Source organism: Bufo gargarizans, chromosome 2 (assembly GCF_014858855.1).
Source record: "Bufo gargarizans isolate SCDJY-AF-19 chromosome 2, ASM1485885v1, whole genome shotgun sequence".
NCBI lineage: Eukaryota > Metazoa > Chordata > Amphibia > Anura > Bufonidae > Bufo > Bufo gargarizans.
Window position 1 is genome coordinate 233,037,260 of NC_058081.1, and position 72,089 is coordinate 233,109,348.

Consider the following 72,089-nt stretch of genomic DNA (forward strand, 5'->3'; position numbering starts at 1 on the left):
GCTGGGCCTAAATTTATGAAAATGGACTCTTACAGTGGTGGGTGACGTGAAGCCTGATTCTCTGCTATGACATGAAGACAGATTCTCTGCTGACATGAAGCCAGATTGTCTGTTACGGGACCTCTCTCCTCTGCCTGGGTGCTTGGCCTAAATTTATGACAATGGACTGTTGCAGTGGTGGCTGACGTGAAGCCTGATTCTCTGCTATGACATGCAGACTGATTCTCTGCTGACATGAAGCCAGATTGTCTGTTACGGGACCTCTCTCCTCTGCCTGGGTGCCGGGGCCTAAATATCTGAGAATGGACTGTTCCAGTGGTGGGTGACGTGAAGCCAGATTCTCTGCTGAGGGGACCTCTCTCCAATTGATTTTGGTTAATTTTTATTTATTTAATTTTTATTTTAATTCATTTCCCTATCCACATTTGTTTGCAGGGGATTTACCTACATGTTGCTGCCTTTTTCAGCCCTCTAGCCCTTTCCTGGGCTGTTTTACAGCCTTTTTAGTACCGAAAAGTTCGGGTCCCCATTGACTTCAATGGGGTTCGGGTTCGGGACGAAGTTCGGATCGGGTTCGGATCCCGAACCCGAACATTTCCGGGAAGTTCGGCCGAACTTCTCGAACCCGAACATCCAGGTGTTCGCTCAACTCTACTCGGCAGTTAATGTACAAGGTTACAGTCTGTTTAGAAAGGATCATCAAAACTGGAGAGGGGGAGGGTTCTCCCTTTATGTAAAGTCCTGTCTAAAGCCCACAGTCCGAGAAAATATAAGTGAGGGACATGAACATGTGGAGTCACTGTGGGTAGAAATACATGGAGGCAAAAATAATAATGAATTACTAATAGGAGTTGATTATAAACCACCTAATATACCAGAGTCCACAGAAAATCTACTACTAAATGAGATAGACAAGGCGGCAAATCATAATGAGGTGGGTATTATGGGGGACTTCAACTACCCAGATATAGACTAGGAAACTGAAAGCTGTACATCTCATAAAGGAAACAGGTTCTTGGCAATAACCAAAGACAATTATATTTCCCAACTGGTTCAGGACCTGACTAGAGGGACTGCCATACTGGACTTAGTATTAAACAATAGACCTGACTGAACAACAGATGTGCAGGTCGGGGGACACCTGGGAAATAGTGACCATAAAGTAATAACCTTCCAATTATCCTTCAAACAAGCGTTTCTACAGGGAGGAACAAAAATGCAAAACTTCAAAAAAGCTAACTTTAGCCAACTAAGAGAGGCCGTAGGCCTAAATAACTGGGACAAAGTCCTCAAAAATAAAAATCCAGCCACAAAATGTGATATCTTTAAAGGCATCCTAAAATCTAATTGTAAGAGGTACATACCTTATGGGAATAAAAGGTTAAGAAACAAGAAGAAACCAATGTGGATAAATAGAACTGTAAAGAAGCCAATAAATGACAAAAAGAAAGCATTTAAATCACTAAAACAGGAGGGTAGCGAGGAAGCACTGAAAAAACATAGAATATGTAAAAAAAACTAATAAAAGCTGCCAAACTAGAGACCGAGAGATTAATTGCCAAAGAGAGAAAAACTAACCCTAAAATATTCTTCAATTATATAAATGGCAAAAAGTATAAATCTGAAGGTGTCGGCCTCTACAGAGCAATGAGGGGGGAGTTGCAGAGACCGACGAGGAGAAAGCAAAGCTATTAAATATTTTTTTTCTCCACTGTATTCAGAGGAAAATAAACTATCAGATGAAATGCAGAATGTAAAAGTAAATTCCCCATTAAGCGTGTCCTGTCTGACCCAGGAAGAAGTACAACAGCGACTAAAAAAGATTAAAATAGACAAATAGTCAGGACCAGGTGGCATACACCCCCATACAGTGGCATACATACAGGAGTCGGAGTGGTCGCTGTTTGGAATGATGGGGTCACCCCTGGAGTGCCTGCCTGTGGACTTCTGCCCCTACCCTGCTGTAGTGCTGTGTGTACCCGGCGGTCGGGCCTGTTGCCCAGTGCTCCTCGTGCCCACCCTCCAGTGCTCCTTGTGCCCACCCATTTAATATACTTACCCTCCCCGGCCGCCGCTTCACTGTCCTGATCTCGTACAGCGTCAGGACGTAGTGCGCACACTATGACCTGACGCTGCACGCTGTCAGGTGACAGTGCAGCGCCGGCTGGGAAGACAGACAGAGATGCGGAGCGTGACAGAGATGCGGCTCGAAGAGGAAGAGTACCCCCGCGGCACAGAATAGGTAAGTATTGGGGCGTGAGGGAATAGGGATCACTCTGGGCTGCAGCCTCTGATTGATGTGAGCCGATGGGGGCTAATTGGGGGTCTTTGGGCTGATCTGTGCTGTACACGCTCAGGACAGTGAAGTGGCAGCCAGGGAGGGTAAGTGTATTAAAGGGGCTTAGTGGGGGTCTCATGGGGGTCTTTGGGCTGATTTGAGGTCTGATGGGGGCTGAGTGGGGGTCTTTGGGCTGATCTGAGGTCTGATGGGGGCTGACTGGGAGTCTTTGGGCTGGTCTGATGGGGCTGACTGGGGGTCTCATGGGGGTCTTTGGGCTGATCTGAGGTCTAATGGGGGCTGACTGGGGGACCTGGGGGTCTTTGGGCTAATCTGAGTTCTGATGGGAGCTGAGTGGGGGTCTTTGGGCTGATCTGAGATCTGATTGGGGCTGATTGGAGGTCTCATGGGGGTCTTTGGGCTGATCTGAGGTCTGATGGGGGCTGAGTTGGGGGTCTTTGGGCTGATCTGAGGTCTGATGGTGGCTGAGTGGGGGTCTGATAATGATGGGGGGGCTTTGGGCTGATCTGAGGTCTGATGGGGGCTGAGTGGGAGTCTTTGGGCTGATCTGAGGTCTGATGGGGGCTGAGTTGGCTGATATGAGGTCTCTCTGCAGTGACAGAGAGACTCACTGAGGCCAGCAGCAGCCATTTTAGTCAGATTACAGCCACTCTGCAGCTTTGGCTCTAATCTCACTGAAATGGCTGCTAATGGCCCACTGCCACTGCTGCTCTTAGGGTGACCAGACGTCCGGTTATTAGACTTCTGGTCCGATGCAAGACCAGTACGGACAGCCAGAAGTCCCCCTTTTTTGTTTTTATGGATGATGGGACGGCGGGTCCGGCTCAGGCATGGTCACTTAAAGTACCAATGACAGGGGGCAGGGCCTGGCAGCATGTCCGGATCACACTGCACGCTTACGTGATGTTAAAAAGTTATCAGCGCTGCAGGTCTGGCAGGAAGTTGGGAACAGAGGAGCACGGGAGCCACTGCTAGTCTGCCACTGCCCACTTGCCCAGTATTATGACTCTATACTACAGTCACTCACCCCACCTCGCCTCATTCTCTCTCTCTCTGCCAGACATTTCTCCCAGCCTGAGCCAGGCTCAGGAGCCAGCAAGAGCCCACACTGAGCCCAACCATCCTCCAGCATTCAGCCTTGCCAGACTTTCAGCAGGTCGATTCAGCAGCTTTCAGTCAGAGACAGCTCAGGTAGGAGTTACTATCTGGCCTTAGTATGTTCTGTGTATAATTATATGTGAGCTGTCCTGGTATAAGCTATACATCTTCTGGTATATTAAGATGTATAACTTATACCAGCTATACATATAATAATATACCAGAGATACTTAGGTTATATCATCAGCGTGGTCCACTATATCACTATATATATATATATGAGAAGATGTTATACCGTATATCATCCTCTTGTATATACTGATAGACAGTATATATATATATATATATATATATACACACACACATTCATACACGCGGCGGGGGGTGAAGGCAGGTTGGGCAGGGGTGCGTCGACGGGGAGGGGGCCCCATGGATCATTTTCGCACCGGCGCCCCATTGATTGTGTGTACGCCACTGCCCCCATAACCTAAGAGAATAAAGTAATGTAATCGCCAGACCCTTATTTCTGATATTTAAGGACTCTATACTGACACGGAGTGTTCCACAGGATTGGCGCATAACAAATGCGGTGCCAATATTCAAAAAGGGTGCAAAAACAGACCCCGGAAACTATAGGCCAGTAAGTTTAACATCTGTTGTGGGTAAACTGTTTGAAGGTTTTTTAAGAGATGCTATCTTGGAGGATCTCAATGAAAACAAGCAAATAACATCATATTAGCATGGCTTCATGAGGGATCGGTCATGTCAAACCAATTTAATCAGTTTCTATGACGAGGTAAGTTCCAGACTTGACAGCGGCGAATCAATGGATGTCGTGTATCTGGACTTCTCCAAAGCATTTGACACTGTACCACATAAAAGGTTAGTATATAAAATGAGGATGCTCAGACTGGGAGAAAACGTCTGTATGTGGGAAAGTAACTGGCTCAATGATAGAAAACAGAGGGTGGTTATTAACGGTACACACTCAGATTGGGTCACTGTCACTAGTGGGGTACCTCAGGGGTAAGTATTGGGCCCTATTCTCTTCAATATATTTATTAATGATCTTGTAGAAGGCTTGCACAGTAAAATATCCATTTTTGCAGATGACACTAAACTGTGTAAAGTAATTAGCACTGAAGAGGACACTATACAGCTACAGATGGATCTGGATAGATTAGAGGCTCGGGCAGATAAGTGGCAAATGAGGTTTAACACTGACAAATGTAAGGTTGTGCACATGGGAAGGAATAATGCAAATCACCCGTACATACTAAATGGTAAAACACTGGGTAACACTGACATGAAAAAGGACTTAGGAATTGTAATAAACAGCAAACTAAGCAGTAAAAAACTGTGTTAGGCAACGGCTGCCAAGGCCAATTAGATAATGGGTTGCATCAAAAAGGGGCATAGATGCCCGTGATAAGAACATAGTCCTACCACTTTACAAACCACTAGTCAGACCACACATGGAGTACTGTGTACAGTTCTGGGCTCCTGTGATTAAGGCAGACAGAGCAGAGCTCGAGAGGGTACAGAGGAGAGCAACTAAAGTAATTACGGGAATGAGGGAACTACAGTGCCCTGAAAGATTATCAACATTAGGGTTATTCACTTTAAAAAATATGACGACTGAGGGGAGATCTAATTGCTATGTATAAATATATCAGGGGTCAGTACGGAGATCTCTCCCATCATCTATTTATCCCCAGGACGGTGACTGTGACGAGGGGACATCCTCTGCGTCTGGAGGAAAGAAGGTTTGTACACAAACATAGAAGAGGATTCTTTACGGTAAGAGCAGTGAGACTTTGTAACTCTTTGCCTGAGGAGGTGGTGATGGTGAATACAATAAAATAATTCAAGAGGGGCCTGGATGTATTTCTGGAGTGTAATAATATTACAGGCTATAGCTACTAGAGAGGGGTGGTTGATCCAGGGAGTTATTCTGGTTGCCTTATTGGAGTCGGGAAGGAATTTTTCCCCCCTTAAGTGAGGAAAATTGGCTTCTACTTCAAAGTTGTTTTTTTTGCCTTCCTCTGGATCAACTTGCATAATAACAGGCCGAACTGGATGGATAAATCTTTTTTCGGCCTTATATACTATGTTACTATGTAACTAAACAAAAAATATGCTTGGCTTTAAACACCCATTATGCCTGTTTGTGAAAGGATTAAAGATGGTCGAAAGGGTCATTGTGGTAAATAACATAGTATTTTTCCATATGAATAATATATTCTGTTCTGTAACCTCTGAAGTATCTACTCAGAACTAAATACAGCTTTCATAAACGGATGCTCAGAATAAAGGTATACAGAAGCCACCCACATAAAATCATCTTATGAATAATCATTTCCATACAGAATTTTTTTTTTCATTCTGTGGTTCAGACAAGAAAATACATGTTTTCTGCTTATTTTCCAGTGATCAGTCTGTCTGTGTGCTCTGACCACTCCACCTACCATCTTCCAAATATAACTAGTCTTGACAACACTAAGAATACAGAGTTCCAAACAATATAAAGTTACATGTAAAGAACATAATAATACTGATGGTAATGGTACAGCTATACTAATAACATGTTATTTTTTATAATTGTCCTAATTCTTAAAGTCACCAGTGTATTATCTGGATTTTGTAAAGTAATATAGATAAAGAACATACAGATGTCTCATTTTAACACACATACGATGGAACAGGGTTAGCACTCCAGCTTTTAACTCCAATTTTTTAACTCATCGTGTTATCTTGAGACAAAAGCTATTGAAAAGCAAATTAAGGTGTTTGCTTAGATTAGATAACACAACTCAGAAATCTCAGAAAAAAGGAGTGTTAACTCTGCTCCATCCGTACAATCATAAAATCTGTTTTCTTCCACAATGCCATAGCAATAAGCACTAAAAAGGGTATGCATAAGCTTCAAATCAGAAAAAAATTGCAAAACATACAATCAAATAAAAAAGCTCAAATAAAAAAAGTGGAATTATCTTACATAACTCAAAGTCCTTAAATCTAAATAGAGATCCTCCAGTGAATTACACAGCAAAAAAAGACAAATCCAAAAAGTGCTACGTAAAATGTGTGTCACGCTTCGGTGTGGGAGGGAAACACCACACCGAGCATAAGAAGGAAGGGGGGGAGACAGGCCTAAGAACTAGGGGAGGAAGATGGACACCTCCTAGTAAACCCCTAACCAAAATCCTGACTGCCTACCAGTATGAACAGACCCCAGAGGTAGGTGTGTTCATACAAAGGAATACCGAGAGTCCTATCTAGCTCTATAGCACCCTGGTACTAATGCCAGAGACGAGACTACCTGTTCCTCCAAAAGGAAGGATGAACAGGAGTCTCCCCTCACCCCTATGTACCTTTCGGCCAGCTTTATTAGGGTCTATTCTATCTCCTCTATAGAAAAAAAAATTATAATCAGCTGAAAAAACACCAGCCACATATTTATCTTGAAAACAAAAATGCCACTAAAAAGCCATAATAAATACATTTGATATGTGAAAAAACAAGACATTTTTAGCCCTAAAGACACACCAGAAAAATGTGTTTCTGAAGGCCCTAACACTGCTTAAACATTATTTTTTTATGATTGTGTCATAGACAGGCTTCCTTCACACATTTCCTAGTGACATCTTTCTTTTTAGTGACTATTTTGCACTGTTGCTAGTAGAGATGGCCTTGCGGTTCGGCCAGCGGTCTTTTCGCAGAGTTCGCGGTTCGCCAAAAATGCAAACATACGCCGGCGCCATATTCTTTTGCATTGTGCTGAATTTGACTCATGACACATCCATCAGGTGGGACAGGACAGCCAATTGAGACGTTTCATCACATGGACACACCCCCTACCTGATAAATAAACCTGATCTGGCCATTTTACATTCAGTCTTTTGCCACTGTAGGGAGAGGTTGGTGTGTGGAGCAGGAACAGACTGCTAGAGACGCCAAACGCTAGCTAATAGGGCCGCAAAAGTCCTTTTAAGGACTGGAATAGGTGTGCTATCGATAGGTGTGAAATACTGAGAAAGTATATTATAGTGCATTTGTATTGGGCAGCATTTGTGTGCAGTTCTGCTGAGATACCGCAGCTATACAGAGGGAAAAACGCTATTTGAACAACTTATTGCAATTGGTGTGATATGCCAGTTTCCCACCAAAAAAACAGATTTAGGCAGGGCGTGTGATATACCTATAATATACTTTATATATAGTGCATTTGTATTGTGCAGCATTTGTGCGCGGTTCTGCTTTTTCTCGAGCTGCACCTACTCTCTGGAATTCTCTGCCCCGGAATCCTTTGTCAATTCACAACTTCTCCACCTTCAAGCGTGCATTAAAAACACATCTTTTCAGGCAGGCTTATCAAGCTAACTAAAATTACTTTTTCCAGACTAAACCTTTCCCCCACCACCTCCTCTGGCCTAAACTCGATCATCTAGTAGTCCCAAATAGAGATGGCCTTGCGGTTCGCCCGGCAGTCGTTTTGCGGCAAACTTTGCTCGTTCGCGGTTCGACGAACATATGGCGTTGTCCGCCGGCACCATATTCTTTTACATTATGAAGAACTTTGACCCATGACACATCCATCAGGTGGTCAGGACAGCCAATTGAGATGTTTCAGGACTTGGACATACCAGCTACCTTATAAATAAACCTGATCTGGCCGCCATTTTACATTCAGTATTTTGCCAGTGTAGGGAGAGGTTTCTGTGTGGAGCAGGGACAGACTGTTAGGGACACCAAACACTAGCTAATATGGGCACAAAAGTCCTTTTAAGGACTGGTATAGGTGTGCTATCGATAGGTGTGACTTACTGAGGGGTGTAATATACTTATAATATACTTTCTATCATAGAAAGTATATTATAGTGCATTTGTATTGTGCAGCAGTTGTGTGTGGTTCTGCAGCTACATAGATTGCCAAACGCTATTGGAACAAATAATTTCTGCTGGTGTGATATACCAGTTGCCCCCCAAAAAAACTGATTGAAGCAGGGGTGTTATATACCAATTGTATACTTTTTAGATACTGCATTTGGGTAGTGCAGCATTTGTTTGCGGTTTAGCTGCATTACCTCAGCTACAGATAGTGACAAATGCCATTGGAACAAATAATTTCTACTGGTGTGTTATACCAGTTGCTCCCCCAAAAAAGTGATTGAGGCAGGGGTGTGATATAACTTCTTTCACAAATACTGCTCTTCTATAGAGACTTTTGTCACAGGGCAATTATGTCAAAGGACGCAACAGACTTTTCTTGAGTGGCTCACTCAGCCTTCCGCTTCTGCACCCTCCTCATCCTCTCTATCTGCACCATCTTCACTCTCTGCTGTGTGCACCTCCAAAGACACCACCACCACCATATCTCCTCCACTCGAGTCTGAGGAATTATTTTCCCATCCATTCCCAGACCTTACTGCTGTGCAGCCATTATTGGAATCGGATCAGGAAGAGTAGGTATCAACGGTCGCCACCCAGCAGTCTGACAGTACCCAGATCAGCCCAAGGAGATCTCTAATGGCAGTGGTGGTGAAGTGGGCGATAATGATGTGTCTAATTATTCTCAGTATCAGCAGATTCTGGAGACCAATGTCCAGGAATCAGTGACAAAGCTGAAGCTGCGCCGGGGATTGATCTTTCAACAAGACAACGACCCTAAACACTGCTCAAAATCCACTAAGGCATTTATGCAGAGGAACAAGTACAACGTTCTGGAATGGCCCCCAGACCTGAATATAATAAAAAATCTGTGGTGTGACTTAAAGAGAGCTGTCCGTGCTCAGAAGCCATCAAACCTGAATGAACTAAAGATGTTTTGTAAAGAGGAATGGTCCAAAATACCTTCAACAAGAATCCAGACTCTCATTGGAACCTACAGGAAGCTTTTAGAGGCTGTAATTTCTGCAAAAGGAGGATCTACTAAATATTGATTTCATTTATTTTTTGTGGTGCCCAAATTTATGCACCTGCCTAAGGCCTCATGCACACGACCGTTGTTGTGTTCCGTTCCGCAAAATGGGGTTCCGTTGTTCCGTGATCCGTTTCCGTTTTTGTTTCCGTGTGTCTTCCTTTATTTTTGGAGGATCACCAGACATGAAGGAAAGTAAAAAAAAGTCTAAATCAAGTTTGCCATGCAAATGATAGGAAAAAACCGGACGCGGATGACAATCTTGTGTGCCTCCGTGTTTTTACGCGGACCCATTGACTTGAATGGGTCCGCGAACCGTTTTCCGTGAAAAAAATAGGACAGGTTATATTTTTTTGATGGACTGAAACCACGGATCATGGATGCGGATGACAAACGGTGCATTAGCCGAGTTTTCAACGGACCCATTGAAAGTCAATGGGTCCGCAGAAAATCACGAAAAACGGAACAACGGACACGGAATGAAACAATGGTCTTGTGCATGAGGCCTAATTTTGTTTAAACAATTATAGCACACTTTCTGTAAATCCAATAAACTTCATTTCACTTCTCAAATATCACTGTGTGTGTCTCCTATATGATATATTTAACTGACATTTTTTATCGTAACAACCAACGATTTATACAGGAAAATCATGACGATTAACAAGGTTGCCCAAACTTTCGCATCCCACTGTATATGGCCAAGTTCAGCAGCGAGTGAATGTATCTCTGGAACACAGTGTCGGTGCCAAGTAGTGATGAGCGGCAGGTGCCATATTTGATTTCGACAAAATTTGCAAATATTCGCTAGAATATTCGTTTTATATTCGTCAAAATCGAATATTCGTCATTATTCTAGTTATCGCGATTAATATGCGATTTAAATAATCGCGTATTGCAATTTTAACTTAAAGGCTACTCTCGTTAGCCATGTGTAACGGTCCAGGTCTGGTTCGGAGTATTTATAGCAACTACCTGGCGTAACATAGTCAGATGGAAGCCAGTGGTCGATGCACAGAATAACGTCAGCAAGCAGGAGAAGGCAAATACCATAGTCAGAAGGAAGCCAGTGATCAATGCACAGAATAACCCCAGCAAGCAAAGCAGGAGAGACTAGCTTGATTACAGCCTAGGAACACAATAATCTCACAAGGCAGGAAGTGCAATACTGGGCTTAAATAGGATGTTCAATTATGAAACAGGGTGGAACAAACCAGGGAGGCGGGATCCAAAACTAGAGGCACAGAAACTAGACATACGTTCAGCACAGGAGCTGTCTAGAAAGCAGAATAGCTTAGTTGGAAGAGCTGCCGCCTGGGACACAGGAGTGCCTGGGTTAGAGTTATGATAGTAGTCCCTTCCTTTCATGATGGCCTCTGGACATCTTAGGAGCTGGTTTCTCTGGATGTCTGTCATAAAAAGCCTTTGTAAGCCTAGGGGCGTGATCATTGTTTTCTGGTTCCCATGAATTCTCTTCTGGTCCATAACCCATCATTTGCACCATATATTGCACTTGACCTCTGAAAATTCTATTGTGTTAAATGTATTCTTGCTCCTCTTGGACTTTTACTGGTCCAGGAGGTGGCTGATTTCTTCCCGGAAAGGTGTTTTCGTTAAATAGCTTGAGCAATGACACGTGGGAACACAGGGTGTATTTTCAATTTGTTAGGAAGTTTGAGATGGAAGGCAACTTGATTAATTTGTTCAGAGATCTGGAAAGGTCCTATGAATTTTTGACCCAATTTTGGAGCTAGATCATGTGTTTTCAGATTTCTAGAAGATAGCCAAACCTTATCACCAACGTTAGAGGTGGGAGGAACTTTGCGATGTTTATCAGCTGCTTTTTTATAGTCTTCTTGGGCTTCTTGTAGCATCTCTATTAAATTCTTCTGGGTTTCTTGCAATTTTTGTTAGTCTGTGAGTAACAGCAGGAATAGGTGTACTAAGAGGAAGGTTAGGAATAAATACTGGATGTAAGCCAAAGTTTGCAAAAAAAATGGACTTTGAGATGTAGCACTATGTTTAGAGTTGTTGTATGCAAATTCTGCTGTTGGTAAATAGTTAACCCAATCATCTTGAAGGTAGGAAATAAAACAGCGGAGGTATTGTTCCAGAGTTCGGTTTATTCTTTCCGTAGGGCTATTGGACTGATGATGAAAAGCAGAAGACAAATTAACTGTAACTCCTAAGGCTGTACAGAAGTTCTTCCAAAATCTTGAACACCTCTATCTGAAATTACATTGTCAGGATTCCATGCCACCTAAATATCTCCTTAATCATTAATTCTGCAGTTTGTTCTGCAGTAGGAATTCTTCTAATTAGATTGAAATAGGCAATATTTTTGAGTCGGTCCACAACAACAAGGATGGTAGTCATTTCTTTAGAAGGAGGAAGGTCCACAATAAAATCCATGGAAATTGATCCCCAAGGCCTGGATGGAACTGGAAGCGGTTGGAGAAGACCTAGAGGAGGAGATCGCGGTGTCTTGTTTCGTGCACATGTTAAACAGGAGGAAACATATTTTCTAACATCGTTCTTACAATTAGGCCACCAAAATGAACGAAGCAGTAGGTCGCAAGTTTTCATAACTCCAAGATGCCCTGCAATTTTAGAATCGTGGACCAATTTGAGGACTTCAAGTTGAGCAGATTCAGGGACATATATTCTGTGTTCCTGCTTCCAAACCCCCTCTTTAAAGGAAAGGTCCACATCTTTGGAAGGATGGTTGAAAAAAGAGTCATTCTGGTATCCCTCTCTGAACATAGTTAAAAGTTCTTTAGAGTCCAGTATTCCTACAAAATTTTTGGAAGATAAGATAGTAGACTCTGTTTTAGACCCCTCCTGTGGCTCAGCAATATTCCTGGACAAGGCATCAGCTTTGCCATTTTTTGAACCTGGCTGATAAGAAATTATGAAGTTAAATCTAGAGAAAAACAAGGCCCATCTTGCTTGTATGTATGAACTCAAAATGGTTCTGAGAAAAACAAGGCCCATATTGCTTGTATGTATGAACTCAAAATTGTGGTCAGTAAGTACAGTCACTGGGTGATTAGCGCCTTCCAAAAGATGTCTCCACTCAGAGAAAGCAACCTTAATTGCCAACAGTTGTTTGTATCCTATGTCATAATTTCTTTCTGCCGATGACATGGTATGAGAAAGAAAAGCACATGGATGGAGTTGCATCTTATCTCCAACTCGTTGAGATAGGACAGCTCCCATAGCAGAGTCTGAGGCATCTACTTCAACCACACAAGGCAATTCAGGATTGCATGGACCAGTATGGGTGCAGAAGTAAAGAGAGTTTTTAGCTGGTCAAAAGCAACTTGTGCCTCTGGAGACCATGAAAATACTTTAAAGAGGATTTTAGAAAAGTCTTTTATGAATCTCCAGTAGAAATTTGCAAACCCTATAAATCGCTGAATATCTTTAAGATTTCTTGGAGTGGGCCAATCTATTACAGCTTTGATTTTACTAGGATCCATACTCAGACCTTCTGGGGAGATTATATATCCAAGAAATTAGATTTTTGTTTGTTCAAATTCACATTTTTCCAGTTTGATATAAAGATTATTTTCCAGTAGACGTTCCAAGACTAACTGAACATGTCTGCAATATTCCTCCAAGGTGTCTGAAAATATAAGAATGTCATGAAGGTACACAACAACAAATTGGTCTAAGAAGTCTCGAAACACATCATTAACAAAATGTTGAAACATTGCAGGAGCATTAGCGAGGCCGAATAGCATAACCAGATATTCAAAATGTCCGTATCTAGTTCTAAAGACCGTCTTCCACTCATTCCCTGGACGAATGCGTATGAGATTATAGGTCCCTCTTAATTCAAGTTTGGTAAAAATATTAGCAGACCGGAGTCTTTCCAGCAACTCAATAATTAGGAGAAGAGCATAAAGTTTTTTAATAATTATATTATTTAGTTCTCTGTAGTCAATACATGGTCTCAAGGTTGAGTCTTTTTTTTCTACAAAGAGTGCCCCAGCTGTGGATCAAGAAGGTTGAATAAAGCACTTTTAATTCTGGTTCAGAGAGATTGTAAATTATGCCAAAAGATATAGTAGCTCCTGGAAGCAACTCAATGGGACAATCTTACGGATGTTGAGGAGGTAGTTGATCACAATGATCATCTTTTCTCTTGCTGCAGGCATCACTAAACTGTTGATATTGAGGTGGCAATTTATCACAACTCTGATAAGGAATTTCGGAAACTTTTATTTGTTTTGGATGGATAAACTTATATGACAATTGTCCTTGCACCTCAATCAATTCATCGTCACGGAGCTCCCAACCCGCATGCGTGGTGAAGTAAGTGCCGACACCAACGCGCAGTCCAGCTATGGGAATCAGCAGCGCTAGACCTTTGCAGCTAAATGGGAGAGACACTGAATATGTATGCACTTAGATACCAGTCATAATACATTTTGGAAGTCTGGTAAGCGCTAAAACACTATATGTTATTCAACTCAGACACTGACACAAATCTCTAAATACTTTTGATATTGGGGAGGGAATATAGGATATAAAGTGGCAATAATGAAACTACTGCTAGATTATGAATACAAGATAACAGCATATGAAATATTGTGCAACATCACTGAGGACTAAATGTGACTGAGTGAGGGATTGTGACTGTATAATACTACAACATAAACTCTATACAAGCAATTTGTTATATTGGCCAATTTTAATAATGAGATAACACTAATAATAAATATTTATATAATTTTTCACATATTAACTTTTTATATACTGTTTTCTTCTTTTTTTATTATTTTTGTATTGCTTTTGTTTGTTTTACTTAGATTTTTTTGTCCTTTCTTGATAAATAGCCAGCCATTGATTATGTATTTTGGATATAAAAGCTAGGTAGTTGAGCATGTCGTGCTATATACCGGTGAGCTCCCTTAACAGTATTGTTGATCATTTTAAGTTGCCATGTCGCATTATGGTTTTTGGAAGGCAGATTTTGCTGGATTGGTTTATTGACACCATGTCCCATTTGAAGACCCCCTGATGCACCCATAGAGTAGAAACTCCCAAAAAGTGACCCCATTTTGGAAACTACTAGATAAGGTGGCATTTTTTTGGGTACTATTTTAGGGTACATATGATTTTTTAGTTGCTCTATATTACACTTTTTTCTGAGGCAAGGTAACAAAAAATAGCAGTTTTGGCACAGTTTTTTCTTCTTTTTTCTTTTTACGGTGTTTATCTGATAGGTTAGATCATGTGCTATTTTTATAGAGCAGGTTGTGACGGATGCAAAAATACCAAATAGTTTTTTGGTTGCTTGTTTCAGTTTTACATAATAAAGCATTTTTGAAAATAAATGATTTTTTTGTGTCTCCATATTTTGAAAGCCATAGTTTATTTTATTTTTTTAGGCAACTGTCTTATGTAGGGACTCCTTTTTTTTGGGATGAGATGACTGTTTGATTGGTACTATTTTAGGGTGCGTGTGACTTTTTGATCGCTTGGTATTACACTTTTTGTGATGTAAGGTCACAAAAAATTGCTTTTTTGACACTGTTTAAATTTTTATTTTTTTACGGTGTTAGGTTAGGTCATGTGATACTTTTATACAACAGGTTGTTATGGATGCAGCAATACCTAATATACATACTTTTTAAATTTATTTAAGTTTTACACAATAAAAGCATTTTTGAAACAAAAAAAAATCATGTTTTAGTGTCTCCATATTCTGAGAGCCATATTTTTTTTATATTTTTTTAGCAATTGTCTTAGTTAGGGTCTCATTTTTTGTGAGATTACAATTTATTGGTACTATTTTGGGGTGTATATGATTTTTTGATCGCTTGGCATTACACTTTTTGTGATGTAAGGTGACAAAAAATGGCTTTATTGACACCGTTTTTATTTTATTTTTTATATGGCGTTCAGGTAAAGGGGTGGATCATGTGATATTTTTAGAGAGCCTGTCAAAACTTTTTTTAACTTTTCATTTTTGTCCCACTCTGAGACTTCCTGCATTGTAATACATTGCATGTCAGCTTTTATGCTGACAGCCTGCCTGTGAGACCCAGCCTAAGGGGTTCACAGGCTTCTGCAGAAGGAAAGCCCTGATGCCTATGGAAGGCATTAGGCTGTCTTCTCTGCCATAGGGTCCCCATCACTGCAGTGCAGAGACCTGATAGGGAAGCGAAGGGAACCCATACCCTCTGAAAACCCTCTGCATCCCACAGTCAGCTTTGACCGTGGCATACAGATGATTAATACACCGGCATCAGTGTTTTCACTGATGCCGGCGTATGCAGCAGGGTCCCGGCTGTCGGTTACTGCAGCGTCCGTGCCCCTGATCGGGCAGGCGCAGCTCCTGCACCCGCCCAATCATCCCGCCGTACATGTATGGCGCTGATCCTTTAGTCACGTCCACCGTCCTCTACGGGTTAAAGGGGTTGTCTCACTTCAACAAATGGCATTTATAATATAGAAAAAGTTAATACAAGCCACTTACTATTTTGTTGTTATTATCCAGGTTGCTTCCTTTGCTGGCTGGATTCATTTCTCCTTCACAATATACACTACTCAATTCCATGGTTATGACCACACTGCGATCTATTAGTGGTGGTTGTGCTTAAACACTATAGGAAAAAGCAAAAGCTTATGTGTGGTGCCACAGTCCCAGCCACCAGAGAGTCCGGAGCTTTTACCTATAGTGTTCAAGCACAACTACCACTGATGGATTACAGGGTGGTCGTAAACATGGAAACGAGCAGTGTATAATGTGATGAAAAAATGAATCCGGCCAGCAAAGGAAGCAATATGGACAATCACAATAAATTAGTAAGTGGATTGTATTAAGTGTCTCTACATGATACATACCATTTGCTGAAGTGAGGCAACCCCTTTAAACTTTAGGTAGAAATATACACCAAGTGGTTGCTTGGCGCAGATTGCGACTTTTTTGCAACTTTTGTAAAAGTCGCACATAAATGAACCTGTCAGAACTATTGAGTATGAATAAAGTCCATAATTATAAGGCCTATATAAGTGTATGGACATGAGCCTAAGGGACAACCATTTTGTCTTGTTTTAAGGCAGAGTGAATTCAGGATTTTTTTTTTTACTCTGAAATTGCTAACCTAAGGTTTACGATATATACCAAAGTGTTTACCTAGGTCTGTTTTGTGAGAAGGAGATGTCCCAAGGTCTAATGAAATGTGATGGCCTAGATAAGACAATGTATTTGAATTCTGATGATTTTAGTAAATAGAAAGACTCTAATCTTTCTTTGTGATTTTATATTAATCAATATAGGAGTAGATTGATTTTATATAACCAATTTTAATAGGTGTGCTGAATATATAGTATATATATAAGAGTATAGTCCTCATAGATATATTCAATTGTAAGATTAGAAATGAGGTATAAACTCCTCTGTCATGTTTAGAATCTGTCTCAGTGGAACACACAAATTAATTATTTCTTTCCTGGAATGGGAAAATGTGGACACAGGTGATCATGAACAAACCCTGTCTCATCCAAGAACAATGAATTGAGATAGCCATATTTATCTTGATTTAATCAAGTCTGGTCAAAAGACTTAAGGATACACAAGTTAGTTGACCAAGTATAAAACTCATTGTCTCTTTAAGATCTTCTCAAGGTTTGTCTGAAACCTTAGATTACATTTTAGTGCTATTATATGAATAAGAGAAATAAATGAATGCTTCGATTTTTTTGTATGGAATACTAGTGCCATCTAGTGTTAGGGTAACAAAGATCTAGGGTATATTTTTCCCTAGAGGAAGGTTCTATTAATTATAAAGTGAGGTCACTAGTTAATGATAAAACTTGGCCAAGCCCTTTCTAAGATAGGATAAAAAGATGGTATGGGCTGACAGAAGGGATCGATCTCGCTCTCTCTCTGAACATCATCTTGACTATCTTGCCAGTCATTGGAGGCAGCCATCCTAGAACCATTGAAACTGATTTCTGCTAGCTGACATTTTGGTATAGTATAACCTTACCTATATTTTATAGGATAATTAATTAATATAATACATATCTATAGATATATTCAATTAACCATACTTTGTATATAGTATCTGTTTTGGAATAAGATTGGGGTGTACCTGCAGCATCATCCTGAAAATTAATCCAATACAGGGAGATTAAAAATATACTAGTGAAAACACGGTATTATCTCCAAGGAACTGAATTCAGTTCTAGACCAGTATGGTTGATAATATATATATATTTATATAGATAAAAGATAAACCAGATTTGGGTTTAATCGGACATTTGTCAGCTGAGAGAAATCAAGTATTAAATTGACTTTTAATATAAGTGAGGGGTATTATTATAAGAAGGCATAATTGTGTATATATATAGATATATGTTCTCAATTATTTTTGTCTTTACCACTATTTTGCATATCATTGATTGAATTTTATTACCGCCAATTTTGTTATATATATTATTTTGCACTATAAATTGTATTAATAAATTACATATATATTTTGTCTATAACTGGGTTTTGTCTTCAATTCAACGCAGATCACGAGCTTGTTTTAGCTTGATATTTATGATAATAAGTTAGAATCTCCTTTATTACCGATTTTAATTTATTCACATAAATCATATAGACTGTCAATCGGAGACAGCATAAATATTCCGACATTAAATTGGAGGTCCCTACCGAGATCTGCTTGTAATAGAAACAAAATTTTGGGGTGCAAAATATATATTTGATAAAGTTATTGTGGTACTTGTAGTGCAACAAGTAAAAAAATGTCTGATAACAATGGCGAGGCTAGCCAAGGCATGCAGGCTGCTGCTGCAGTGGTAAAGACTGATATGCATGATAGAAAGACTCAAGAATTAATTGAATATATTGTGTTGGGTCATATGCATGACAGGTTGGATATTAAGAGAGAGTTAAAGGATTGGAGGTTTGAATTGGAAAAGAGAGCTGTAGAATATGCAGATGATATCTGGTCTGATAAATCCCGATTTGCTGATTATCTCTGTCACATTTCCCAAGCTAAACATAAGAAAGATAAGGATTCATTAATCCTTCAATCTTGGCCTGAATTTGTATATTTAGTTATTGAAATAGCAAAGCAATTAGAAAAAGCAAAATATAAAAATGTTGAACAGGCATATGAAATTGATAAATTTCAAAAAGATTTATCTGAAATGGAAAATAAGGCGGCCATGGTTTCTGGTGAATTAGCACAATGGTCTGCTAAATTATCAGAATATAATGACAGAGACAGTCAACAGCAAGAAGTTATTAGGACTCTGGAATGGAAATTAAGTCAGGCTACTAATGAATTGTCTAAATGTCAATTGTCTATGGTGGATCTAGATGAGGAATGTAAAAAGTTGTATAAGGACAATAGAAATTTACAAACAGAGTTAGATAACCGGGATCTTGACCCTCTTCAATTCAGACAGCCTAAGGATTCTAATAGAGTGCAGGTAAAATATTCCAGGGGGGAATCAGATGCAGAAAGTAAATATGACAACCCCTTTAATGGAGAAGAATTAATGACTCTGAGAGAACATTCTCTTCCTAAATTAAGACCGATTTCACCTCCTAGGTCCTATAAAAGTTCAGTACAGAGATCTTATCAACCCATGATAGACACTACTAAAGTGATCAAATTTCTCAAGGAAACTGTGGGTCAATTTGCAAAAAAGGGTTCACCCTCCATAATAAGTCATTTGGAAATATATGAGGAGGCCATGAAAACTTTACATTTAGAAAAGGACATACAGAAACTTGAATTTATTACCTGGGTATTCGAACCAAAACACCGGTATTTCTTTAATTCCCTTAGAGATATGGGTAGGGATTCTTGGTCAGATGTGGTCGCAGAAATAAAAACTGAATTTGGTCCCTATAAGTCCGCTACTGCTGCAAGGAGGGCCTTATTTACCCTGAAATGTAGACATAATCAAAGTCCCAGGGAATTTTTGTCAGTCCTCAAAAATGCCTATAGTTTATCTGAAAAAGATCCCAATTTTGAAGGTAGTGAATTTATCCAGTTATTTTATGACTCTTTGCCCAATAAAATAAAATTTATTTTGGCCAGGGATTACCATCCCAGAAAGACTCTGGATTGGTTACTCACTGAGAGTACAACTCTGTACGCTGCAATACAAAATTGTGATGAGTCTCCTGACAGAAAATTTAAAAGAGCGAGTGAGGAAATAGCAGAAACTCACATAAAAAGAGATCAGGGAAAATTTGAAAGCCCTAAAAGAAGTTATGCTGATGTGTTAAAAACTCCTAGACCTTCCGAGCCAAATAAAATTCAGCCTAGGCCAGATGGGAATAAGGGTCCAAATGTTGCTGAAAAGAACCCAAACCACCAGAAAGAGTTTAGAAATAGACGGTTCCCTCCTTTTCAAAGATATCAGAATAATTATTATAGGGGATATCAACGTAGGCCAGAAAGGGCTCAAAGTGGTTCTGAGTCAGATGGTTCTGGGAGATCACGATCATATCGGTACCAAAATCAATCTCCCAAAGATTATGGGAGAAAGAGAAGTAACCTACAGACGTGGACAAAATTGTTGGTACCCTTTGGTCAATGAAAGAAAAAGTCACAATGGTCACAGAAATAACTTTAATCTGACAAAAGTAATAATAAATTAAAATTCTATAAATGTTAACCAATGAAAGTCAGACATTGTTTTTCAACCATGCTTCAACAGAATTATGTAAAAAAATAAACTCATGAAACAGGCATGGACAAAAATGATGGTACCCCTAACTTAATATTTTGTTGCGCAACCTTTTGAGGCAATCACTGCAATCAAACGCTTCCTGTAACTGTCAATGAGACATCTGCACCTCTCAGCAGGTATTTTGGCCCACTCCTCATGAGCAAACTGCTCCAGTTGTGTCCGGTTTGAAGGGTGCCTTTTCCAGACTGCATGTTTCAGCTCCTTCCAAAGATGCTCAATAGGATTGAGGTCAGGGCTCATAGAAGGCCACTTTAGAATAGTCCAATTTTTTCCTCTTAGCCATTCTTGGGTGTTTTTAGCGGTGTGTTTTGGGTCATTGTCCTGTTGCAAGACCCATGACCTGCGACTGAGACCAAGCTTTCTGACACTGGCTAGTACATTTCTCTCTAGAATTCCTTGATAGTCTTGAGATTTCATTGTACCCTGCACAGATTCAAGACACCCTGTGCCAGACGCAGCAAAGCAGCCCCAGAACATAACAGAGCCTCCTCCATGTTTCACAGTAGGGACAGTGTTCTTTTCTTGATATGCTTCATTTTTTCGTCTGTGAACATACAGCTGATGTGCCTTGGCAAAAACTTCGATTTTTGTCTCATCTGTCCACAGGACATTCTCCCAGAAGCTTTGTGGCTTGTCAACATGTAGTTTGGCATATTCCAGTCTTGCTTTTTTATGATTCGTTTTCAACAATGGTGTCCTCCTTGGTCGTCTCCCATGTAGTCCACTTTGGCTCAAACAACGACGGATGGTGCGATCTGACACTGATGTTCCTTGAGCATGAAGTTCACCTTGAATCTCTTTAGAAGTCTTTCTAGGCTCTTTTGTTACCATTCGGATTATCCGTCTCTTAGATTTGTCATCAATTTTCCTCCTGCGGCCACGTCCAGGGAGGTTGGCTACAGTCCCATGGATCTTAAACTTATGAATAATATGTGCAACTGTACTCACAGGAACATCTAGTTGCTTGGAGATGGTCTTATAGCCTTTACCTTTAACATGCTTGTCTATAATTTTCTTTCTGATCTCTTGAGACAGCTCTTTCCTTTGCTTCCTCTGGTCCATGTCGAGTGTGGTACACACCATATCACCAAACAACACAGTGATTACCTGGAGCCATATATATAGGCCCAATGGCTGATTACAAGGTTGTAGACACCTGTGATGCTAATTAGTGGACACACCTTGAATTAACATGTCCCTTTGGTCACATTATGTTCTGTGTTTTCTAGGGGTACCATCATTTTTGTCCATGCCTGTTTCATGAGTTTATTTTTTTACATAATTCTGTTGAAGCATGGTTGAAAAACAATGTCTGACTTTCATTGGTTAACATTTATAGAATTTTAATTTATTATTACTTTTGTCAGATTAAAGTTATTTCTGTGACCATTGTGACTTTTTCTTTCATTGACCAAAGGGTACCAACAATTTTGTCCACGTCTGTATATGATCGAATGGATCAAATCCAAGATCAGTTTGGTATGTTGATGCAGCGGATGGAGGAATTGTCTAAAACAATCACTGCTAACCCTAAAAATCCTTTTTTAGGGGTAACCCCTCCTGTAGAGAATCCTCCCCAAATATAAAGGGGGAGAAGCAGGTAAGTATGTCAAATGTTGCAGGGGTTGATGACATAAATGTATGTAAAGTGGAGCAATCTAATATAATTGTCTTTCCCTTTAAAAAGAATTTAACCCTTACAAAGCCACATGGCAAGGGGGAGGGGAAACCTGTTTGTTCTGTCTTACAGCACACAAAGTCTTCAGCTGCACAGAAGAAGGCATGCGACCCTGCTCATAAAAGGAAGGAGGAGGAGTTGAGGACAAGTCTAACTGCTGAGCAGGAAAACCATTTCAATAATCATGCCAAATATCTTTGTTCCATACAGGAAATAGATAATAGATATTATATGAAAGTTGAATTATTTGATAATTTCTCGCCAATAATAGCCTTGATAGATACAGGTAGCCAAGCAACTTTATTATCTGTAAAATACTTCCAACAATTGCAGGATGTATCTTCTAACAGGTATAAGTTAAAAAGTTTTAATGCTAACCTGGTAAGTGTCTCAGGCAATGCCCTCAAGGTTTTAGGTAAAGCTTGGCTGGATTTTAAAGTAGGAAACAAAATAATTAGCCATCCTACATTGATCGTGGATATGCCCATTGATAGATTAATTATTGGCATTGATTTCCTGAAAAGATTAAGTCCAGTTATTGATTTTGTTAATAAGGTGATATGGTCTCAAGTGAGGATGCCCATTAATTATGAACAATCACAATCCTATCACAATAGGCGTAACTGCCATGTGATAGAGGAAAGGCCGGATTCCATTGAGGTACATTTCCGAAATAGCCAAGTCCCTGATGTCTCTTTCCTGCAAATCACTCCAAATTCCACTATAGGTGAACAGGAAGATAACACCATATGTGTGTCTCCTGAACGAGTAAAAGATGTCTGTTTGGAAGGGGATGTTCTTACAATCCACCTACACCCAGAAACTATTGACCCTATTGGGTTTAATGGTCACGAACAATTCCTAGTGGGAATGGAAAAGGTGGATGATGAGATGTTTTTCCCAGTACAGGTGAATGACTTAGGAAGAACTAAGAGGGCTAAATTGGATTTGCGCCATGAAAACAGTTATATTAGTAGGGATCTACTAAATCAAGTGGCCAATTCTAAAGTGATTCGATATCCAAATCCACAAGATAATTGGATACATGACTTAGATAATGATTCTGACGATCATAATATAATTGCAAAATGTATATTAACCATTTCTATTGCAGGAAAATCGGCTACTCATTTATTCCTGGTGCTTGATGAACCCAGATATCCTATGTACATTGGCAACGATATTTTACATCGTTTTGCTATCCATGTGGATATAGTGAATTCCACATTGTGGACAAGATTAAAAGGGAATCCTGAAGGTTTTATGGATGAACATGAAGCACTCAAGTCATCCCAGATACTGCCTTATGCAGTCAGTGTATTAGTGCCACGAGATATAATCATCCCTCCAGGTACTAATAATTTCCTGTTACCCATTCAGGTGTCAAAAGGCCAAAAATTAAAGAATGGTGATACACTGATATGCCTATCAAACAGAATGCAACAATTAGGTATTTCAGTAAATCATACACCTATGGTGAATTTACAAACCTTTAAAACCCAAATAATTGTGAATAATGGTATGCCAAATGAAGTGCATTTGTCTAAAGACACTATCATTGGTATGGCATTAGATTCAGATTATTATACTTTTGGGTTTCAGAATATAATTATTGGCCTAATACCTGAATCGTATCTAACAGAAGAACAATTGGTTGAACAAACATTTTATTCTTCTCCTGAAGGATTGTTCACCATTAGTTCAGTATATCCTTTTAATCTTGAAGAAGGTACCTGTAAGGTAGAGGAATCCTCTCTTACCTTTGATCATACAATCAATGAGCAGGAAGCCCAGGAATATCATGAGTTTGCTGAAAAAGCAGGTAAGTCAAATCATGACCTCACTGACAGATTGGAGGAAACCTATGAAATAGGTCAACCAGAAGTTTTTCCAGGGTTTATGGAAATGGTCCAGCAACAAATCTCATTAGCTGATGGATGCTCCAATGACCCAGAGCGACAACAACTAAAGGAAGTTCTCTTAGAATTCAAGGATATCTTTGCTAAAGATTCCTTTGATTGTGGTCTGACTGACATACACATTGCCAGGATCCAGACTGATCCTGAGGCACCTCCCGTTTATATCAAGCAATATCGTCTTCCACTAGCTTGTTACGACTCGCTAGCGGAAATAATCCAAAATCTCAAGGAGAGAGGCATTATAAGACCAGTACACAGTTCTTATAACAATCCTATTCTTGGAATTCTTAAACCGAATGGTCAATGGCGTTTATGTGCTGATCTTCGTCAGCTAAATAAACGTGTATATATGTCCGGCTGGCCCGTGCCGTATATAGACCAATGCTTGGTACAAATGCAAGGCGCTAGGATCTTTACCACCTTAGATTGCGCTCAGGGATATTGGACCATCAAAGTAAGCCCTGAAGATCAATACAAATTAGCCTTTACTTTTGGTAAAGAACAGTTTGCCTGGACTAGACTACCCTTTGGGTACATAAATTCAGGTCATGAATTTGCTGTATTTTTACATAAGGCTATGCCTGATGCCACAGAAAGAGGAAATTTAACTTATGTAGATGACATTTTGATGAAAAGTACTTCATTTGACCAGCATATTCAAGAAATTAGGCATGTACTGAATCAGTTGAAAGAGGCAGGTGTGAAAATTTCTTTACAGAAAGCCCAGTGGTGTCGAACTAAGGTAAATTTCCTTGGACATGAGGTTACCTGTGAAGGCCTGAATCCCCAGAAGAAAAAGGTGGAGGCTGTTATGAAATCTAAAACGCCTACCAACATTAGTGAATTAAGATCATTTCTGGGTATGATGAATTATTCCCGTAAATTCATTGATAACTATGCTGAGATTAGTAAACCATTGCTGACATTGTTAAAGAAAGGTGTACCCTGGACATGGGGGGAGGATCAGGAACAAGCTATGTCTGAGCTTAAAAGGAGACTCACCCAAGCCCCATGTCTAGCTTATCCCGAGGGGGGTAAACCCTTTTATCTGGAAACTGGTTTTACAAATCTTAGTATTAGTGCTGTCCTATGCCAAAAACAGGATAAATTGCATAACGTTATAGCTTATGCAAGTAAATCACTGTCACCAGTAGAAATAAAGTTTAGCAACTGTGAAAAAGCTTTACTAGCCACAGTCTGGGCGCTTCAAAACTTTAGAAGTTTTGTACAGGGTGAGAAAATCATTGTTGAAACGGCCCATCAACCCCTACAATATCTACAGAGTGATAAAATTAGGGATGGTAACTTGTCTAACAGCAGGATCACTGCTTGGACCTTGTCTTTACAAGGATGGCCGTTGGAAGTTCAGTATAAGCAAAATAAAAAGTGTCCAGTAGCCCAAGGACTTGCTGAACTGCATAATTGCGCTGCTAATTCTCAAACGGAAGAACTGATAGATGATTTTCTAGAGGAACAAAAATCTTCCCCTTACAAAGCGTATGAAGACGACTATTGCTCTCTACTCCCTTGTGCGTACATAGATGGTTGTGCTTACCACACCATTGTAGGGGACGAAAGAAAACTAGTGGCAGGAATTGGTATTACGTGGATAGATGGGGGCCCGAGTATTTCAATAGGTTATAGTATTGGTGCTAAGAGTAGCCAGGTAGCCGAATTAGCAGCTGTCTACCAAACCGTTAAAATTGCTATAGAGCACAATATAAAGGAATTCGTCATTGTTACTGATTCAAATTATGTGCGGAACAGCTTTGTAGAATATATGCCTACATGGAAGAGGAGTCATATGTTACGGTCCAATAACAAACCAGTGAAACACGCCAAGTTGTTTTGTGCCATAGATGAGCTAGTCCGACATAATGATCTAACCATTTATTGGAAAAAGACTAAAGGTCATTCCAAAACCCAAAATAAAGATAAAGAGGGTAATGACCTAGCTGACAAACTAGCCAAACAAGGAGCCATAAATGGTGATCATGTGAATATAGATCACCTACTAGAGATGATTCCCATTGACGCTATCACTAGACAACAGGCTAAGGCCCAAACTGAAAATAGTATAGTTCAATGGAGCCAAGAATCTTCTAGTGAGGATCTGATCAAAAGCCAGAAGGAAGATGTTATATTGGGAATCTTCTATAAATATATTGAGGATCCTAATAATAATCCCATATCGGAGGATAATTTTACCCAAAAAGAAGACCTCCGATTACTTATGAAATCCAAATCCCAATTTAGTATTCAGGATGGGTTATTAATGAGAACCTCTAAAAATGGTATTCAGCAGTGGGTAGTTCCTACTACATTTAGAGGTTTAATGTTACAGCATGCCCATGATGCACCTACAGCTGGTCATCGTGGAGAAAAGATTACATATGAGTCACTACGTGATTATGCCTACTGGCCTCATATGTTAAAGGATGTCCAGAGTTATTGTCAAGGTTGTTTGGTATGTGCGCAATTTCAACCGCAAGGTCCTAAACATCGTGCTCCACTTCAGAAGAAAGGTTTTTCATTACCATGGTCTGACATCCAAATCGATTTTATTGGTCCTGTTACCCGGTCATCCCGAGGAAATAAATACATGTTAACCGTCACTTGTGTGTTTACAAAATGGGTAGAGTGTTTACCGGCCCGCAATAACACAGCCGAGACCTGTGCATTTTTGTTGATTAACCATGTATTTTCCAGATTTGGGTTACCGTTAAGGATTGATTCAGACCGTGGATCACACTTTGTAAGTGAGGTAATGGCGAAGATGTGGAAGATGTTGGGTGTGAAGAGAAAATTACACATTGCCTATCGTCCAGCATCTAGCGGATCCGTTGAGCGCTATAACCAGTCTATTGTCAACATCCTTAAGAAATATGTTAAGGAGTCGGGTAAAGACTGGGATATAAGGTTACCATTAGTACTCATGGCCATTAGAGCTACTCCAAGTACGGCTACCCAGATGTCACCTTTTGAGCTGATGACAGGAAGAAGAATGGTACTTCCTCAACATCTGTTGTATCGCACATCAGATCATAACCTGATCAATGCAGCCACGACACATCAGTATGTGGAAGACCTTCGTAAGTATCTTCAACACGCGTTTGCTTTCGCGCAGAAGAATCTTGAGAAAGCCGCCGTAAGTAACAAAACTTATTATGACTTAAAAACGACCAAAAAAGAATATGAGGTAGGAGATAGAGTGTATCTCTATAACTTTGCCCGGGATCGGGTAAAAGAAAGAAAATTTCTCCCATCATGGAAAGGTCCGTATGATGTAATTGATAAAATATCACCTGTAGTTTATAAGGTGAAAATTAATACCAAAGATGGTTTCATCGAGAAATGGGTCCATGTAAATCAATTGCGAGTATGTCATCCAAGATCAGAACTGAGAATCATAGAAGATGACGCTGAATAAGAGAATGAATAAGGATGCGTTAATCTGATTTCTCTCAGTTCACAGATGTTCCAATTCTGGGGTTTCCATATAAAGCATTTTACATAGCAACGCTAGGGAAACTGTATATCAAAAGAAAAAAAAAAATATATATATATATACTGTATTCATACTTTCATTTTCCTTTATAGAAAAAGGACGGGCGGAACCAGATGTGATTCCTGGCGATGATGATGACAACAATAATACAGATATCGTGCAGATGGTGTTGATTCAAGAGGTCCAATTAAAGACGGAACTAATCATCAACCCGAATCTACAGTCGTGTTTCAGATGTCCCAGGATTGTGAATGATGGCTAAGAAGATTATATTTCAGGAATCTTTGCGAAGCTGGATCCAAGGACATTCATTGGATGAAGATACCGGATATCACCATTTTAGCTTGGGAAAGGAACCAAATTGGTACATTATGCATGAGAACAAAGTCACAGCAATAATGGCATGATTGGTGCCAAGTTTTGCATTTTTCTCACATGCTAAAACCATTGGACACAGAATTTCTGTGATAATATACTTTTCCAGGATTGACGTTATTATGCGATAAAAGACTCAGATACAATATTGATGAACATGAAAATTCTTCCGACCTTCTCCCAGTTAGGTCTTAAGGGGATCCTTGACTAACGTGGGAAGAAGGGGGGGGATTTGTCAGAACTATTGAGTATGAATAAAGTCCATAATTATAAGGCCTATATAAGTGTATGGACATGAGCCTAAGGGACAACCATTTTGTCTTATTTTAAGGCAGAGTGAATTCAGGATTTTTTTTTTACTCTGAAATTGCTAACCTAAGGTTTACGATATATACCAAAGTGTTTACCTAGGTCTGTTTTGTGAGAAGGAGATGTCCCAAGGTCTAATGAAATGTGATGGCCTAGATAAGACAATGTATTTGAATTCTGATGATTTTAGTAAATAGAAAGACTCTAATCTTTCTTTGTGATTTTATATTAATCAATATAGGAGTAGATTGATTTTATATAACCAATTTTAATAGGTGTGCTGAATATATAGTATATATATAAGAGTATAGTCCTCATAGATATATTTAATTGTAAGATTAGAAATGAGGTATAAACTCCTCTGTCATGTTTAGAATCTGTCTCAGTGGAACACACAAATTAATTATTTCTTTCCTGGAATGGGAAAATGTGGACACAGGTGATCATGAACAAACCCTGTCTCATCCAAGAACAATGAATTGAGATAGCCATATTTATCTTGATTTAATCAAGTCTGGTCAAAAAACTTAAGGATACACAAGTTAGTTGACCAAGTATAAAACTCATTGTCTCTTTAAGATCTTCTCAAGGTTTGTCTGAAACCTTAGATTACATTTTAGCGCTATTATATGAATAAGAGAAATAAATGAATGCTTCGATTTTTTTGTATGGAATACTAGTGCCATCTAGTGTTAGGGTAACAAAGATCTAGGGTATATTTTTCCCTAGAGGAAGGTTCTATTAATTATAAAGTGAGGTCACTAGTTAATGATAAAACTTGGCCAAGCCCTTTCTAAGATAGGATAAAAAGATGGTATGGGCTGACAGAAGGGATCGATCTCGCTCTCTCTCTGAACATCATCTTGACTATCTTGCCAGTCATTGGAGGCAGCCATCCTAGAACCATTGAAACTGATTTCTGCTAGCTGACATTTTGGTATAGTATAACCTTACCTATATTTTATAGGATAATTAATTAATATAATACATATCTATAGATATATTCAATTAACCATACTTTGTATATAGTATCTGTTTTGGAATAAGATTGGGGTGTACCTGCAGCATCATCCTGAAAATTAATCCAATACAGGGAGATTAAAAATATACTAGTGAAAACACGGTATTATCTCCAAGGAACTGAATTCAGTTCTAGACCAGTATGGTTGATAATATATATATATTTATATAGATAAAAGATAAACCAGATTTGGGTTTAATCGGACATTTGTCAGCTGAGAGAAATCAAGTATTAAATTGACTTTTAATATAAGTGAGGGGTATTATTATAAGAAGGCATAATTGTGTATATATATAGATATATGTTCTCAATTATTTTTGTCTTTACCACTATTTTGCATATCATTGATTGAATTTTATTACCGCCAATTTTGTTATATATATTATTTTGCACTATAAATTGTATTAATAAATTACATATATATTTTGTCTATAACTGGGTTTTGTCTTCAATTCAACGCAGATCACGAGCTTGTTTTAGCTTGATATTTATGATAATAAGTTAGAATCTCCTTTATTACCGATTTTAATTTATTCACATAAATCATATAGACTGTCAATCGGAGACAGCATAAATATTCCGACAAACCATAATCCAGGTCTAATCTCACTTTTAGCTCTTAACCATAGACCACTGTGAAAAGTGGGGAGGAACACCAAATGTCGCAAAATTGACCAAATGTTGCAGTTGTACGATGTGCAACTTTCTCAGACCACAAAACTGATGTATCTGATTTTATAAATGTTCCCCATAGTATAGAGTATGGCAATAGAATGACTAAACATTGGAAGCAAACAAGACATGCCTACTCAAACACCAGAGCAAGTATTTATGTATGAAATAAAAGTGCCCAAAGTCTATACTAATCCAGCCCTCATAGATGTAACAACAAAGTAACACCAACATCTACATACTAAAAGTGACAAAGTGCATACAAGAGAAAGCAATGTAAAAATAGCACAGTACTGTGTAAATGTGTTTACGGGTGTGGAAAAAATTCTGCAAAGTAAAAATGTGTTCAAAAATAGAAATGTTAATAGTTTATTTTGATCAATTAACAAAGTGCAAAGTAAATTAACAAAAATAAAATTAAAAAAAATCTCTTCTTCTAGGTACACTTTCATAAACAGTATTTGAAGAAACTTAGAAGGGAGTTTAGCAAAGCAGCACCTAAAGGACGCTTAGACTATGAGAAACAAGATTCGCTGGTCTGATGAAAGCAAGATTGAACTTTTTGTGTCACGTCAGGAGGAAACCAGGCACTGCTCATCACCTGCCAGGGCCCAATACTATCCCTAAAGTAAATAAAGTTAAGCCGAGTGAGGGAGAAGGGGTTGAGGGAAATCATAACCAAGAAGACTGGAGGCAGTAATTGCTGTCAAAGGTGCTTAAACTAAGTACTGGGTATACATTTTTCCTTTTCAATAAATTAGCAAAGATTTTTAACATTCTGTTTTCACTTTGTCATTATGGGTCACAGAGTGCAAAATGATGGGGATAAACAGGTTTTTTTTTAGTGCAAGGCTACAACATAACAAAATTATGTTTTTGTATATTTAGTCTTGCTGTGTTTCTTTTGCCCAGTGTCTCGTGTCCCATGTCTAAAATTATGTTTCTGGCTTTCATTTCATGGACAGATACAGCAATTAAACCTAATCCTTCTTATCCGAGTAATGAAGCTATAGGTGAGTCAATTTATTTCTTCCAGTTAAGTGAAACAGGCAGGATATGTATTCAGTACTAATAAAGCTTTGGAACTGCATCAGCTTTTCTGGTTCATTTCCTAAATTAATAGGATTATTTTCCTTCGAAGGAGAGACATAATTAATGCTTTTGGCTTTACCTGTTTGGTGTTGGTTGAGTAAGCCCATCATGGAGCCCTATACTGACTGAACCAAATCATTAAATGCAATACGTATTACTGTCAATAGCAGAATAAGAATTTCCTACCTACATTTTAGTTAAAATTTTATTATTTTATTTTTAAATCATGCTAGAGGTACTCATATTTTAGAGAGGCACAATACAGTGGTAGCAATCAACTATCATTTAAATTTACAGTTTTCTCAGCTTTAAAAGGGCTGTCCTATGTTGGCTTTCACGACTGAGATGGGAATAATTACAGTAAGCACTGGCCTAGTGAGTAGGAGTTACAGAAATGGCCAGAGTGGCCAGGGGTGGCAGGAATTATGGAAACATCCATGCGGCAGGCGTTCTGCTGTTTCACTATAATAGTGATTGGGCTTGTTTTGCCACTCTGTTTGCTTAGCTCCCATTCACTGATGAAACAGGAAACAGTGGAACACCTCCATAATTCCGGCTAACCCTGGCCGGCAATTATTGTGGTAATTTCTATCTTGGTCATGAAAGGCTGAGATGGGAACAAACCCTTTAATGTCCAGTTATGCTAAATTGATCTATTACACAATTCATAACAAAGGACGGGACCAGGATTTTGTGTATAGAGCTGAGGATATGGGTTGCTAGATGGCCGCTAGCACATCCGCAATACTCAGTCCCCATAGCTCTGTGTGCTTTTATTGTGTAAAAAAACGATTTGATACATATGCAAATTAACCTGAGATGAGTCCTGTCCCTGACTCATCTCACATACAGGACTCATCTCAGGTTAATTTGCATATGTATCAATTTTTTTTTTTTTTTTACACAATAAAAGTACACAGAGCTATGGGGACTGGGTATTGCGGATGTGCTAGCGGCCATCTAGCAACCCATGTCCTCAGCTTTATACACAAAATCATGGTGACAGGTTCCTTTTAAAGGGCTTACCATACTTCTAAAAAAGAAAAGATAACATCAGCATATTTTACAAAAATTGAAAACAAAACCATGAACAATACAATACTGAACCCTCCTATCACCCACCATTCCAGTACAGATGATCAAGTGGTTGTCCTAGTCCTCCTGATCTTTGTTTCCATCAATGGCCTCAACGGTCGTATTCCATATTATTGGCAGTTCTACAACTTAGGCTTCTGAACACAGTGGTATTTATCTGGCTGAATACTGTCATATATGACAGGTAGCGTCCAGATCTCCGCTGGATCCCATTATAGTCAATGGGGCTGGCAGGCATTCCGTTAACATCCAGCAGTGCCAGATCCAGAGAGCTCCAACAGATTGTTCTCTGCTGAAACAGCCTGCTGGAACTCCTGAAATAGACATTAGACAACCTGAATATGCATGGAAGTGTGATACTTATTATAATAATTTCAAAAGCTATAATAAAGTGTATCCAAAATGTTGCCCATCTTGCATCTCTTGCTAAAAGTGTAAAGACAGCAGATTAGGCAGTATTGTTGGCAAGGCTCACATTAAACACGTATAGTATTTCCTACCTAGAGTCATATGGTTCCCTCAGCCTTGGTGATAAATATGCATGAAAATACATATGAAAAACACTAAAAACACAGAATTCAAAAGCAGTATTTCAATGAATGGAAACACCTAAGAATATACACTTTTTTGCAAAAGATGAAAAAAAAATGCATATATTTATTTCTGGTGCTTTGAGCGTCACTCTTCTGCAGACACTGCAGTAGAAAAGGATTTACTACAGACTATCCAGGACCTTTCAAACAGTCACGTCACAGTTGAGCAGTTCATAGATTTGCTTCCAAATTTGAAGACAAGCTAGTTCTTCACAGAAAATGGCTCTTCATACTCCATTTATTTAAAATCATATGTGTGAAGGGTGCCTAAGGATCTATATGATTACATTCGATTGAATATCAAGTTGTTCTGTTTCCTAGATGTGAAGTTGTTCATGAACCTATTCCTTCAATTTAAAAACAAAATGGTTTCACACATGTTAAAATAAATTATAGACTGAGAAAAAAGGATGTCTCTAACAGCTATTTCTAGCAGTCTCACTTCTCAGGTTTCTAGAATGTGCTATAAATTGAATTGATAATATCTGATGATAAAGTGTTGGTTTTATAAGCTCATTACATCCTTCACATAGACATTTTGGAGTCCAGCGTGTAGTGGAGATATCGCTAAGCAGTCCTACTTAGGAAGATTATTATCAGGCATTAACTCTAATCTGAATGAAAAGTTTAAAAGACAAGGTCATAAGTAAGGTTATAGGTTAAATTGCACTTCAAAAGGTGGTTTGACACAGCTGGAACATTCTTCCCGATGTACACCCGAAAAAGGGTTTGTATATTGTTATTTCTATAGTCTGTTGTAAAGGAAACTGTTCCATAAACATCCACAATCACAATCAATGTAATTGGACCATCAAATATCACTGAATCTTGAAATAAATATAGAAGAAAGGACAGTACATGGGGAAATTGCATTGTATAAATACTGAAGGCACCTGTGTGCGATATGCAATTACAACATGGGGTTACGGCTCATGCACACGGCCATATTACAGCTTGTATCTGTATGGAGCTGTAATGGGGCTTCTAAAGAGTTATGTGAGGTCTCGACTAGATTGTACCTCTGTATGCTTCAAATTTTATTAAGAAATAAACAAAGTTCTTTTTCCATCAGTTTACCTCTAGGGGAGAATATATTATCTCCAAATATACAGTACCTGGTAGAGCCTGTATAGACGCATACGGAGGCTATATGACTGCATACTAAGGAGCCATACAGCCCGCACAGTATTGCACAGGTTCCATGTACAAGACTCTGCAATGTGCATGAACCCGTAGTGGTAAAGTGTGGACATTTACAAGTCACCATTTGATATGTTAACATGCGACATATTTGTTGTCAACGTTTTTTTCGAGTGAGAATCCATTTCATCAAATTGAATACGGTTGTTCTGACTGGTGCTAACATACCCTGAAACTTAAACTGTTATGGATATACTGCATGCTGATATAGAAGGTGTTAACATAACCTGATTGGGGCGCTAGACCTTTCACATACAGTAGTTCACCTAAGCTGCTATCATGATTAGAATGAATGCGCTATACAAATAGTGTAGAGTGCCATGACTGCAAGCCGCAGGAAAGTTGCAGGGCAGAGAGGATGGTAGTGGTGGTTGTGGTCCTGAAATGGGTTGCAGTACTCATAATTTATGGTTGCAGTCCTCACTTTGGAAGTAAATGGAGGGTGCACACTTTCTTCTCTAGAGAAATTCCCTGATTTTTTGGGGGCTCCCTACTGGTAGTTGGGGTGCCCTTGCTGTTGGCAGTGTGCAAGGCAGCAATACGGGTGCAGGGATGGTGGATAATGGAGTCAATAATCAGGCTTGTTGGTTGCAATAGTCTTTTTTATTAAATCGATGATGCGATTGTAGCCCTAGTTGGAGGGGGGAGGGGTGAGTAATATCTCACCCACAACAGACTCTGGTACTGACCTGTGTGTATAATGGGACCTGGAGCCTTCGCTGAATGGAAGAGGGAGAACATAAATGAAGTATATCAGTTCTCCACCCAGGTTAGAGCCTCTGTTTAACAGAGAGGATCTCTTCCTGGGATTTACCTATGAAGTATAGTTAGTAGCCTTAACAAGGATTACTGTACTTATCTCACAGTCTGAACAATACATATAGATACCACATAAGGTTATGACAGTAGTTTTATAAGAGTCAGAATGATAATAGTACATACATGCAGTATACTGAGAACACAGCAGTACTACAATAACCAGGAATCCTGCAAAAATCTTAACCCCTTAGTGACCACTAATACGCCTTTTCACTGACGTAAACAAAGGGGATTTTAGCTAAACAGCTTGCTTTAATCAATCAGTACATGTACTTAAAATGGTGCATTAAAAACTATAACTTGTCCTGCAAAAAATAAGACCTCATAAAAGTACATTGCTAAAAAAAAAAATGTTATACAGGTAGCTCTTGGAATGCAATTTTTTAAAAATGCACGTGGTCACTAAGGAGTTAAGTTATATACCCGGGTATATATATATATATATATATATAAAGTGAGAGGCAGCTTTCTTTCAGGGGATCATCCTCACAGATACGGCTTCAGGACACCAGGTTTAAGGTCCAAATAGTGCATTTATTGTGGCACACCAACAAAAGCAAAACAATAAACACTCGCCCGTCCAGGCTCTAACTAAACACAGTATTCCTGAGTCATCTAAGTCACCGTTCACAGCCTGTGATCACATGAGGCTTGGAATGCAGAAGATTCTAGGCCAAAACTTTTTACGCAGCTGGGTTGCTTCCCCTGCTTGAACTGTGTAAATTGCCGCTATATACATAAAGGAAGTTTCTTTTTACATCCCATTACGCAGAAAAAATATATTTCATCAAACATTTCCTTACTTGTGAATCTACATTTATAGTGTATATATTATGGTGTCCATGTAAGATGTTGTATGTAGGTGAGACCTCCTTGGATTTTAAAACCAGTATAAATCAGCACAGATATACAATCCACAAGAGGCATATGGATCTTCCAGTACCTAAGCATTTTGTGGATTTGGGTCATAAAGAAGGAGATTTGAGATGCATGCTAATTGACCATGTCCCTACTTTAAGGAGAGGTGGAAATTGGAATCTCCTTTTGAAAAAGACGTGAGATTCATTGGATCTCTACATTGAACACATTGAGACCTAATGGGTTAAATGTAGACTATAAACATTGGTTATTTTCCTAAATAGACATTTTTGGGATTCTTTCTTTTTCTGAACTTGGAGATGTTAGTGGTGCTCCTTGTGTTTAACAAGGTGATTTTGCACATGTTTTTATCTCTTGCCGATAATGGGGGGGAGAGGTTCATGTAGTGAAGAGAAAGCGGCGGAATGCTGGTTATCCAGGATGTTGATTTATCTATCTATATATGATTACACTAATTATGTGGAGAGAGAGACATTCTATTTTTATTGTTCTAATGAAATTGAGCAGTTTCTTTATTAGTATCTTTTTATTGAAAGCACTAATACACTGTTCTAGACATTGACTGGGTGAGACTGCGACCCAGGCTTTGATCCAGCGCCCAATGTTCTGTGAGTATTTATGCTGTGTTATGTACAATATCGGATAGAAAACTAGGGGTCAACCAGTGGTGATAAATGTCCGGATCAATAGTATATGAGATATACAGGCAGCTCCAGTAATCAGGGAGATGTCACTCCACATTGTCTGTTTGGACATCCAGGAATGGCTACCCATTGACAGTGGAGGGGTTCCAGCGTGATGCTGTGTGTCACCAGCACATGATATACACCTTGGAGTCTCCATATGACTAGGGGACATGATGCCATGAGTGATTCATAGTGCACTCAGGACTGTTATATTAATTTGCCAAAATATTGTTTTGTTGATTTAGCACGGATCCATTATACTTTTTGGAGAGATACTGATTGTCGAATATGGACACAGTTTTTCAGCAAATAGTTTGGACCTGGTACAGGCGGTACTTCCGCAAGTTTATTTGTTCACTTTCATACTTAGGATTTGTGATCAGGACTGTGAATGATATCATATATACTGTATCGACCCCATGTGATCTCTGATTGTTTAAGTTACTTTTATCTATCATATTCTGATCCCTGTCCGCATTGGGCGCTGAATAGAGCCAGAGTTCGCGACTCACGTGCACAATGTGTTTAGCACGCTATTGGCTCTTGGATCTCCATGGTGTGGCTTGCGGTTCATGCCTCAATTGTGATGGAACGCAATACATACCACACTGTGCAATCTCACGAGACCAGCAGTGAAGCCATGTGACACCATAGTCTCGATCACGAGACCGGATACACGATCACGTGATCTGGAAGTTCAGGTCCTTTGACATGCGCACTAAGGAAATCAATATGCTAACATCCATGAGGACCACATCTACCGCTTTCTCTAGGACCTTCTTCCCTTTGAAGTTTTTATTATACACCTGCACTAAGGTATTTGAAGATGATCACTGCACATATGAATATGATTATAATTATGCAAATTATTTATGAATACATGAATTTATGATTGATGTTTGTTTTTAAATAGTGTTCGATCACTGCACTGATGTCACTTTATTTTGTAACTTGCAATACAGATTTTGTAATGTGGGCACATTATGCTATATATGCTATTTTGATATTTTTGATAGTTTATTGGATCAATTAGGACAATCAATGATTGATTATGTGAACCTGTATAAATATGCACATTGCACCATTATGTTTTGTCACTGCTTGAGAAAGATCCCAGGAAGCGGATTGAAATGTTGCGAGCCTAGTGAATAAAGCTGTTATATTGTTTACGCCTTAGATGTGCCGTGGAATTTCTTCAGTCTAACTACAATTACTAGTTAGATTCTGTGAATAAATAAGTAACACAGAGTAGAACTATTGGCTCTGTGTGAGGGAGATAAAGAGAAGCAGGTGGCAATATATTCCTATACACTCCAGCTTCACTAGCTGATCTTAAGAATATAGATACTCAAAGATCTGCTTATCTATTCCTCATAGGTGTAAAGATTACACATGCCATGTGCCTTAGACTCCTAGATAATCAAGATGTCTCCTCACTGCAGCTCTCTCCCTCATGGTTCTGACTGTCTTTACAAAACAAACCTTGTACTGAATCCCTGGGGTTTCTGAAACCAAGCACAGGGGCAAAGAGGCTAAATACACTATATCTTAGTAGTATTAGCAGTTCCCTACACTCTCACTTTGGTGAAATATTTATGTCAAAGACAACATAAAGTCATAGTATACAGTCGACATTACCAATGACAATATCATTATGGTTTCTTTTGCATTTACAGAGGCACAACAGGTTAATCTGTATACATGCCAGCAGGAGCAAAAATTGGTAACATATTGACCAAAGTGGACACTGCACCCACAAAGGCATGATATAAACTGGAAGCAGTGGAGTCGCCAGGCTCCTGCTCATCATCTAGGATAATGTAGTCCTCGGTCTCCTCCCCACAGCCATGGACAGACAACACCAGGGATCCTAGAAACGTTTAAAGCATTCTCTTCTTGCTCCTCCTCTGTCCCGACACCATCCTCCTCTGACTCCTCTTCAGACTCATGTTGACTTAACTCAGATGGAGTAGCCCCCTATGGGAATTCATCCAGCATTGCGACTTCCTCATCTTCTTGCTCCTCAATGACTTGATCAATGACACAACTAAGGTACGATGTCACTGATGGCGCCCTGGCTGAGACTCACCAGTTTGGTGATCTCATCAAATGGCCACAGAAGTCTGCATGCTTTACGCATGAGCAGCCACTGGCGCGGTGAAAAAAACAAGCTCCCAAGAACCTGTCCTGCTGCAGAGTTCGTACAGGTAGTCGTTAACTGCACGTTTCTGCTGGAGCGGCCTATCAAGCATATAAAAGGTGGAGTTCCCGCGCGTTGGGCAGTCGCAAATCAGACATCTGATGGGCAGGTGGTGTCGCCGATGAACGCCAGCAAGGTGAGCCATGGCCGTGTAAGATTGTCTAAAATGGCCAGAGATTTTACTGGTCTGCCGCAAGACGTCCTGGACACCAGGAATTTGGCAATGAATTGCTGCACAACTAAGTTCAGGATGTGTGCCATGCATGGCACCTGTGTTATTTTGCCCTGTTTCAGCGTGCTCAGCAGATTGGCACCATTATCGCACACCATTTTACAAACTGTCAAATTAAGCGGAGTTAGCCACTGATCGGCCTGTGACCGCAAAGCTGAAAGGAGTGCAGGACGGGTTCTTGGCTTCCAGGCACAACATCCGCAACAAAGCATGCCATTGTCTTTTCTGGAATGTCGAATAGGTTCTGGGGAGTTTGGGGTGTGCAGCGGAAGAGGCTGTAGCAGTGGAAAAGGAGAAGTCAGCCAAGGAGGAGATGGAGGATGGAGTAGGAGGAGGAGAAGAAGAGGCAGGACTTCATGCAATCCGTGGCAGTAACAACAAATCCACACGGCTGCCACAGGTTGCATTCTTGACTGCCTTTGGAATGTTCACCCAGTGGGCAGTAAAAGTTATGTACTTTCCCTGCCCGTGTTTGCTTGACCACATTTCTGTGGTCAAATGTGGTCAAGCAAACACGGACCCGAACCCCATTGAAGTCAATGGGGACTCGAAATTTTGAGCACTAAAATGGCTGTAAAAATGTAATGGAAAGGGCTAGAGGGCTGCAAATGGCATCAAAATGTGGTTAAGAGCATGTCAAGTGCTCTGCAAACAAATGTGGATAGGGAAATGACTTTAAATAACAAAATACATACAAATAAAAAATAATAATCTTGATCTAGGAGGATGAGGTCCATATGGAGTAGGAGGCTGAGGAGGCAGTGGATGTGGCTGTGTAGTTGGTAGCGGCGGTGGAGGAGGAGGAGGTAGCCTACACTGCTTTTTGGTTTAAAATATATATATTTTTTAAATTAGGGTGCACTCCAAAAACATTGGGAAATATAACCTGTGATAACCCCCTCCAGTTGTGCTAAACAAACGTTCAGACAATACACTGGCTGCAGTGCAGGCCAGCACCTCCAAAGCGTAAAGGGCAAGCTCAGGCCATGTGCCCAATTTGGAGACCCAGAAGTTGCAGGGGGCAGAACCACCAGTCAGTTCGTGTAGGCATGTGCAAACATGTTGCCCCACCATGTCGCACGTCCCCGAGATGTTCACGATCCAATTGGATATCTGCCCTATCAACTTTCGATGTTCTTTTATGCGCCTACCATAGTGATAACGGGTGGTGAAGAATCAGGGTTCCAGGCCGGAGAGGGAGCCTGAAAAAGGGATACCACATCCAAGGGAGGTCAATGGATGAAATTAAATGTAATCAAGCGGAAATGTGGGACAAAGTATTGAAGCATAAGCTTCCAAGTTAGGGAGGGGGCGCGAGGCAATTACCTACTCCCAACTCGGGGAGGTAGTGATGATAAATAACAATACAGGACTCTTAAGATGCCCTGTTATTGGAATGATTAATAAAAAATTATAGGGAATGTCACTGGGGTATTTTGGATTTGGAGACGTTAGCCAGAAGAGGCCCTGCGGCCGCTTTGTTGACTCTAGATAACTTCTGCTTGATCGCGTGTCCCTGTGATGTCCACTATCCATTTGGATAGCTTCTCTATGAACTTTCGATGTTCTTTTCTAAACCTACCATGTTGATCACGGTTATCAGCGAATCAGGGTTCCACGATGGAGAGGGAGCATGAGAAAGGGAGACCTCATCCAAGGGAGGTCAATGGCTGCAATGGGATGAAGCGGAATTTGAGACAAGTTATTAAAGCAGAAGGATCGAATGAAAGGGCCAATTAAAGACGTTTTAAATTTCGGTCCCTGTCACCTATGCAGAGCAGGGGTTTATTCATGGCAAAAATTGTAAAATGTCAAACCAAGAATATAACAGAAAAATTTGTGAAATTTATTAACCTGTCTACTAGGTAGAGAAGGGGTCTATCACAGCCATAAATTGTTGAATGTCATCCGAAAATGTAACAGAAAAATTTGTGAAATTTATTAAGCTGTCAACTAGGTAGAGCAGGGCTATATCACAGCCAAAAATTGGTGAATTTCACCAGAAAATGTAACAGGAAAATTAGTCATTTTTTTACCTGTCTACTAGGTAGAGTAGTGGTATATCTGGCCACCAACGATAATACAATAGAGGGAGGGAGGGGCGCACACTGGCCGCCAATGATAATTCAATAGAGGGAGGGAGGGGGGGCACACACTGGCCACCAATGATAATACAATAGAGGGAGGGAGGGGGGGCTGGGGGGTCCGCACACTGGCCACCAATGATAATACAATAGAGGGAGGGAGGGGGGCCGGGGGGGCGCACACTGGCCACCAATGATAATACAATAGAGGGAGGCAGGTGGGGCCGGGGGGGGGGGGGCGCACACTGACCACCAATTATATTCAAACTGGGGAGGTAGGGGGGTCTGCCCCCTGCTGCCTGGCAGCCCCTGATCTCTTACAGTGGGCTATGATACACACAATAAACCCCTTCAGGTGCGGCACCTGAGGGGTTAATTGTGCGGATCACAGCCCCCTGTAAGATATTGGGTGCTGCCAGGCAGCAGGGGGCAGTCATGTACACACTTCTTAGTATATTCTAACTTGAAGCGTCCCCATCACCATGGGAACACCTCTGTGTTAGAATATACTGTCGGATATGAGTTTTCACGATGTAACTCAAATCCGATGGTATATTCTAACATAGAGGTGTTCCCATGGTGATGGGGACGATTCAAGTTAAAATATACCATTGGATTGGAGAAAACTCCGATCCGATGGTATAATAGGGACTCCTGACTTTACATTGAAAGTCAATGGGGGACGGATCCGTTTGTAATTGCACCATATTGTGTCAACGTCAAACGGATCCTTCCCCATTGACTTGTATTGTAAGTTAGGACGGATCCGTTTGGCTCCGCACGGCCAGGCGGACACCAAAATGACTTTTTCCTTCATGTCCGTGGATCCTCCAAAAATCAAGGAAGACCCACGGAAGGAAAAACGGACACGGATCACGGAACTACGGAACACGTTTTTGCAGACCGCAAAAAAAAAAAAAAACGGTCGGGCCTAATCCAGATGTTGGATATTGCCCAAAAAGTATATTTTTTTTAACTCAATATGAAAGCTATATATAACCCTTGAATTTTACACGTGCTGATGCTGCAAGGGCTGTAAAATTGGGTATTTTGGCAAAAAAGTGTGTTTTTAAAAACCCAGAAAATTATGTCTATATTTCTAGCTTAAATTGCACACTGACTAATCCTGCAAATGCACCAGACCAAAAAGGGTGATTTTTTAAAACCAGATTATTAGTGCAGTATTTCAAGCTTGGATTTGAATGTCACAAAAGCTCAGATGCAGTGCTGGTGCACTGAGCTAGCATAAAATGGCGGTCGCTGCCGCCGCCCACCTAACTAACAGACATATAAAAAATTTTTTTTTTCTGTCACTGGGCTCAGGGAAAAAGATTGTGCCCTGCACCTACATAACTAAATGTATGTAGACCGCTGAGTTCGATTCCAGTTTTGAACAAAGATACTCTCCTATTCTCTCCCTGAAATCACCAGCAGCATTCTCTCCCTATACTTGTAATAGCAGAGTGACGTGCAGCGCTACGTGACTCCAGCTTATATAGAGGCTGGGTCACATGCTGCACTGGCCAATCACAGCCATGCTATTAGTAGGCATGGCTGTGATGGCTTCTAAGGTCAGACAGTTAAACGCTTGTTCATTGGCTGATCTGCAGCCTTTCAAAAAGAACTAAGAAATCGCTGAACACCGAACCCGAACCCAGACTTTTACTGAAATGTTAGGGTTCGGGTCCGTGGTCCAAAATTCCTAACGTTCGGTACTTACCCAAGCTTTACAGTTCGGGTTCGCTCAACCCTAATAAAGAGTCCTGTGCACAATACCTCCAGGCAACAGAAGAGATGTTCCAGGGGCAGGGTCCCCTATGGATGACTGTAGAGCCATGATTCTTCCAGGAGCTGACAGACAGCCATTCAGGAGGTGACGATGACAATGATGAAAGGATTTCTTCCAGGCAGCAAACAGAGCAACAACAACAGAAGTAGATGCAGGCCTAACTACCCTAACACTGAGTTCTTAACCTGCCAACTAATCTACCAGTGCAACCAGTCCTCTAACTACCTAGTTGGCCATCGGAAGCCTAACCTATCACTACCCTGACCTATATACTGATCCCTAACTACAATTATTAGATAGATTCTGTGAATATATAAGTAACAGAGCAGAACTACCGTATCTGTGTGAGAGAGATAAAGAGGAGGAGGTGGCAATCTATTTCTATACACTCCAGCTTTGCTAACTGATCTTAAGGATATAGATACTCAAAGAAAGTAGTGCGACTTAAGATTTGACAATTTGCTCAAAAATTGTTTCAGTATTTTGGCATAAAATTTTCAAAATAAATCAGCCAAAACTGGATGTGAAATTAGACAAATTTATCATCCAGCTTGGGCCACTGTGATAAATGTGGCTTGTCTGTCCACATTTCAGACACGATTAGTAAATCTGTCACAATGGTGCAATGTTGCTGCATGTTGTCCAATCTTAAGCCGCCACACAATTCTCCCTCATCGATAGCTGCTTTATAAATAGGTCAAAAACTTGGCACATTATTTACCAGGAATGAGCCAAATTGTGCAGCTTTCACAACAAAGTCTAGGAGAAATCGCTTGTGAGCCAGTATGTCTACAGCAGATGTCAGTTTATGTCTCTCTTTGCATTTGACTTGAATAAGCATCTGGTAGGGCATGCCCAACATATTTCTTAGCAGACCCTGTGGCTAGAGAGTCCAGGCAGCATTTACTAGGCCTAGGGCTATCATGGCTACCCAGTCAACCACAGCAGTAATATTGCCAGTGTTGACAGTGACAGGAAAAGGGGAGCCCCAAAACCATGATTGCATTGTTTGGGTTAAACACTCAGGAGTTTGCTCCAATACCAGTAGTTAGTAATTGAGGGCATCTATGAATCATAGCTGTCTGTCCTCCAGGGGGAGCACAGCTTCTGTACTTCTGCAATCTCAATGTATGCATACATGTACTTCAGGATGTGGGAAAGAAAACCTTCACACAACAATACGGGATTGGTTTTACAAAACCTCAAATGTAGCACATATTGTACTATATGTTGCAATTTTCTTATGAATGTGCCCCGCTTTTGGCTGCAATGTAAAAGGTGAAATTTGCTGAAGAAAAAAATAATCTGCATCAGTAAGTACAATATTTGGCTCTTGCTCTACAAGTGTCTTATTTAGAGATACTTTCTTTGAGTGTCTTAGAGGTAAACCATATGTGTATCTTACAATAAGGTTGGTGTGGAGTAGTTCCTATTTGCTGACTTAAAGTTTTACATTTTGTTAAAATATTGAAAGACTGGACATGAGTAAAAGTGAGATCTTTTGATGTGTAATTTATTATGTATAAAGTATAATTCCAAATGTTTTGTATCATTTTTCTGATGATATCATTGCTGTGCTTTGATTTTTTTTTATTTCTGAAGTCAATAATGAGGTGAAAAAGTCCCAGATGCAACATTTTATACTTAGTTCACATAAATGTGCTAAACTTTGGTAAATTTTATGAGAAAAAATTAAATCTTACATGAACTCACCATACCCCTCACAGAATACCTTGGGGTATCTTCTTTCCAAAATGGGGTCACTTGTGGGGTATTTATACTGCCCTGGCATTTTAGGGCCCCTAAAGCGTGAGAAGAAATCTAGAATCCAAAATGCCCTCCTAAAAGGTACTCATTAGAATTTGGGCCCCTTTGCGCACCTAGGCTGCAAAAAAGTGTCACACGTGTGGTATCGCCGTACTCAGGAGAAGTAGGGCAATGTGTTTTGGGGTGTATTTTCACACATACCCATCCTGTGTGTGAGAAATATCTCTGTAAATGACAACTTTTTCAATTTTTTTATACAAAGTTGTCAATTTACAGAGATATTTCTCTCACCCAGCATGGGTATATGTAAAAATACACCCCAAAACACATTGCCCTACTTCTTCTGAGTACAGCGATACCACATGTGTGCCACTTTTTTTGCAGCCAAGATGCGCAAAGGGGCCCAAATTCCAATGAGTACCTTTAGGATTTCACAGTGCATTTTTACGCATTTGGATTCCATGAGGGGTATGGTGAGTTCATGTAAGATTTTATTTTTTGTCACAAGTTAGTGGAATATGAGACTTTGTAAGAAAAAAAAAAAATCAATTTCCGCTAACTTGTGCCAAAAATAAATACATTTTCTATGAACTCGCCATGCCCCTCAAAAGTGATCTTTATACCACCGCAGCGATTTTACGGTGTTTTTGCAGTGATCAGGAAAAAAAAATTCTGCCACTGCGGTGGGGCGGACTGGACGCAAGTGTGGGCACAAGATCAGACCTGATCGGGCAAACACTGCGTGACCCTAATGTACTGATATAGATCTGATTGCGATCAGTCTTGATCACTTACAGATACTATATAGTACTAGTGCTGATTAGTGACAGCGATGACGCTAATCAGCGACTAATCAGTGACTGCGGTGCGGTGGGCTGTGCGCTAACTACCTAATAAGTAGCTAATTAACTGGCGGTGATAAGGAACCCTTAGGCCCCATTCACACGTCCGCAATTCTGTTCCGCATTTTGCGGAACGGAATTGCGAACCCATTCATTTCTATGGGGACAGACTTTGTCCCGCTCGGATCCGGAATTGTGGATCTGCACTTCCAGGTCCGCACTTCCATTCCGCAAAAATATAGAACATGTCCTATTCTTTTCCGCAATTGCGGACAAGAAAAGGCATTTTCTATATAGTTCTGGCAATATGCGGATCCACAAAATGCGGAAAGCACATTGCCGGTGTCCGTGTTTTGCGGATCCGCAAAACACATACGGACGTCTGAATGGAGCCTTACAGGGGGGGTGATCAATGACATGGGGGTGATCAGGGAGTCTATATGGGGTGATCAGGGGTTAATAAGTGACAGGGGGGTGTAGTGTAGTGTGGTGATTGGTGCTACTTACAGAGCTGCCTGTGTACTCTGGTGGTCGATCCAAGCAAAAGGGACCACCAGAGGACCAGGTAGCAGGTATATTAGACGCTGTTAACAAAACAGCGTCTAATATACCTTTCTGATGTTAAAAAAATTGCATCTACAGCCTGCCAGCGAATGATCAGCGCTGGCAGGCTGTAGTTCAACTTCTCAGCTGCTCACGCAAAATCTCGGCTGAGCCTGAGACTGCCGCCGCACGGACGCCTATCGGCGTTACGTGTGCGGCAAGTGGCTAAATCATGCCTCATATATTCATTTCATCAGTATATGTTATACAGTTTAGAGATATTCAATAAAGATTGCTCTTTATTCTCTGTAATGAACCTTTTTCACAATATTGCATTACAACATATTGTCTAATCAATGCTGGAACCCCCATTGATCATAATGACAGGGTCCCAAGTCCCCTGTGTAAATTAAGAGTTGCTTGAGTGGTGCAGTACATTCGGCTATCTCCATCAGTCCCATAAACAGAGAATGGATAGATAGCACACATATGCACTGCTGCTCCATTCAAATAGGTGACCCAGGACACGCACTGAGCTAGCAGTTGCTCTGCATCCAGTGGATAGGGGACAACTTGGTATTACTAGAATTCCCTTTTTAAACACATAATAAAGTTGGCTCAAAGTCAACTACCGTATATTCATGAGGATGGCAGTCTTCTGCAACTCCTACCCCTAAACCATATTATCTCCCACACCATTGACTCTTATAAAGTCAAAATCACATCATAAAATTCACTGACAATCTAATAGCTAAAAAAGTTTCAAAACATTGTTAAATAATATATTATTATAGATTACAAAAACATAGATATGGAACTTGTAATTTACCACTGTGTAGCTGCCTATATACTGTGCATATTGACCTTTAGTCAGTGATGAAAGGGATAGGAGGACAGTGGGGAGAGGCAGGAGAGGGGCCTAAGGCTACTTTCACACTTGCGTTTTTCTTTTCCGGCATTGAGTTCCATCCTCGGGGCTCTATACCGGAAAATAACTAATCAGTTTTATCCCCATGCATTCTGAATGGAGAGCAATTCATTCAGGATGCATCAGGATGTCTTCACTTCAGTTCAGGACAGAGATAAAACCGCAGCATGCTACGGTTTTATCTCCGGCCAAAAAAAATGAACACTTACCTAAATGTTGAACAGAGTAGCTAGTGCAAAGTCTGACAGTGGGTGTGACAGGTTGTGTCACATCAGTTGTGCAACAAATTTACATTTTTACTACCTTAAGGAAAATCTAAATGTAATACTATTTCAAAAATGTTGCTATAGTTTGATCACATATAAAACTGACAGCATTTGGCTGGAGTGCAAGGTGATAACATCCTATGTGCCTAAGGAAAACAAGCAATGAGCATGTTATGTTGACAGATTTTTGGTCTTCCTTCCTATCTTTCTGAAACATCTGTGGACTATGTTGAATCAGTTGTCAACATGGTTGACAAGATTCCATCCGAATGGCACAGCGGCTAAACTGTTACATAAATACATACTGTACATAGAAGTTTATGGGGTATTATATGGGTATTCTTGAGTAAGTCAATAGATACAGTATTTGACAAAAGTCAGTACACCCCTCACATTTTTTGTAAATATTTTAATATATCTTTTCATGGGACTACACTGAAGATATGACACTTTGATGCAATGTTAAGTAGTCAGTGTACAGCTTTTATAACAGTTGTGGGGACTCACTCTGGTAGACAGGATTAGCGGACACAGTATAGAGGCAACAACAAGTTCTTTGGATCAAACAGTTCAGTGTTTTATTCACACTTTAGGCAAGTGACAAAACAAGCAGTCATATTTAAACAAAAAGTAACTTGGGGGTAATGCACACAATGCAGCAATTCTGCCTCAAAGAGTCCTTGCTGATAGCAGCACCAACCTGTTTTTACGCCAAACAGGTAGCAAGCCTTCATCCAGACTCAAGGCTCCCAGATGCCAACACATAAACATAAGCCCAGCTGCCTATTTAAGGACAGCCAGGTGCTGCCAAAACCCGGACCAGCATTTAAAATCCGGTCCAGTATTTAACCTCACATGGCTGTAAATCAGCCCAGCAGCACATGCTGGGAGGAAAATGCCTGTTTTCCTAGACCAAACCTCTCACTGTGTCACACAGTGTAAATTTGGTGTGCCCTCAAAATAACTCAACACACAGACATTAATGTCTAAACCGTTGGCAACAAAAGTAAGTACACCCCTAAGTGAAAATGGCAAAATTGTGCCCAATTAGCCATTTTCCCTCCCTGGTGTCATGTGACTCAGTAGTGTTACAAGGTCTCAGTTGTAAATGGAGAGGAGGTATGTTAAATATGATGTTATCGCTCTCACACTCTCTCACTGGTCACTGGAGGTTCAACATGGCACCTCATGGCAAAGAACTCTCTGAGGATCTGAAAAAAAGAATTGTTGCTCTACATAAAGATGGCCTAGGCTATAAGTGGAGGGGGGGGGGGGACTGCTTTAGCTGGCATTCAGACCTTTCACACAAAACCAGAATCACAGCATTATCTTCACTACATGGGAAGATGTCAGAAATGGGGATGCAATGCAACTCAAAGTAAAAGTAAAAGCAGATTTTAAACACTTTTATTCCCAACTTGATTTCTAACAGCTTTATCTCCTGCTGTTTTTAGACTAATGCTGTGATTCTGGTCTTGTATGAAAGCATGGAATGCCAGCTATTGAACAGCTTTCTAGCTGCTACCAATGCAAAGATATGAGCTGCTTAATCAGACCCCAACCCTCCTTCCCCTTCTGCTCTAGCTCTGCTCTGGGTGAACAGTTAAGTACTTTGCCCAAAGCTGGAGCTGAGCTCAGGGAGAACTGTTAGGTGGTTAAAGTGGAACTCAACTTTCAGTAAACTTTTGATATATCATAGGGACATGATAGATGGGGGCCTGAGCCCTGAGACCACCATGGATCTCTAGAAAGAGGGAAGAGAAGAGCTTGCTTAGTACATTTTCTCCTCACTGCACAAAATCGGACAGAGATAGGTCTATAGAATTTCAATTTAGTCCAACTTGATTTCTGTCCAGCAAGGAGAGAGATTGAGCTAAGCGAACAATTCTCTCCACTTGTACAGTAGCCATATCAACACTCAGACCCCCACCGATCTAAACATTTTATATGTCTCTCCCTATGACATATCAAATGTTTACTGAAAGTACAGTGCCACTTTAAGGTGAATATGTCACCACAAAATGCATTGCAATCTGCAGGCAACACGTTATAGAGCAGGAGAAGCTGAGTAGATTGTATATAGTTTTGTGGGAAATTATTCAGCAAAAATAGCAATTTATACATTTATATCTCTGCTCTTTCTGAACGTTAGACCCTATGCACAACTATTAGTTACTGACAACTATGTATACACACAAAGAATGCTATCAATCATCACCATCCTGTACAACTATCAGTGACTGACATCTATCACTGTATACACACTTACACAGAGCATACTATCAATCACTGATAACACCTCCCCGGTGTATAGCTATTAGTGTCTGACAGCTATCTATATATACACACTTACACAGAGAATGCTATCAATCACTGATATCACCTCCCCTGTATACAGCGGTCAGTGACTGACAACTATCTCTGTTTACACACACACGCCCACACACACACACACACACACACACACACACAGAATGCTATCACTGATAACACCTCCCCATGTACAACTATCAGTAACTGACAGCTATGTCTGTATATACACTTACACAGAGAATACTATCAATCACTGATAACTCCCCCATTTATAACTTACAGTGACTGAAGCTATCTATGTATACGCAATTACACAGGGAATGCTGTCAGTCACGATTAAGACCTCCCCCATGTACAACTATCAGCGACTGACAGCTATTGATGTATGCATGCTAATTACTTACACAGAGAATGCTATCAATCACTGATTACACCTTCCCCATGTACAACTATCAGTGACTGACAGCTATCTATGTATACACAGTTATACAGGGAATGCTATCAATAACTGATAACACCTCCCCTGTGTACAAGTATCAGTGACTGACAGCTATCTATGTATACACATGTACAGGGAATGCTATCAATAACTGATAACACCTCCCCTGTGTACAACTATCAGTGACTGACCGCTATCTATGTATACACAGTTACACAGGGAATGCTATCAATAACTGATAACACCTCCCCTGTATACAACTATCAGTGACTGACATCTATATATTTATACACATTTACACAGAGAATACTATCAATCACTGATAACACCTCCCCTGTGTACAAGCATCAGTGACTCACAGCTAGCTATGCATACACACTTACACAAAGAATGCTATCAATCAATGATTACACCTCCCCCATGTACACCTGAAGTCAGACAATGGAGAAATTTAAATGTATAATTTACAAGTAGAGATGAGAAAAGTTATAAAAAATTTGATTCGGCCTCTTTGCCAAAGCTCCCCAAAAAATTAGACTCTTTTGATGAATCACGAGTTGCATTGTATGTAGCGGGAACAATGATTGGGAACGGCGATCGCGCCTCCCTCCAACGTTGAACCCCTCAGATGCCACATTCAGCACTGATTGCGGCATCTGACAGTCACATTGAGGCCTTTGAAGGGTTAATAAGGGGTTAAAAACCAAAAGTACATACTCACCTCATTCATTTGCTTGTGAAGAGGCCGTCTCGGCCATTTTGATTGAAGGAAACACGCCAAATTTCGCACACTGACGTGATGATGTCACCATGTCATCACGCTGGCTTGGCTTTGTGGCATGTTGACATCACACGTCAGCACGCAAGAAATTTGGTGCCGCAACGGCCTCTCCGCAAGCAAATAGTTAAGTATGTTTTTTTTTTGTTTTTTTGCTGCCATTTCAGGAAAAAAAAATTGGCTTTGTGACTAATCAAATTTTTCCTGAAATTCGGATCGAAGTCTACTTCGTAAACTTGAATTTGTTCAATACTAATTACAAGTATTGCAGAATCTATCCAATAAGATTATATATCAGTCTACTCAGCTTATCCTCCTGCCTGTAGATTGCACTGCATTTCATAGTGACAGATCCTCTATAATGCAATATTTGACAAAAGTCATCTATTTTACATATTTATATATACATATAAAAAATGAGCTTTAGAAACCCAGGTAAAAGTAGTTTTAATTTAAAGTAATCTATTATAAGGTGGAATCATTTATTAATTTTCTTTTTTTCTAGCTCAGGGATGCTCAACCTGCAGCCCTACAGCTGCTCCAAAACTACAACTCCCAGTATGCCTGGACCTCCTACAGCTACTAGGGCATGTTGGGAGTTGTAGTTTTGCAACAGCTGGAGGGCCCCAGGTTGAGCATCCCTGTTTTAGTTTATATACCATTCCTCAAGGTAGAGTATGCTAAAGAAAAGGAAATATACATAATTGTATTAAGATTTGATGTGCAAAGTCGTCATCTGTCAGTTTTAGCCAAATGTATTGTTAGTAGATCTAAAAATAGTAGTTTAACCTCAAAAATGAGTTTAGTTATAATGACCCCTGTCCTTTCTAAACTATTTCTCAATAATATTCGAAAATTAACCTGACATTTTTTTTCTACAAGATCAGTGTTCATGCAAGAGATTGTAACACTATACTTAAATGAACCATGCCGGCAAATTAACCCATGACCTTTTTAAATCACACACAATTATGTCTGCAGTATCGGAGATTTTTTTCCACATGGAAGTTTTCAATAATTGACTCAAGCTGAAATGCACACATTGTGGCATTACAAGGTATCTTTGTTGATTTTCTGTTGCACTCTATCACAATCTAAGAGAAACTTGTCATCAATGAATCTGGACTTTCTCAAAAAGATCATTTGACAAGGACATAATTATAGTTTGTTTCATGTGCCATGTCAATCATAGGTAAACCATAGCTGTAATCATAGCATGGCATGCTACCAAATGCAATTCTTGCCAGCTTAGGTTAGTATTGATCCAGAATAAAATAAGCAAAGCAGGGTAAAAGTGAAGATGAAAACAATACACATGGTTTTTATAAAATCCACTTCTGAATAGGAAATACACATTTAAAAATTGGAAAGAAGGATAAACAATACAGCATAGAACGGTAAGCCCAAAGTGTATGCTAGTAATTTTGGGTGCTATTATATAGGCTACCTACCGGTGGCGGATTGGCGGTGCAAGAATTCAGCTTGGGCCCCCCTTCCCTCAGTGCTTTGTAGCCGGGGGCAGGGAAGCACATAGCCTTTCTACTGGCTGAGGTAAAAATTTAAACGGCAACACCTTCCCCGCCAAATTCTTGACCCTAACCCCAGCCAGGGGGGTAACTTGGACAGCATGCACTTTCTCTAATACCAGTGTCTTCTTATGTGGCACAAGGGTCTTTTGGGCCCCCTCAGATGCCTGGGCCCAGTAGCGACTGCTACCTCTGCACCCCCTATAGCTACGCCCCTGGCTCTCAGCTGTAATTATCTCAGTAAAAATCAGGTACTCATGTACCCATCCACTGTCTACACATGACCTCCTGAATTCAACTGCTATGCCCCCATCTCACTTCCTAAGCCCACTGCTCCATATTTTATCAGAGACAACTGGAAAAGGACAGAAAATGACAGCTATTTATGACCACCACAGAGGAACAGCTTTTGGGGCAATATATTGTGCTGCACTGATGGGATGGTATTTTTGATATGATATTGCTGACCCCACCTACTTGTGTTACTGAGCCTTCTTTAACTTGAACCCGCCTACAACATGGGGCCACTTTTAGCTTTTTTTCCCTAGTCCACAATCACCTGGAAACACCTGTTTGCAGATGAAATGCTGGCTTAATTATTATCCAGGTCATGTCTCAAGGACTATTTAAAAGGTTTGAACATTGATAGATGCCTTACATCTAGTAGCATCAGAGGCAGTGCTTGCTAAGAGCTTATTTACATACCTGCTTACCATAGAGGCTGTAATGCAGGGAGCTGCCACATTATACTTGTAAAATTATTTTACTTTGCTCAACTCTCTATCTATTTGTGTTGTGGTATCAAAAAACTGAAACACAATATATGGCTGCAATGAGCTAGATTACTTCTGCATAATAGAAATTGATATTGCTACTGAAATATCCACTCAAACCTTCAATTTTGGTAATTTTCCTCCACCATCTCGATTACATACTTATCACCAATTTCTGTACTGTTAATCACATATGTGAACAAAACATTCTTACTATACTATAAGAACAATATGCTATTAAAATATTGAGCTATATGACAAACGGTTTGGTAAATGGAAGTATATTTTTATTATACTTGGTATGGAAAAAATAGAACTTTCCACTTTTCCCTTGGAAAATCTACATAAAAATGTTATTTTGAGGGCAAACCAAATTTACACTGTTATGCAAGCTGTACACTGACCACTTTACATTGTATCAAAGTGTCATATCTTCAGTGTTGTCCCATGATTAAATAAAATATTTACAAAAATGTGAGGGGTGTACTCACTTTTGTGAGATACTGTATATCTATATCTATCTATCTATCTATCTATCTATCTATCTATCTATCTATCGACTGTGTATATGTACTGAATATACACTCACCTAAAGAATTATTAGGAACACCATACTAATATGGTGTTGGACCCCCTTTTGCCTTCAGAACTGCCTTAATTCTACGTGGCATTGATTCAACAAGGTACTAATAGCATTCTTTAGAAATTTATTCATATTGATAGGATAGCATCTTGCAGTTGATGGAGATTTGAGGGATGCACATCCAGGGCACGAAGCTCCCGTTCCACCACATCCCAAAGATGCTCTATTAGGTTGAGATCTGGTGACTGTGGGGGCCATTTTAGTAAAGTGAACTCATTGTCATGTTCAAGAAACCAATTTGAAATGATTCGAGCTTTGTGACATGGTGCATTTTCCTGCTGGAAGTAGCCATCAGAGGATGGATACACGGTGGTCATGAAGGGATGGACGTGGTCAGAAACAATGCTCAGGTAGCCCGTGGCATTTAAACGATGGCCAATTGGCGCTAAGGGGCCAAAATTGTGCCCAGAAAACATCCCCCACACTATTACACCACCACCACCAGCCTGTACAGTGGTAACAAGGCATGATGGATACATGTTCTCATTCTGTTTATGCCAAATTCGGACTCTACCATTTGAATATCTCAACAGAAATCGAGACTCATCAGACCAGGAAACATTTTTCCAGTCTTCAACAGTCCAATTTTGGTGAGCTCGTGCAAGTTGTAGCCTCTTTTTCCTATTTGCAGTGGAGATGAGTGGTACCCGGTGGGGTCTTCTGCTGTTGTAGCCCAACTTTCTTTCTCATTCTGACATTCAGTTTGGAGTTCATGAGATTGTCTTGACCAGGACCGCAACCCTACATGCATTGAAGCAACTGCCATGTGATTGGTTGACTAGATAATCGCATTAATGAGAAATAGAACAGGTGTTCCTAATAATTCTTTAGGTGAGTGTATATACTGTATATTTTTCTATATACACAACTCACAAAAAGTTAGGGAAATTTGGCTTTTGGTGAAATTTATGGAAAATGTTAAAAGTTCACATTACAGTGATATTATATCATTCAAGTAGGACATTAACCACTTCACATCCGCCTATAGTATATAAACATCCTACGGGTGGATGTTTATCTCTGAATGGACGTTCTGGAACATCCATTCAAAGATGGCAGCTGCACACTAATCGCTCAGCAGTGAAACTCAGAAAGAAGGCAGGGACAGTTCCCAAATATCCCTGCCTTCTAGATTGCTGTATACACAGCACTCAATGAGCGATGTGTATACAGATCAGGAAGCGCTATGTGCTTCCTGCCCCAGCCCGGTGGTCATGTGGCAGAGAGTGCAGGAGCTGTCGGGTCTTCCATAGACCTCAATCAGCTCTGCACTGAGGCTGTACAGCATTGTATTCTGCTGTGCAGCCTCTCTGGGGGCTGTATTTCCCCTGTAATTGGGGCTACTATGTTAGCTCCAGTTAAAGGAGAATTCAATAGTTGAAAAAAAAAAAAGTGAAGTCAAATGTCCCCCAGAGGTCTTGTATGACCTTATGGGGGATGCAAAGTGTAAAATAAAGATAAAAAATTTACAAAAAATAAAAAAAATCACATTTAAAAGAAAAGAAAATTCCCCAATTAAGTCATTAAAAAAAATGTTAAAAATAGAAAGCAATACATAAAATAGACATATAAAGTATTGCTGCATCCATAACTACCGACTCTATAAATATATAACATGTTTCACCCCGTCCAATAAACACAATAAAAAATAAAAACTGTGTCAAAAAAGCCATTTTTGTCACCTTAAATCACAAAAAGTGCAACTCCAAGTGATCAAAACGGAGTATGACCCACAAAATGGTATTAATAAAACCGTCATCTCATCCCGCAAAAAATGAGCCCCTACATAAGAAAATAGCTCAAAAAATAAAAAAAAGTGTAGCTCAAAACACATTAAAACATCATTTTTTTATTTCATAAATGCTATTGTTGTGTAAAATTGAATTACATTAAAAAAGTATACATATTAGATATCGCCATGTCTGGATCAACCAGCTCTATATGTTTTTTATTTTGCTTCAAAATTGCTATTATTGTGTTCATGTGAAATAAATAAAAAAAGTTGACATTTTAGGTATAGCTGCATCTAACAACTAGCTCTATAAAAATATCACATGACCTAATCCCTCAGGTGAACACCCTAAAAAAATAAAAAATTTAAACAGTGCCAAAAAAGCAATTTTTTGTCACCTTACATCACAAAAATTGCAACACCAAGCGATAAAAAAGGTGTATGCCCCCCAAAATAGTACCAACAAACCGTCACCTCATCCTGCAAAAAATGAGACCTACCTAAGACAATCAGTCAAAAAATAAAAAACTATGACTCTCAAACAATGGAGACACTAAACATTTTTTTTCAAAACTGCTATCATTGTGTTAAAGTGAAATAAATAAAAAAGTTGACATTTTAGGTATAGCTGCATCTGTAACAACCAGCTCTATAAATATATCAAATGATCTAACCCCTCAGGTGAACACCGTAAATAAAATAAAATAAAAACAGTGCCAAAAAAGCTTAACATCACATAAAGTGCAACACCAAGCGATCAAAAAGGTGTATACCCCCCACAATAGTACCAATCAAACCTCATACTTCAAAAAATGAGAATCTAACTAAGACAATCGGTCAAAAAATAACAAAGCTATGGCTCTCAGACTATGGAGACACTAAAACATTATTTCTTTGGTTTCAAAATGCTATTATTGTGTAAAACTTTAATACATAAGAAAAAGTATACATATTAGGTATTGCCATGTCCGTAACAATCTGCTCTATAAAAATGTAACATGACCTAACCCCTCAGGTGAACGCTTTAAAAATAAATAAATAAAAACTGTGCTAAAACACCTTGCCCCATAAAGTGTAATAATGAATGATCACAAAATCATATGCACTCAAAAATGGTACCAATAAAAATGTGAACTCTACCTGCAAAAAATTAGCCCCTTCACAAGACGATCGACAGAAAAGTAAAAAAAATATGGCTTTCAGAAAATGGAGACACAAAAACATTATTTATTTTTCAAAAATGCTTCATCTAAAACTAAGACAAATAAACAAAGAAAGTAGACATATTTGATATAATTGCGTCCGTAACAACCTGCTCTATAAAAATAGCACATGATCTACCCTGTCAGATGAATGTTGTAAAAAGTAAAAAATAAAAACAGAAATTTTTTGGTTACCTTGCCTCACAAAAAACGTAATATAGAGCAATAAAAAAATCATATGTACCCCAAAATAATACCAATAAAACTGTCACCTTATCCCTTAGTTTTCAAAATGGGTCACTTTTTGGGAGTTTCTACTGCAAGGGTGCATCAGGGGGGCTTCAAATGGGACATGACATCTAAAAAACCTCCTTTTATTCTGTGCCCTGCCATGTGCCCTTACATCAGTTTATGACCACATGTGGGGTGTTTCTGTAATAAATATTGAGTTTTGTTTGGCTGTTAACCCTTGATGTGTTAAAGAAGAAATGGATTAAAATGAAAATCTGCCCAAAAAGGGAAACTTAGAAATGTAATCTCCATTTTCCTTGAATTCTCGTGTAACACCTAATAGGTTAATAAAGTTTGTAAAATCAGTTGAGTAACTTAAAGGGTGTAGTTTTCACAATGGGATCATTTATGCGGGGATTCCATTATGTGCAAACTTAGGCTCTGTCAGGATGGGGGTAAAGTAGAAGCATGCAATGATGATTTCCTCATCTCAATTGATTAAAAAAAAAACAGCAATGGTGGGTATACCCCCCACAGAAAATGTAAATGTTTCAAAAACTTGTCTTGTGGCTTTGAGCATCAATACAGCTTGACAATGGTGTCTAATGCTTTTCACAAGTCAACTTATTGTCTGCTGAGGGATGGCTTCCCACTTTTCTTGAAGGGCGGCCCTCAAGTCATTGAGGTTCTGGGGTACATGTACAAGTTACTAGCCTCTACACAGAAACTCATCTGATCCTATAAGTTGTAAATAAGATTCAGGTCTGGATAAAGTGCAGGCCACTCCATTTGAGCAGCCTTTCCTAATGATGTGACCTTGATGAGCTGGTGCAGTGTCGTCCACGAAGACAAAATTAGGCCTGTGTTGTTCATGCAGAGGCACAATGATTGTATAAATGAAGTTATTCAAGTAGTATGGGCTTGTCACTGTACCATTCACAAAGTATAGGGAATTCTGTACTGACTAAATACACCTGCCCACACTGTAACACCACCACCACCAAACGCAAAAGGTGGCTGATGCATAGCACTCTGCTTGATGTCTCCAACATCATTGGCGGACATCATTTCTGCTCAGAATGATTTGACTTTCATCAGTGAACAGCACTGAGGTCCACTGGTCCCTTGTCCAATGTAGATGTTCCCTGGCCCATGCAAGACAATGACCCCGGTGGTCAGGTACCCTTGCAGATCATCTGATGTAAACAGTTTTGACATGATAGTTGTGTGCCTCTCACCTCTGTTAATTGTGCCTAGAGTTTTGTGGCATTCATCATCTGGTTCCGCAGGACAGTGTTCACAAGGAAGCAGTAATCTGTGTGGGATTTGGCCAAAGGATGTCCACATCTATGCCTTTCTGTGACTCTTCCAGTCTCTGCATCTCTGTTGCAACCTGCTGATGACACTCTGTGACACTCTAAGCTCAGTGGCCACTTCTGTCTGAGAACATCCTACTCGAAGCCTTGCAATGAGGCTACCACAGAAAGTTGTGCAAAAAGTATGGAAACATTGAACAACTGGACATGTGTATTCAAAGGTTTAGAGAAGGTCACATTAAGTTCACCTATAAAGATTAGAGAGCATTTCAGGTTTATCCAGAAATTTCATCCATAAGCCAAATATCCCTATATATATATATATATATATATATATATACTGCCTGTCCCAAAAAAAAGGTTCCACCAAAGTGAAGCCTTTAGCTTTGATTACGGCATGCTTTCGCTGTGGCATTGTTACGATAAGCTTCTGCAATGTCACAAGATTTATTTCCATCCAGTGTTGCATTAATTTTTCACCAAGATCTTGCATTGCTGATGGTAGAGTCTGATTGCTGCGCAAAGCCTTCACCAGCACATCCCAAAGATTCTCAATGGGTTAAGGTCTGGACTCTGTGGTGGCCAATCCATGTGCAAAAATGATGTTTCATGCTCTCTTTCACAATTTGACTTCATCTGCCTCTCTTCTTACCCTGATGCTCCCATCATTTTGGAACAAGGTAAATCTGGACTCATCAGACCACATGATCTTCTTCCATTACTCCAATGTCCAATCTTTATGCTCCCTAGCAAATTGATGCATTTTCTGGTTTGCCTCACTGATTAGTGGTTTTCTTATGGCTACACAGCTGTTCAGTCCCAATCCCTTGAGTTCCCTTTGCATTGTGCAAGTGGAAATGTTGTTACTTTTACTATTAAAAATAGCCCTGAGTTCTACTGTTGTTTTTCTTCGATTTGATTTCACCAAATGTTTAAGTGATTGCCGATCATGATCATTCAGGATTTTCTTCCTGCCACATTTCTTCCTCGAATATGATGGGTCCCCACTAGCCTTACAGTTTTTAATGATGCGCTGGACAGTTCTTAACCCAATTTTAGTAGTTTCTGCAATCTCCTTAGATGTTTTGTCTGCTTGATGTATGAGAAGGATTTGACCCTTCTCAAACAGACTAACATCTATTCCACGACCACAGGTGTCTTTCAACATGGTTGTTTAAGAAATGAGAAGCAACTCATTGCACCAGTTGGGGTTAAATAACTTGTTGCCAGCTGAAAGATAATCGCCTATGCAGTAATTATCCAATAGGAGGCTCATAACTATTTGCTTAGTTAAATCCAGGTGGCAACTTTTTTTTTTGAACAGGCAGTGTGTATATATATATATATATATATATATATATATATTATGGCTAATCAGTGAGTGATTTCTTTTATGTAACAATATTGGAATTATAAGCTATAATCCTTAGCTAAAATAATTTGGGATTTCAGAAAACCTGGAACTTGAGGACCAACATTGCAAAACCTTAGTTTATGTTATATTTAGTAATTTTGCAACACTGTACTAGTAAGGGTCACCTCTGTTGAAGTGTGAGACTCTTTATTGCCAATTCTATGAGAAACGTCTGGATTTTATTGGATGAGCTGCAAGAGCTGAGCACATATTGAGAGATGTCCAACAATATAAGGCACTTTTGTAACCATTTTAGTCCACTAATTTTTGCATGGTTTTTATATATGGTGAAGCTGATTTCATGCTGTTAAGTTTGGCTTTGTGAATGATCCAACCTGTATTTTGATATAAAGCAAATCATATTTTAATATATGCAGTCCAAGTATTCTACGTGGTAAAAATGTGAACATACCAAAGAAAACAGTTAGAGCAGCAATTATAATTCTTTACGGTGAGATCGGCCAAAGAAGCATTCAAATATATTCTTTGAAGCAGCCAATTTGCAACGTACATGTAATAGCAGACTGCTTTGGAAAGCTGTATTGACTTAGATCAGATTTTATATTTAAAACAGGTCAAGGTAGGCCAAAGCGTTATGTGTTTCATTTATACTAGGTAAAATAATAAATCATTTGTAATATTGAGAATTTATAAAAATATCCCCACTGTTTGAGAATATTTCAGGTAGACTTCTACAGCTCCTAGCAGATGTGGACTGCAGGACATGAGTGGTTGGTACATGACAGAGAGACTCAAAGAGAAATGCAAAGTAATGCACCACCGCCTCTGGCTTAGAACTAGATGCCATATAGTTTTGCCTAGAGCGTTCCTTAAAATCTTATATTCAAACATTAAGCCATTTTAAAATCATAGGTGTTACTGTAGTTTTCCTTTATATTAAATATACTTCTTAAAGGGCATCTGTCAGCAGATTAGTTCCTATGAAACTGGCTGACCTGTTTCATGTGAGGTTGGCAGCTGGAGGCATCTTTGTTGATCTCATGTTCATATCTGGCCACATTGATGAGAAAAGGATGGTTTAATATATGCAAATCATCCTCTAAGAGCAATAGGGGCATTGCCTTTACACCTAGAGGCTCTGCTCTGGCTGATACTGTCACACCCTGTACATGTTGATTGACAGGGCTAGGTGTTATGATAATGTTACTACCTGGTCCTGTCAATCAAAGTGTAGAGGGCACAGCAGCTGCAGAAAAAGCAGAGCCTCTAGGGGTAACGGTAACGCCCCCATTGCTCCTAGAGGTTCATTTGCATATAGTAAAGCATAATTTTTCTCAGCAATGTGGGTATATATAAACATGGGACCAACACAGATGTGTTCAGCTTCCAAGCAGGTCAGCCAGTTTCATATGCACAAATCTGCTCTAGATATTCTTTAACTGGAGGCAATATAATCCTTGCCATGATACCTAACTTTAGACAATAATATGTTTTGATATAAGCATATATTCTAAAAAAAATTATATTCAATTGCAGATTTAAATATTAAAAATCACGCTTGTTCATGTCAGTCATAGCAGACTATCAATTAGCAATATCACAAATTTCCACAAGATGGCACTGCAATGAATTTAACTTTCAAGCTGTTTCACTTTGCATGTGTAGTTTGTGTATTACACATCACACATACAATACGTTCATGATATGTCTTAGAGTTAACATTCAATAATGTACTCCGTAATAGGAGTTATAGTTTGAGGTACACTTAATGTCAGTATAAACATTGACGTTATTTTGGGCCTGCTGATTTTTGGCATCTTTTCTTGCATTTTTTATTTTTTTTGCACACAGTGGGGGAGATTTATCAATACTGGTGCAAAGGAAAACTGGCTTAGTTGCCCATAAAAACCAATGAGATTGATCCTTCGATTTTCCAAAGAAGCTCTGAAAAATGAGGTGGAATCTGATTAGTTGCTATAGCAGTTTTACTTTGCACCAGTCTTGATAAATCTCCCCAAGTGTGTTTGCCCAAGTGTGTTTCTTCCCCTATAATAGAGATGTTGTTAAAAACAATAGAAACACGCCAAAAGCTATGCTGCATTTTTTAAGAAATAAGAAAGACAAAAAATGTCACCTATTGAACACACACCTGTAGAAAATAAAAGTGCCTGGTTTCATATTGCCCAAAGACCTTCAGCTAACATCTGGAGCTGGCAATTTTACAGCAAAAAAAGCTGCATAAATTGCACGAGTGCAGAAAAATGCCAGAAAGAAAAGTGTAAAAGCAGCCTAAGGCCTCATGCACACGGCCGTTGTGCGGCCGTTCTGTGCAGTGGCCGGGACGGATCGAGACCCATTTAACTTGAATGGGTCCGTGATCCGTCCGAACCCCAAAAAATAGAACATGGACAGAAACACCACAGAAGTACTCCGTAGTGCTTCTGTGAGGTTCCGCTGCTCCGTTCCGCACCACAGCTCTGGATTGCGGACCCATTCAAGTGAATGGGTCCTCATCCGTGATACAGGGAACACACGGCCGATGCCCGCATATTGTGGACCCGGTGTTTGCGGGCCGCAATACGGCCACAGACGTGTGCATGAGGCCTAACACTGATAGCTATAATAAATTGCAAAACAGTAGTGATTCCAAGATTACATGTTCAAAAACAAAGGTTCACATTTACTAATGTGCATGCACCTATGCATTGTCATAAGCTGGACCAAATTGGCACAGTTTGACACACTTTTGGCAAGTTCTGGTACATTCAGCCAGTATAGTCTTGGTACAGTGTATGCACAATGCAAGAAATATATTTACAGATTGTACCTTAAAAATTATGTTATTTTTACACTGGATTAGCAACTGACAGATGAGACTCAGTACGTATATGAATAAGCATTTATAAAAAAAAATTCTAACTGTATATATTAAGTGAATATGTTTCTTAAATAAAAGAGAATAGATTGCTAATTTTCACGGAATGACTTGTAATTGTTCTCTGTAGCACTGACCGTTGAGGAGAGTGTTACTTAATATCTTTCTAACATTGCATACTGCATATAAAGATAGAGATATTCAACAGAGACGAACAGACCATAAGATACAGACATTTTGAGTAGAATATTGAGTATTGTAGTTTGTATACCATCATTGTGTGGACTGCCATTGTGTCTATATACTGTATACCTGTACCAAGAGAACTTTCCCTATAAACCTAGTTTTATGGAAGCTCTATGCTGTTTCCGTACTGTAATTCTCACAGAAGTGAATGGGAGATACAAAAACAGCATAGCAGTTAAAGAAACAGCACAGCTTGCTGCGCTACTATGTTTCTGTAACTTTAATTCACTTTCATGGGGTTACGGAAAGAGTATATCGCAGCAAGCTCACCTGTTTCTGTAAGGCCCAGCCATATAAGATACATGATCAGCTGAATGGGCATGGGGGAATCAGGAGAGATCTGTCAGCCAAACAAACATTTAACCAACAGCTACAGTATTGAAGATGTATGGGCACCTTAAGAGGTGGTAATCCTTTTATGAACTATGGACTGGAACTGTGCTTAAAGGGACAATAGCATCACATTTTTAATCACCTATTAAAAACCAATATCTGCTTATTCAATGTAATTTTTGTTTTATAAAAAGAAGGGCTGGGTGGATTTCTGGATATAATTTGTTTAACTCACTTCATCTATTTTACTTTCCATTCCATTAAGGATTACTCCTCGGATAATATCATCTTCCCACAGCAACAGTAAACTGAGAATTGGCTGCCTACCTATCTATATCAGAGTTTTAATTCTCTGTGCTGACTTCTACAAAAAGGAAAACATTTTGTATTTATTTTTCAATAACAAAGTACTGCTAAAATGAAAAGCCTGAAATTGTAAAAAAAATAATAATTCTTTTCTTTGAATATTGAATCTAACAAAATACCCCATTTCTGATGGAACCGTCCCTTTAAATAAACTGTACTATATTCTAACGCATCCAACTTGCCTTATCAAGGTGATTCTGGAAACAGTGACAACAGTAAGCAGATTCCGATGCCAGGGCATTGTACACAAAGGGATGGTGCAGCCCCTCAAATTACACCTAGGCAGGACATACTGTTTTAGGTTGTAGCCTTGTTTAGACAGACTGTATGAGAAAGAGACAGAAATCATCTTGGCAGGTATTCTGGCCTCTAAAGACTGTGATATTTTATGCAACCGTTCAATTGTTTAAAATAAGTTGACAGAGAAATGCTCAAACTATTCTTCCGCTGCTAGAGACTGTAACCAGTATGCTCATGTACCACTTCAAGTGACAGTTACCACTAAGGTTCCTGCGCCTTATTGTAAGAGAGAATAAAGTTTGTTGTTTGCATGAACAAGTGTGGTGTAGACAACACCTTACATTTCCATCATGCAGTCCTGGGCAATGTTGGGAGGATGTGTGTTTAAACAAAGGGTTGGAATAAAGATTAGTTTTAAAAAGTTTTACAATATGCACATATGGCAGGAGTGAAAGCCCTATCACCTGACCACCAATCAGCAACTTCTGTAATCCCAAATTTAAATGTATTTTCAGAAAAATATTCATTTTGCTTTTGATTATGAAATCAACTCTGCAAAGAATCTATATACAAAAGAGAAGCCTTTATATAATGATGACATCCCGGAATATTTTCATGGAATATAATCAAAATATTTTAAATGACGATAAGTTAGCAAAAACACTAAAAAAGTTAGATCTCTATATAAAAAAGGAATTAGGCTGGATGCTGTTGATAGTTCCATTGCTTCTAAATTTAGTTTTCTTATCCATATTCTGGAGTTGTGTAGACATTTCACTTAAGTTCATTCATTGTTCGGATATTGAACTTCTCTGTTTAAAAGATCATTCTTTTTCTAAGGTCACATTCTTTGTATCTCTTTACGAAAAAATATTATCTACATCTATGTGCTTGTGTATGTTTGTAGAAGAAATTAGAGTTTAGTACAAAAATACAAGATTTAAAACTCCTAAGATATAAACTGAATCACGCAATAAAACTTTAAAGGGAACCTGTCACCGTAAAAATGTAATGCAATCTGCAGGGAGCATGTAATAGAGCAAGATGAACAGATTGATATAGTTTTGTGGGAAAAGTTCCAGTATAACTTGCCATTTAGGCTAGCTTCACATGTGTGGCAGAGGTTCCATTAGGAAGTTCCGCTGCCATGATATATAGCAAGTATTCATCTATGAGCCTGGTTCCTTCAAACCATGGCCAGTTGGTATCCTATATTGTTGAATACTAATATTCTAACACAGTTTTAAATGCAAATCCTTTACATGTAGTTAACTTAACATTTTTAATACAAAAAATTTGCCCATTATGACTTTGCATTTAAAAGGCTTAGAATGGTCCAGCCTAAACTATGAACATAAGCTGCATTTTCAATGGTCTATGTATGACTTTATCACAGCTTAAAATGTTTCTAGACACTAGTAGACATATACGGTAGATGGTTCTTAATTACTTTTATATAAAATATTTGAGAAAATATGAAGCTGGAAGTCATATGATTCAAGAATGAAAGTTATAAATTAGTACATATTGATCCAATTCTTAACTATTCCGGTATTGTTCAATTTCTGTTTAATGTCTCATTATGTGGAAATTTGAATAATTAAAACATTTTCTCTATTACCAGGGAAAGAAATTGAGTCTTTCCTCTTATTACAAAGAAATTCCCCCAACCAATGGAGGTTATTTGAAATTATTCTCTACTAAATCATGAAGACAGATGTATGGTCTTAAAGTAGACTGCTGTGCCAAAGTTTAATGAGTTAAGGGAACCCTTTAAGTAAAATATTGGCAAGGCTTTGTAAGTGATATGTGCAATAGTTAATGAGCCATTGCATACATTAGAAATTATTCAAAATTGTTTGTAAGTGTTTAAAAATGTATGAATCTGAATCTTGCATTAATTTATTGAACTTCAAATGTTTATTTTGGATGTATGCTGAAGAGATGATGGCATGGTGCAAAACTTTGTAGTTCAAATATGTAAATTAGGACTCTATGAAAACATACTCTGTTTTTATGCATTTTAAAAAGTCACAATAGTATTGCTGAAAATATTGAATTTAGAGGTTATATACAGGGTTTACACTAAAAGATTTACTTATTTCAGTATGCCAAGTAAAATATGAATAACACTTAAATGATAAAGGATTATACTTTGGTAAAAATTCCCCATATAATTATATGTATTACTAAAGTAAAGAAAAATATTCAGATATTTTTTTTTCTTCAACATTTAATCCATAATAAAAGTCTTTATCCTTATCATATTGAAAATAATGCTTTTAGGCTTAAAAAGCTAATAAATATTGCTGGTTTCTTTATAATCATATTTTGCCTATGAATAAACTAGTCATAGTATTTGGGTTTCTAAGCAAAAACAAAAAACAAAATAAAAAACACAATTCTCAATATAGTAGGGCCTTTTATTGTAAATAAATGATTTTATAATATTTATTATAGTATAGCCTTTTATTATGGGAGAAAAAGAAATAGCAAATATATGAAGGGACGTTAAAATGGAGCAAAAATAATAAAGTTTTATTAGTGCTGAACATGGAAAAATGTGTGAGGTGAAAACCTACAAATTAATAAAGTTGGGCACTGAATCAGTACCGTATTGCTAGAGTCCATCACAGTGCCGGGGCTATGTTTGATTAATGCAGCACGCCGTCTCCCACACCAGGGTTTCGGTTGTATCAGCGTAAAACATTTATGCAGCACGCCGTCTCCCAGACTAGGGTCTTGGCTCAGGCAGTTTTAGGTGTACTTGCTACGCTGGCCCCTGATGAAGTGCATGAGTCATATTCACGGAAACGCGTTGAGCCGTAGCTAAGTGTTGTCAGGGTCTGCTGGATGCTGGGTGTACCTTAGCCGGCACCAGCATTCACCTGCGTTTATTGTGCACTTGCACGAGGGTTAGTGTTTGAGGGACGGCATAGTGCACTGCCATCCCTCTTGCTGACCATCACTGCCCAGTGAGAAGCCTGTCACTGGTCAGTTCATTCTATGCTGCGAATGGTATTCCTCTGTGTTTTTCTCTGGGAGTTCATATCTAGACATACACATTGTCTTTCTCAGAGGCTATACCATTCTCCCAGTATTCACTCCACCAGCTTACTTCTAGTGGATAGGCAGCAGTCTGCCTCTTGGAGCACCATATCCAACCACTAGTGTGGTGGAACTGTATACACATATATTCGGTGTCCGGATTATTAACATAGGGTGTCCACAGTGTCCCTCTTACACTATATACCTAGTGGACATTGTGATCACATTGTTAGGCACCCGACTCTAGCAATACGGTACCGATTCAGTGCCCAACTATATTAATTTGTAGGTTTTCACCTCACACATTTTTCCACGTTCAGCACTAATAAAACTTTATTATTTTTGCTCCATTTTAACGTCCCTTCATATATTTGCTTGTTCTGACATTAACATATAGGGACGTATACCTCTATTACCTTGCTCTTTATGATTCTTGAGAAAAAGAAATAACAGAAAAAAATGTATGTCTGTAAGTATCTCCCAGGATTCAAACTTGGGATCTCTACATGAAAACTATACACTTACGATAAAGCTACAGCATTACCACAGACAGATATATTTTTGTTCTATAGTTGCCCGTGATGAGAACATAGTCCTACCAATTTACAAATCACTAGTCAGACCACACATGGAGTACTGTGTGCAGTTCTGGGCTCCTGTGAACAAGGCAGACATAGCAGAGCTGGAGAGGGTTGCTCAGTGGTTAGCACTGGTGCCTTGCAGCTCTGGGGTCCTAGGTTCAAAACCGACCAAGGGCAACATCTGCATGGAGTTTGTATGTTCTCCCCGTGTTTGCATGGGTTTCCTTTGGGTACTCTGGTTTCCTCCCACACTCCAAAGACATACTGATTGTGAGCCTCATTGGAGACAGTTGGATGCTAATGTCTGTAAAGCGCTGCGGAATATAGTAGCGCTATATAAGTGCATAAAATAAATAAATAATAAAACTGGATGGACAAATGTCTTTTTTCGGCCTTATATGCTATGTTATAAGCTAACACATATTACTGGTGTCTTTATAATCATATATTATGCTTGTGAATAAAGCAGTAATATAAACATTAACTTTCTGAGCAGATTTCAGTGTGTTGAAGATATAGTACATAGTTGATATGATATGTAGATGCTAGGACACAGCTCTGCCCTCACCATGTCTAGCCCTGTCAATCAAGGGGAGGCTGGAGTGTGCAGATCACAGGGGGTGTTACAAAGGAGTGCTCAAAGCATTCTGCCCTGCTTCTTGGTGCTCGAAATTCTCATTTGCATATGAATAAAAACACAGACTGCTCTGTAGCTGTTTAGTATACAGACAAAAGAATTGTATAGTTTTAATCAGTGTGATGAGCTCTAACAGGCAGTATGCTTGATTTAATAGGATTTATCCTGGTGACAGAACCACTAAAAAAAGCATTAAAAAAATATAAATTTTTAGTGGCAGATGCCTCGGTCTTTTGACCTGTAAAATGGTGGCTGCTTTTTTGAGCAATTCATCTGAAAAGAATCACAAAAGTTTCAGATTCTTTAGAATCTAAATTTAGGTTTGTTTAGAATCTCTTTGCTAATCTCTAGTGTCTACATTTTATGTTAAAAATACATGAAATATACAAAAAAAGGATCGATAAAACACGTAAAGTACAGTATCTCACAAAAGTGATTACCCCCCTCACATTTTTATAGGGAGGGGGTCAGCCTGATAATGCATCACATTGGCCTGTATGGCTAATCCCAGAAGGAAGCCTCTTCTAAAAATGATGAACAAGAAAGCCCACTAACAATTTGCTGAAAACAAGCAGACTAAGGACATGGATTATTGGAACCATGTTCTGTGGTTTGATGAGACCAAGATAAACTTATTTGGTTAAGATGCTGGCAAGGGTGTGTGGTGGCAACCATGTGAGGAGTACAAAGACAAGTGTGTCTTGCCTACAGTCAAGCATGGTGGTGGGAGTGTTATGGTTTGTGTGGGGAGCTACAGTTCATTGAGGGAGCCATGAATGCTTATGTGTACTGAGACATACTGAAGCAGAGCATGATCCTTTACCTTTGTAAACTGGGTCACAGGGCAGTATTCCAACATGATAACAACCCCAAACACACCTCCAAGACAACCACTGTCTTGCTAAAGAAACTGAGAGAAAAGGTGCCGGACTGGCCAAGAATGTCTCCAGACCTAAACTCTATTGAGCATCTATGGTGCATCCTCAAAGGGAAGGTGGAGGAGTGCAACATCTTTAACATTCACCAGCTCTGTGATGTCATCATGGAGGAGTGAAGAGGATTCCAGTGGCAACCTTTGAAACTCTAGTAAACTCTGTGCCCAAGAAAGTTAAGGCAGTGCTGGAAAATAGTGGTGGTCACACAAAATATTGTCACTTTAGGCACAATTTGCCCATTTTCACTTAGGTGTGTACTCACTTTTGTTGCCAGCAGTTTAGACATTAATGGCTGTGTGGTGAGTTATTTTGAGGGCACACCAAATTTACACTGTTATATAAGCTGTACACTGACTACCTTACATTGTATCAAAGTGTCATATCTTCAGTGTTGTCCCATGAAAATATATAATAAAATATTTACAAAAATGTGAGGAGTGTACTCACTTTTGTGAGATACTGTACATCTACAGCACAACAACCAGCCATAGAATTTTGCTAATTGACAGTTTGAACATAAATAAAGCATAGAGTATAGTTGTTTCTAATAATATTATCATGATGTAGTAGAGATAAAGGCTGGTAGAACCATGATTTGTATATTCTTCTACTGTTTGAAAAATTTGAAAAGTGGCCAGCTCTACATTTCACAGGTTTTACAAAGTTGCACCGTACTTTGGGTCTTTTTGAGATATTCAACACTTTTCTAATGTGGTCCAAAAAGGGGACGGGACTTTGTGCAGCCCTCCAGATTTACTATAACTTATACTAGAAACTAGTGCAAGTTAAAGCTAAAGTCTACTCCATCCCATAGCTTCAGTTTCTGGCGCACGGACTGACAATGATGTGACTAATTTATTAAGAGGTATTTGCCTCTTAATTAGATGCATCTCAATTTAACACACAGGGATCAAACTGGTGTATGGGAACACCAGTCTTGATAAATGTCCCCCACTGTTTAGACAATACAAATATCATAATCCATAACATCTTCAAATGTAATTTAATGTAAGCATCTGTAACAATATGCCAGTTAACCTTTTGTGTGAGTATGAAGTCCTGTTAAGGAATGTGAACAGGAGCTAAATTGTTACTCTAAAGTGAAAAACGAGTCCTGACCAGAGGGGAAAAGGCCATACGCCTGGTTTCATTTGTCTTTATGAAAGACTTTTTGTAAGAGTAGTTCTATGAGCTCTAACTCCAGCACAGATTAGGTCATAAGTCTTCCTTTGTTCAGGTTTTAGGGTGAAACACTCTAAGCAGAATGTAAAATAGTCAGCAAAAAAAAAAAAGCTTTAAAAAGGAACTATGTAAGTGGATATATATCAATCTTACAATGTTATGCATCTTCATTAGTTCTAGAAGGTGGCAGGGATGGGAGGGCAAGTGGAGCATGGCAGATGATTTGGAGAACTCCAATGGTCTTCTTTGAAATATGAGATGTCTAAGACATAGATGGATTGTTTAAATTCTCCACAAGTAACCAATCATCTCTGTTATAAGCTGAATAACACAATACAATATGATAATGGGCAACTTTAAACAGGTTCATTAACAGCATTTTCTATATTATGGTAAGTTGGATATAAATCATAAATTGGCAAATATCTATAGGAAAGTAAAAGTTGGAAAGTGCTAAGCCATGAAAAATATGGACAAATTAATTAAAGATAAACACTAACTTTATATGCAGTATATACAGTACAGACCAAAAGTTTGGACACACCTTCTCATTCAAAGAGTTTTTTGTTTTTTTTTCATGACTATGAAAATTGTAGATTCACACTGAAGGCATCAAAACTATGAATTAACACATGTGGAATTATATACATAACAAAAAAGTATGAAACAACTGAAAATATGTCATATTCTAGGTTCTTCAAAGTAGCCACCTTTTGCTTTGATTACTGCTTTGCACACTCTTGGCATTCTCTTGATGAGCTTCAAGAGGTAGTCACCTGAAATGGTTTTCACTTCACAGGTGTGCCCTGTCAGGTTTAATAAGTGGGATTTCTTGCCTTATAAATGGGGTTGGGACCATCAGTTGCGTTGTGGAGAAGTTAGGTGGAAAAATGAGTGGCTATCATTACTTTAAGAAATGAAGGTCAGTCAGTCCGAAAAATTGGGAAAACTTTGAAAGTGTCCTCAAGTGCAGTCACAAAAACCATCAAGCGCTACAAAGAAACTGGCTCACATGTGGACCGCCCCAGGAAAGGAAGACCAAGTGTCACCTCTGCTGCGGAGGATAAGTTCATCCGAGTCACCAGCCTCAGAAATCGCAGGTTAACAGCAGCTCAGATTAGAGACCAGGTCAATGCCACACAGAGTTCTAGCAGCAGACACATCTCTAGAACAACTGTTAAGAGGAGACTGTGTGAATCAAGCCTTCATGGTAGAATATCTGCTAGGAAACCACTGCTAAGGACAGGCAACAAGCAGAAGAGACTTGTTTGGGCTAAAGAACACAAGGAATGGACATTAGACCAGTGGAAATCTGTGCTTTGGTCTGATGAGTCCAAATTTGAGATCTTTGGTTCCAACCACCGTGTCTTTGTGCGATGCAGAAAAGGTGAACGGATGGACTCTACATGCCTGGTTCCCACCGTGAAGCATGGAGGAGGAGGTGTGATGGTGTGGGGGTGCTTTGCTGGTGACACTGTTGGGGATTTATTCAAAATTGAAGGCATACTGAACCAGCATGGCTACCACAGCATCTTGCAGCGGCATGCTATTCCATCCGGTTTGCGTTTAGTTGGACCATCATTTATTTTTCAACAGGACAATGACCCCAAACACACCTCCAGGCTGTGTAAGGGCTATTTGACCATGAAGGAGAGTAATGGGGTGCTGCGCCAGATGACCTGGCCTCCACAGTCACTGGACCTGAACCCAATCGAGATGGTTTGGGGTGAGCTGGCCCGCAGAGTGAAGGCAAAAGGGCCAACAAGTGCTAAGCATCTCTGGGAACTCCTTCAAGAATGTTGGAAGACCATTTCAGGTGACTACCTCTTGAAGCTCATCAAGAGAATGCCAAGAGTGTGCAAAGCAGCAATCAAAGCAAAAGGTGGCTACTTTGAAGAACCTAGAATATGACATATTTTCATTTGTTTCACACTTTTTTGTTATGTATATAACTCCACATGTGTTACCGTATTTTTCGCCGTATAATACGCACCGGCCCATAAGACGCACCTAGGTTTTTGGTGAGGAAAATAAGAAAAAAAATATTTTTAATCAAAAGGTGTGCTGTGTGTTTGGTGGGTTTGGAACTAATGGTGGTCTGTGGATGGCACTATTACTGGGGATCTGTGGATGGCGGACACTGTTATGGGGGGGATCTGTGGATGACAGACACTGTTATGGGGGGATCTGTGGATGATGGACACTGTTATGGGGGGGATCTGTGGATGACGGACACTGTTATGGGGGGATCTGTGGCTTGCACTGTTACAGGGGGATCTGTGGCTGGCACTGTTACAGGGGGGGATCTGTGGATGGCACTGTTATATATGTGTCATCCACAGACCCTCCCAGCCCATAACTGTGCCATCCACAGATCCCCTGCCGCTCCAGTATACAAATATAAGATGTCTTATTCAATTAATAGTTATTAAACATGCCCCCCAACTCCTAATAGTACCTAACATCCTCACCGCTTCAGTACAATGGAGGCAGGCAGGCCGGGCGGCCGGCGCGTCACTCACTGACGTCACTTGCCTGCGCCGCCTGCTTCATTCATAAAGTAGGCGGCGCAGGCACGTGACATCAGGGAGTTATGCTGCCGCCCGCCCCGGCCTGCATTGTACTGAAGCGCTTAGGATTTAAAATACTATTAGGAATAAAGGGGCATATTTAATAACTATTAATTGAATAAGACATATTATATTAGTATACCGGAGCGGCGGGGCGGGGCTATAGTACAGTGACTGCACTGCCATGCCGCTATTGC